Genomic DNA, 72,089 nt, shown 5'->3' with positions numbered 1-72,089 from the left:
TATATACCTAATAAAGGAATTGTAGGATCAAATGGAAGGTCTAGAGAACTCAAACGTATTAGCAGGAAAAGAACAATTGATGCCATCTCAGGGTGGGCAAGGGACTTGAAAAGAAATTTCTCTGAAGAAGATAGGTGTATGGCCTACAGATATATGAAAAAGTGTTCACCATCCTTAATCATCAGAGAAATGCAAATCAAAACTACTTTGAGATATCACCTAACTCCAGTAAGATTAGCCCATATCACAAAATCCCCAAACCAGAGATATTGGCGTGGATGTGGAGAAAAGGGAACACTTCTGTACTGCTGGTGGGAATGCAAACTAGTACCTGCCTTTTGGAAAGACGTCTGGAGAACACTTAGAGAACTAAAAAAAGAGGTCAGTTCTTAGGAATTTCTTTTTATCCTGCAAATATTTGGCAATGGACCAATTTTGTTTTACTTTTCTTTAAAATTTCAGACTATTATGGGCATACGTATGTTTTGGTTAAATAGTTTGCTTTTGTATAGTTAATGTCAGAGTTACAGATGTGTCATTCACCTGGAAAGTAAGTTATATTCCTGTGCTATGTAGCCATTGGGAGTGAATTTAATCATCCATTTCTCCCCCTCCTCCCATGTGGAATTCCATTGAGTTTGGCTTCCCTATGAGCATATAGTTGTTGCTCAACCAGTTCCAGCTTAGTATTGAATACATGTGATATGTTTTTACCTTCTTGCAATATTTCACTTAGAAGAATGATCTCCAATTATTTTCATTGAGTGTATCTTTTTTTTTACTAACCTCTGGGTTTATTGGATCTATTTTCCTTTTCTTAGATTTCTAACTCACTAAAACTGCACAGATGGAACGTTATACAACATGGTGGGTCTTGATAACACTTGATGGTTGGAATGGTTCACTAAACAATGCAATTATCATTTTTTCTACCCACATTGGTAGTAAAATGGAGCAGCTGATTGGCTTATTGGTTTGGATAGGGTTTCATATAGTAAAGATAGTAGTTTGTTATTTTCCCCAGGGAGGAACCCTGCTGGGTGAGATTTGCTCATTTTTCCAGGTTGATTGATTGACTGCTTTGTACATGATACTTGGTTGTGTTATCACGCTGGGTGACTGAGCCATGCAAGAGTGTTGGCGAGGATACTGTGTGCCTGTGGAAGGTGATAATACTTTGGATAAAGCAACAAACAAGCAGAGCCAATCTTTTGAAAATCAAGCTATTTTCTACTAAACTACCAGTTGGGATTTATTTTTATAAGACACATGTTATCATAGTTAGGGCTTTAGACTTTAAAATGTTCCTTTTTTTGTTATAAGAACTACAAAGAAACTGCTCTTTTGTTTTTCTTAAAATCAGCCTTCAGTTGAGAATCTTTGATATTGCCAAGCTACTCTGCTTCACACAGTGGAGGAAAGAACTTGTGTTGGTTGCTGGTATCAAATTGCTAGCTTGTTCTGACTGCTTGGGATGGCCTCACCTAGAGAATCAAGACATTCCCACAGATCCAGAGATCTAATTAGCAGCACGTTCTGACTTATCAGAGCTCTTCAATCTGGATTTTAGCTTAAGACTTAGGGAAAGAAAGAGATGATTTTTCACATGATATGCTGTGAAGCACCCCTTCCCACTGTCAAGAAGCACAAATGGGAGGAAAATAGTTGCAGTGCCTCAGATGTTCAGCCGAGGATGTACAAGCTCACCTTGGTCTAGAATAGCAATTCTCAACCCGTAGGTCGTGACCCCTTTGTGGGTCAAATGACCCTTTCACAGGAGTCGCCTAAATACATCCTGCATATCAGATATTTTCATTATGATTCATAACAATAGCAAAATTACAGTTATGAAGTAGCAACGAAAATAATTTTATGGTTGGGGATCACCATAACATGAGGCATTATATTAAAGGGTTGCAACATTAGGAAGGTTGAGAACCACTGGTCTAGAATAACAGTTTTACCAGCCATGTAAAAGGGAGTATAGAAAACGATCCAAGGAGATGAAAGAGTCAATGAAATATCCATAAGCTACCAAATCTTGATATGCTTCAGTTTTTCTAGGTCATGATTTCTTGCCTGGGAAAAATAAGCCAAGATTTGTTAGCTTTCCCCTGGGCTCATTCCCTTTAAAGTCTCTACTATAGCCCAGTCTTTGAGCTTTAATCACAATTATGTATCTTTATATCAGTTGACAGGTTTTTAAAATTACTTCTAAATACCAGCAAGCTCACATGATTTTAGCTAATAAGGGCACAAGGCATTCTGAAGGTTAAACATAAACAACTTGAGGAATATAATTCAGAAAACAAGAAAAGATGATCCAGGTGCACTGTGCTTGGAGCAGGTATCCAGATAGCCATTCACTGGAAGATGGGTAGAGAGAAAAAGCCAAGCTTTGCTGAGCTGCCAGGGAGTAGTTACGGTATTTTAACTTATATTACCTTAGTTATTAGTGCATTAATTATTGTTATTGGTTATTGGTTCATTAATTAGTTATTGGTGCATTAATTCCACCCTGGCATTCATCTCAAAAAAATAGGTAGATTTCTGTGCATAGTGAGCTCAAACTTTTAACATTTTGAAATGTTCCCAGACTCAGATGCTATACAACCTTGGTTTTTAACTTGGGGGATGAAGGTTACGATGGCATCAATTACTTGGCATATTCCATTTGGCAGTCTGGAATGACAAAATCTTCATCAATACCTAACACTTCACTAAAGAAGAGGGCTTGACAGTCTCAGATAATGTTCATTTAGAGGAAAATTCTATGGTAGAATTTTTAGTGCTTTCTAACATAAGTTTCAGCAGTGGATATCTTAAACTACCTCATATCCAGAATTCAGAGGCATTGTTTCTTGGGAGTAGTTGGTTTTGGAGTAAAGAGAGTTAGCTACACAAATTTCTGAAGGGAACTATTATGGTTCCCTTGGGTAACCAGCTAAGAGCACAACTCATGAAATGTGATTTTTGTCACCTGAGAAATTTTGACTATTGAGTATATCACAAAGGATGTACTTATTTTTAAATTTTATTCAGGTTTGCTTTTGTATTTTTATTTTCCCAGATTTTACATGTGACCTAAGCTGAATAGTATTTCAGGACTTTGCAAACATTTGTCCCTTAGAAAGTGAGCATTAAATCAAACTCAGGACTCATCAATATATATAGAACAGTGATTCCCAAATTTGGAAAAGGAGGGTAGAGGGTGATCATGTATTTATTGGAAAGAGGTTCTTGATTTTATGTACAAACCAGGTATATATGCCTCCTAAATAATTAATATGCCTTTTGGGCATTTTTATTTTTTTTCAAGTCTGTGCATGTCAAATTCATAACATAATACAAAGCATTAGTAAATCCATAGGAACTTTTCTCTTCATATATTTCTATAGTTAATGGACCCTTGTGAAAAGCTTACATATTTAATTTTTTTTTAATACAGTGGAAACTTTGTGGTCCTTCTAGAAGCACAGCAAATTGACACTCAACTCATCTGTTGGTATGAACGAAGGCTTGGCAACCTCATCATTTCTAAAGCTCTCCATAGAATGGGTTTATGAAAACATTTCCTTGAGACTATTTCAGTAATGAGCATTATCTGGGATGGTAGATCCTTAGTCTAAAACTACCTACCGTGTCTTTTGCCTCTTTTGGAATGCACTTCTGTATTTCCTCAAAAACTTAAACAAACGTAAACTAACTTTTGCCTCACAGAGATCTCATGAGGTAGTATTAGAATCTTAGAAACATACAATATTTGAGCTGAAAGAGATCTTAACAATTTCAGAGCTTACCCTTTCTTTTTATTTATTTATTTATTTATCGTTGGGGATTCTTTGAAGGTACAAGAAACCAGGTTACACTCATGGCATTTGTTAAGTAAAGTCCCTCTCATAATTGTGTCTTGCCCCCCAAAGGTGTGTCACACATCAAGACCCCAACCCCCTCCCTCTTCCCTCTTTCTGCTCTTCCCTTCTCCCACCACCTCCCTCCTTCCCTCTCTTTGCTTTTCCTTTCTCCAACCCCCCTCCCTCCTTCTCTGTTTCCCTCTGCTCTCCCCTTCCCCCACGCCCCCACCATGTACTAGATCTTTAATTGTCCTCATATCAAAATTGAGTAGATAGAATTAATGCTTTTCCATTCTTGTGAGGCTTTACTAAGAATAATGTGTTTCCACTTCCCTCCAGGTTAATACAAAAGATGTAAAGTCTCCATCTTTTTTAATGGCTGAATAGTATATTCCATGTTTAATTCATCCCTGGGTTAGTGGGCATTTAGGCTGTTTCCACATTTTGGCAATTGTAAATTGAGCTGCCATAAACAGTCTAGTGCAAGTGATCTTATGGTAACTTATGGTAAAAGGATTCTTTTCCTTTTGGGTAGATGCCCAGTAATGGGATTGCCAGATCAAATGGGAGGTCTAGCTTGAGTTCTTTGAGGGTTCTCCATACTTCCTTCCAAAAATGTTGTATTAGTTTGCAGTCCCCCCAGAAGTGTAAAATTGTTCCTTTCTCTTCACATCCATGCCAGCATCTGCAATTTTGAAGTTTGGTGATATGGGCCATTCTCACTGGTGTTAGATGATATCTCAGAGTGGTTTTGATTTGCATTTCTCTAATAATTATGGATGATGAGCATTCTTTTCATATTTGTTAGCCAGTCATCTGTCTTCTTCTTCTTCTTCTTCTTTTTTTTTTTTCTTTTTCTTTTTCAGTTTTTGGCTGGGGCTGGGTTTGAACTCCAGCATATGGGCCCGGCACCCTACTCTTTTGAGCCACAGACACCACCCTCATCTGTCTTCTTTGGAGGAGTTCTACTCATTTCTTTTGCCCATTGATATATTGTTGGCTTTTTTTCATGTGGATTAATTTGAGTTCTCTATAGATCCTAGTTATCAATCTTCTGTCTGATTCAAATTATGCAAATATCCTTTGCCGTTGTAGAGGTTGTCTATTTGCTTTGGTTGTTGTCTCCTTAGCTATATGGAAGCTTTTCAGTTAAATTAAATACCATTTATTTATTTTTGTTGTTGCAATTGCCATGGAAGTCTTCTTCATAAAGTCTTTTCCCAGTCTGATATCTTCAAATGTTTTTCCCATGCTTTCTTTCAGGATTTTTATAATTTCATACCTTAAATTTAGGTCTTTTATCCATCTTATAGTACAGCCTTATATGGTTGGCTGATGCCCCCAACTTTGTTTTTATTGCTAAGAACTGCCTTAGCTATACGGGTTTTTTTCTGTTTCCATAGCAAATGAATTATTGTTTCCAAGTCTAGAAAGTACATTGTTGGTATTTTAATAGCAATGGCATTAAATCTGTAGGTTGCTGAGAAGTATAGACATTTTAACAATGTTGGTTCTTCCCAGCCATGAGCCTGGTATCTTCTTCCATTCCCCTTTTATTGTGCAGATTTGGAACTGTAATATTTGGCCAAAAACATGATAAAATTTGGTCAATATTATACATATATATGCATGTGCATATATATATATATATATATTTCATGGTGGACTGGGAAAAAAACACATTTTGTTTATTTCTGGTCAAGATTTTTAACCTAATATCATATTAGTTCTTATCAGATTAAATGCAGTTTTCCCTAAAAGCTCCTGAGCAACGTGGGATAATTCTACAACATTGTTGGATTCAGAATTTCAGTAAACTTGAATTTATACAAGATGTTGTTCACAAGTTTAAATACTGATATTTAACTAGGAGTGACGGGAGCTACTTAGAGCATCTTTGCTCAATGAAACATAGAATTTTAGAGGGAAGGATAAACAAAGAAAGTGAAAAGAATTAGCTAAGAGATTTCTATGGTCCTTTTTACTCATTTTTGTGATTCTAACATCTCTCAGACCCATTCAGCAATCTAGTATTTTACTTCTTGAGAAATTAGAAAGCCACAAGTAGGGATAATGAAAAACCTCAGATTTGTTTTCTTGGTCTCCTCAACGATGAACTACAGTAGGAGCTATAATACTTACCAACCATATGAGGTTCTTTTAAGAAATCACCATATGAGTGATAATTTTGACTATTTTGCTCAAAAGAACATTTTGGGGAGTACAAAACTTACTAAATGGGGCAATTTTTGTTGCTTTCGAGATTGAAATTATAAAAAAAAACAACCCATATAATATAAAAAATAAAGACACAAAAAACATTACCCATCATTCATACCAAAAAGGCCTCAGTGTTCTTTTAGGCTAACTAGACTTTAAAAAGTTTTCCTTCTGTCTCTGGATCCTCAATTCCTTTTATTAGAGCATGTGATTTGGACACACATGTGATTACAAATTCTTTCTCTGCCTCTTTATAAATATTTTCCCAGGCCCTTGCCAGGAATGTATTTCAAAGGACCTGGGAGCCATCTCCTTGAAATGTAATCATTAAGATAGGGCACCTCCCTCCCAGGTTCTGTAAAGGAGTGTAGCACCAAGTAGCAAATACATGTGGTCTAATCACATTGACCAACCTCTCTCTATCATCCTCCAGTACTTACAAACTTTCTCTTTTTGTTTTAGCAGAATTGAATTCAGTCCTTCTCCCCTGTTGCACTAAGTCTTGAATTGTCTCCCTTTCCTATTTAACCTCCATCTGATGCAATTTTTCTTTAACATCTTTTCTTTGACATTATAAACCAAACAGAAATATTGTTTTTATTTCTTTGCAATCTCGTTCAATCTTACTTCCGTGTGTACACATGGGGTGTATTTTCTCACAGTATGTCTACATCTTTTTGCATTTATGCTAAGCATTTTTCCATGTTGTGATATAAAGGTCATGATACCCCATTAATATGATATAATGCTTGTCTTGTGTTATTTTTTCCTACATGAGACAAATGTTAACTAAACAGCATAACAACACACAATTACAATGTTTGTTCCAGTGCTCAGCTTTTATCATCATACGGTAAGGCCACAAGAGTGTATTTGTTTTTGTGTTATTTCGGTAATATTAAGGCCATGAAAATTAAACTCAGCTGTAGTAAAGAGGCAGGGCATGATAATTAATACTCATTTTTGTCAGTCAATTCTGGTAAGTTGGCTCCAAATTAGTCCAGGCTGTTTCACAATCCTTAATTGCTCCCTACAAAATGTGATCATGCACATTTGGCCATATATTATTGAGGATATTGTTTCCAAAAATACACGTATTAAGCTGTGAGTGCTAAATGGTTCGGAATAATACAAAAGGAGGAATAATTGATAAGCAAGGGGAAACAGGACACATATTTCAATGATAATGGGTGCACACTTTTTATACAGAGACATATTAGGACAACAAAATAGGAAGACAAAAAATGGTAACTTACAGGGGATGAAAATAGAGAATATTCAGCGTCTCGGGTGGTAGACACACAGGGATCTGGCTCAAAAAGAATTAGATGCTGGTGATGAGATGTAGAAAAGTTTGTGCTGTAACGTATTCGGCCTGCGTCCTTATCTATTGCATCTCATCAGTAAAACTTCTTTTTTAATGATGGACCCGAACTACCCGCTGAGACTTTCGAAATGCCAATGTGTTAATTTGTCAAGTCTTGTTCAAAGAATACGCAAAGTGTTTTTGTAAAATAAATACTATGTAATTTCGAAGTTTGGGGTATTTTTGTTGTTTGGTTTCTTATCTTTAGTTGAGTCTAAGATAACATAAAGATTGATACGTATATTAGAGGGAAATACAAATTAGCGATTATCTCAGCTACATCCTGTAAGAGTAAAATCAAAGAAAACTCTCTCTATATGTCTATAGAAATAACATATGAAATGCTATACAATTTTTTTAAATCACTGTATAGTGAAGATTGATACTTGAGTAATAAAATCAGATTTTGTTTAACAAAGTTAATACATTTCCAGCTTCTATCTGTAGAATTAATAAAAGAAGAGTGATGAGTGATTGCCGAACTGAAAACAGATTGGCTTGGATTTTGAACTATGTCAAGTTTAATTTAGTAGAGACATTAATTTGAGGTGGTTTTATGTTAACAGTTATGGAGAAACATTATTGGGACCAGAACACTCAGCCAGACGTACTGATCATGTGGCTGATGGATTCATGCAAGATAAAGATGGATTCAAGCAAGCTAACAAAAAAGCCAAAAAAAAAAAAAAAAAAGCCAAGTCATCACAAACCAGTGATTCTTGGCTCTTGGTCCCTGTATTTCAGAAAGCCTGAACCATCGGATTTTTCTAAATCAATATTTCCTAATTATTTTACCAAGACTCACTTTCTACTGTGTCAAGAAAAATTTTATTTCAAATATGTATGACCTTTACAAAGTGACAGAAAGCAGTGTCAAAAGGTAGATTGGTCTGACCTGTCCCCTTTGCTGAGATTGCCTCACACAATTTATATATTTTGAAATTCAAGAGTCTTCTACACGTTGTCTTTCCCAATACGTTTTCCTAATACTTTTTTGAGTGTCCTTTTAAGTCAGGTAAAGGAAGGTTCTACTTTGTTGAGTCCTCTCACCCTGGTGAAGTAACTATTCAGGTAACTCTGGAAATCATTACAAATCTTCTGTGTGCCAGGCACTATTTGAAGATATGTATGAACCAAAGAAAATCTGCAGGATGTTCAGATTTAGTCAGAGATGATAGCTAGTGACAAATAAAGGCAAAATATTATGGTGGTGATAAGAGTCATGAAGAAAAATAAAGCAGAATAAAGGGGCCAGTAGTGAGGGAGCCGAGGATGTGATATTATATGGATCACACAAAGCTTTCTGATGAAGAGACATTCAAGGGAGGTCTAATGGAAGCATCTGAGAGAGTGTTCTGAGGACAGAGCATTCTACGTAGTTAGAGTATCAAGTGCAAAAGCCCAGAGGTGAGAACACACAAGGGCTATTTAGGGAACAGACAGGAGCTTGGTGTGGCTCTAGCGTGTGAACCAGAATGGTAATAGAGGCAAAGGCATTTAAAGAGGTTGTAGGATGACGCTATGAGTCATGGTAAATTATCTGCATTCTACTTAACTACGTTAGGAGAGCATAGGTGGGTTTTGAAACAAATGATTTGATCTGACTTAGGTTTTTAAAAGAATTACTGTGACATTTACATATCAAGTAAAACTTCGGTGAAAGTAAGAATAATGGCTAAAATTCTCTTGCCAGGATCCAGATATGGTAAGACAGTATCAAGGGCAGGAAAGTGGCAGTGCCAGTAGTGAGAAGTGGGAAGATTCAGAATATATTTTGAATCTAAAACTGTTAGTCTTTGCTGACAGATTAGAAATAAGATGTGAGAAAGGAAATCAAAGGCTAAAGCCAGGCTTTGGTCTGGTAGGATAAAACTGGCAGCTAATGAATTGGAAAAGACTGCATTTTGGATTCAAAGAAGGTACGTATTAAGTATGTCATTGGGAGGCTTTAATTTTAAGATACCTATTAGACTTTTAATTGCAGTTGTTGAAAATAATTGTAGTTCATAGAAGAGAATGATACTGGGGATGTAAATTTTGTTATCAGCATATGAATGGAAATTAAAGTCATGCTATTGAATGAAAACACCTAGGAAGTAAGTATGAGGAAAGAAAAATAGAGATTTAGGGTTGGATCCTGAGATACCCTGTTAAATACAGATTGGGGCAAGGGGACAGACCCAGGGGTGATTGTCAAGCATCCTTCGTGGATCATTAGAAAACGGAGCCCTATTAGAGGAAATGTCCCAAAGAATAGAGAGAAGGACAATGAACGTAAACTATTAGTGATGACGATTTTCCCCAGAGTTCACAGTAAGTAGAAATCATAAATGCTTGGATATTGGTAAGGAAAAGTAGGGCAAGAGAGTATAAAATAATAGTTTATTATTCAAGCTAAGTCTGTTTTGTTCAGAAAACACTTGAAAAGAATCTGCTCTGTTCTCTGCTTTATCACGTGAGCCCCAACCCCTGTCCCTTCTGCCTTTAGGTAAGTGGTTCTTCTCTGCAGGGTGTATGCAGCTTGAGCAGTATCCTGCTTCCCACATCCCCAGGACTCTCAGACATCTTCTGACCCTGAGTTGGGCAACAGAAGTCCAAAGGGCTTTCTGCCAAGCCGAAAAATATGTCTCAGGCCCTGTAATGCAATATCTCTCAGCCTCAAAACGGGCCAGCTTGGAACTTCAAGTTGATTAAATTGGAATCAAATGGACTCATAATTCTGCCCAGCAGCTTTCTGCACAACAAAGTTAAATTTACTACGACTCAGCCACGGGTAGCAAATGCCATAGAACTTTGCCACCCGCGCCTCTTTGAGTTTTGATTTACTGGAAAGTGGTTTGCTGTTGACTGAAATGCAGACAAATGTTCCCTCTTCCATGTGGGCATAATGATGGCACTTTTCTCTCCCCACACACATACTCTCTCTCTCTCTTTTTTTTTTTCCAAACTTTAGTACCACTTCTGAGACAATTAAAATAATTTGGCCATTTAAGTACTAACAGCCACAGCAGTCTTAGAACCACTTATTTTTTAGTACTAAAATGCAGTAAAAAGACATTATTGCTTATTGAAATTTTAATGTCTTTTTATTGGGCTTGAAATATAAAGAACATTGGAGTTGACTTCGCATTCGTTCTTAAGTAGACATTGAAAAGCAAGAAGAAAGGAGAGAAGTTTGTTAAAATTCGCTTCAGATTATTCTAATTTTGAAAACGCTTTGGTGGAGACTCGAAAAGGCTGTTTTGACTGGGACAGAAAGGCTTGAGGGCAGCTTGGGAGGGATGTTCAGGCAGGGGGAGGTGGTGACGCCCAGGCAAAGAGCGGCCTCTAATCCCAACCAACTAAGAACTTGCCTTTCAAATACGAAAAACTAATTGTATTCATTTTGTGGTTGTCATGAAGCCACTACTAACTCAGATTCACCCCAGGTAGCCCTTTTATAAGGCTGTCAGCCTGCTGCAAGCAGACCGGCCCCACCCTTCGGCTGTAATAAAGGCCGGAACGGGAAGGTGAGGAGGGGAGGTCCACCTTCACCCTCCAGGGGAGAAAAACACCCCTGCTTTCAATGAGTAGCATTTTGAGGGAGGAGATATTTTTGGAGAGAATGAATATTTTAAAAGGTGCTTCTGAAAATTCAACATCCCTTCACTGCAGTGAGACATAGAAAGGTATCCCAGAGGGATGACCCACTTCAGAGGTTGCAGTCCTGTGATTTAGAATTATCTAAAGTGGCTTTGCCACTTACTAACTGGGTAAACCTTGGGGGCCTCCTTTCCTCTCAGTGAAATGGGGGAAAGGGTCACAACAAGAACAAAAGCAATAATAACGAACACAAGTAAGGCTATAGATAGCACTATTCTAAATACTTTGTATAATTTAGCTAACAATTCTCAACCATTCAAGTGGACATTAATTTTATCCCAATTTCATAGATTAAGAAAATGGAAGGAGAGGAAAGATGGATAAGCTGGCCAAGGTCTCCGAATGAGGATGTCGCGCAGATTAAGTTTTTAAGCAGGGAGCAAGACTCTAGTCGTGTTTCTATTTAGGAAGAGGGAGACTGAGAATCCAACGATGCAGGCAAACTTCCTGGCATGTCATGGGTATTTGGTAAATGCTAAATGTTATTGTTGATGGAGAAAAAGCCCAAGCCAGTTGCCAGTGTTTCTCTGCTTGACTCTCCGTGGTACCACACACCAGCCCCTGAGATCTCGCCTCACTCTGTTGGTGAAGTTTATTGTTCAGGGGTTTCATTAGCTTTTATCTTTAATCAACATTTGGCAGATAAATACAGTAAGAAAGGAACTGTTGAAACCTCAGATGCGAAATGAAGAAACCCAAGGCCGTTATCTAGGAATTTCCGCTAAACATGTCAAAACCAAATCAGAAAGAAAGGTTTGTAATTCAAACAAGTATCTGACTGTCTCCTCTACTGTTTTCTGGCCCTTGATAAAATCGCTATCTTCATGCTTTATCTCTGCCCTGTGACTTCACAAACAGTATTTAAAACCTTCACTGTTGTTTGAGGATCAATAGCCCTGTCAGCCTCTTAGCTGGCTCCAATCTGCTCTTTGCTTCTTTTTCTTTGACTTGACCTAAGGTCGCTGTCACTGGCTGAACTTCTAAAAAGCTGCCCCTCCCTACCAATAAAATGAGGCTCTACTTTTGTAGTTTCTGGCAAAAAAAATTTGCATCTTTCTCTCTTTGTTTATATTTAGGTTTATAAGTTTCTAAGTAGTTCAGGACATCAACTGCTTGGCACTTAAAAATGTTTCCTTCCCTTTTCTTTTATTCTTCCTGCCCGCCTGCCTGCCTTTATCTCCAAAGAAATAATAATGGGAAAGTTTCTTGAAACTTATATGGTCTCATGAGATAAGGGCCAGGAAAGTACTAAAATCACCCAATTTGGCCTTGGTAGTGAAATTATCCATTTGCTTCTCATGACCTGACTATGAACTGAGTGTTTCTAATTAAATAAGGCCTATTTTAACTTAGTAAATAGGGAAATTTATGGTCTCTATTGTTTACTAGTACTGTACTAGGAACTGTGATTCCAAACCATGGATTCCACTGTGGTCTTACATAAGTCAGTCACTTCAAATCCCTGGACCTTTATGTCCTCTTTTGTAAAACAGAAATAAAAGTGCCTACTTGACAGTATTATTGTGAGGCTGGCACAGTGTATGCGTAAGTCACGGAAATTTAGAGTCCATAGGTCAGTAGGCTAGCCCTGGCAAAGCAGCTCTCCAAATTCTTTCAGAATCCCTGGTTCCTTTTAGCTGACTGTTTCACCATCTCTAAGCTAAGCTTCTAATCCATGTGGCCCAAGATGGTTGCTAGAACTCCAGCCATCCCATTCACCTTCCAGGCAGCAGGATGACTTTTAAGGCAATTTCACAGATACACCTAATTGTTTAATTGTATGACTACATATGGCTGTAAGAAGGCATGGAAGATATCATTTATTTGGGAAGCCAAGAACCTAGCTAAAATGTAGGTTTCTGAATATTGAGGAAGGAGAGATTAGTTATTAATAGTCAGCCGGAGAGTCTGCCACGGATAGCAATTATACCTCTAATTCTATCCTTTAACTTGAACTGAAAATAGAAGTAAGAAAGTATGTACTAGAATGTGTGTTTCCATTCCAATGCTTTATCTTTTAGCTTAAACAAGATAATGAATGTAGACTCTGTTAAAAAGGTATAAAATGGCCAAATAATTGTATAGAGAGATGTTTTTGTTTCCTTCTTTTACAGTGAGTCGTTTTCTAAGTTCCTGGGTATCAGGACATTACAGAATCACTGAATCATGAGCTAGAGGTTAATTTTACATCAGAGGCTCAGAGATGGCCAGGAAACACAGCAAAACGGAATATCATGGGAATTTCACATGAACCTTGATGGCTGAAAGCAGGCACTTTTGAGGATAGCAGAGGGTCATAATTTTTGACAGAATATGATTTTATTTTCTGAAAACATGGATAAATCATGTAAAAGTACTTTGTACTTTTATGAGCTTGATCATTGAACTTATTCAATATTTTGTATGAGAAAAACAAGATAATTAGCCACTTCTATGACGAAAAATAGCATTAAATCAATATAATGCATTAATATCTTGTAAATAGCCACTATTTATATAGTGACATATACCGAGTATGGTGGTCTCCCCAGTGTTGTAGCTCGTAGACTATATAATAGAGCTGTGTCTCAATACTTCATTTCTGAATTGGGGCTAATAATATATTGCTACCTGCTAAGGTGATTTTAAGGTCAGGAACGAAGTAATAAAAATATAGATTTATAAGTAAAGCAACAGACAGAGATAAATAGCACTAGTACATTATGCCTGATTAATACATGACATTGTTTATATTAATTATAGATGCTTAATGATCAATAATTTCTATTACTACTTTCTTCTTTGCTTTAAACATGACCAATAAGTATATAGGGTATCAGACTTTTTTTTTTTTTTCTTTTGAGACAGAGCCTCAAGCTGTCCCCCTGGGTAGAGTGCCGTGGCATTACAGCTCACAGCAACCTCCAACTCCTGGGCTCAAGCGAGTCTCCTGCCTCCGCCTCCCAAGTAGTTGGGACCACGGGCGCCCGCCACAACGCCCGGCTATTTTTTGGTTGCAGCCGTCATTGTTGTTTGGCGGGTCCAGGCTGGGGATTCGAACCCGCCACCTTAGGTGTACGTGGCTGGCGCCTTAGCCGGTTGAGCTATAGGCGCCGAGCCAGGGTATCAGACTTTTTAACAGAAAAGATAGCTAACCCTCCAGACAATTCTGCATTTTCTGGGTGCCACATTTTTTTCTCATAATCCTCTAACTTTCCTCCACGGATACGTCAGCTGATCCAGTGCATGCCTGTAGGATAAAAGGTTGTGATTGCTTCATGAAAAAATGCAAAGAAAAGAAGATAATGCATATAGAGAAAATTAGAGTGTGTTAGAAAGTTTATGAAAAATGTAGACTTGGCCTAAAAAAAAAAAAAGTGCATGTATCCCGGAGTATCCTGGAGATAACAGTTCAGCATCTAAGGTTATAGGTACGGCTAATGAAAGAAAAAAAACAAATCCTCACAACTGGAAAATCCAAATGGTGTGTGTCCTTATTTTCACTCTCGTACTGTAACAAACTAAGCATTCTATAATCTTAAGTGCATAAAAGTCAACAAGCTATAATTTAATAAAATTAAATCATAATGACTTCTTAGACTGGTTCCATAAGGGGGAAATGATTATGCTTTGGACTAAACAATTCATGAGAAAGTTCGCCAGAGAGAGTGAAGATACTGAGGTACATTTAAAGAATTCATTCCTTGTTAGCCAATGTAGGTATTGATGCAGGGGAGCCAAACCAAAGTCTAAAATGAGTGCTAATATGGAATATTTGGAAACTTCTATTTCCAGTGAAGAGGGTCAGTCTCTCCTTCACTGCCTGTGGTCACACTGAGTACAGCTTAGAGAACAAAAGCCACTTCTTCCTTTGGAAAGATGGACTGGTCCCCACAGATCAGATGAAAGGGAAGAAAATAAAATTGTGATCATTCCTTCCTGAGTTCTGTCAAAAATAAGTGACGTATAGAAAGCTGTCTTGGTAAGTCTCACCAACTGTCACCACCATTTTCATTATCTTTTAGGATGATAAGCGAGTACTGGTGAAATTTGCCTAAACTACCTAGAGCTGTTCCTGGTCTCATATCCTCTGATCCTGCAATCCTTTTTTTTTTTTTTTTTTTTTTTTTGTCTTACATTTTCCTCTTTCTCACTGACTTGTTGGTAATCCCCATATGCTACACCTGTCTTGACTTCTTTCAGTATTCTCACATAGACCTACCTACTTGGACCTGACCACACCCCTGGACTCCATCTTTCTTTATCTTCATTTCCCATACTCCAAATGTTATGTGATCACAGTTAAGAACAATTCTGTTGTAAAGTGTCACTGCTTGTAAGACCTCATTGGTCATTCTAGAGAAAACCTCTTGGAAAATTTGAACAGCAGGATGTGATGGGTCCCCCCAAAAGCCCTTATCCTTCCTGGGTAGCTGCAGAAATCTATTATGATTAAATACACATTTGAATAATACCTTACTTTGGGAAAGAAGATTGATTCTCTCATGTTTTCAATTATTTATTTTCTGAATCAGAGTCTTACTATATCACCCTCAGTAGAGTGCTATGGCGTCACAGGTCACAACAACCTCAAACTCTTGGGCTTACACAATTCTCTTGCCTCAGCGTCCCAAGTAGATGGAACTATAGGCACTCACCACAATGCTTGGCTACTTATTTTTTTGCAGTTGTTGTAGTTTAGCTGGCCTGGGCTGGGTTCGAGCCTACCAGCCTTAATGCATGAGGCCAGCACCATAACTCCTATGCTATGGATGGTGAACCTGTTTTCTTATTTTAAAGGAAGCTATTGGGATCACCCCTACAGTGCATATTACAAGGGTACATGTGAAATTTAAAATGTCTTACCATAATAACCAGGAAAATACTGTGAAGGCTATGTTGACCAGTTTGATGAAAGCATTTCAGATTGTGTGTAAAACCAGCACATTGTACCCCATGATTGCATTAATGTACACAGGTATGATTTAATGAAAAAAAAAAGGAAGATATTGTTTAACATGATAAGGGAATTGGCCTCACCACTAATCCCCTTGAATAGCTTAAAAACATGTGTTATACAGAAATTAAAGATTTACCATGGCTTCAAAAGTAAGTTAATAATAGGACATAGAGGAAGACCCAGATCTTATGACCTATAGTCCACATCTTTTCATGGAGACATAGGGACTCCTTTAAGCTTCCCTACCAGTCGTTACAGAATAAATACAGTGGATCTCAGAGCAGACATTTTTATGGACTGTGTTTCTAATCTAAATAAAAGAAAACTGCTTTCTTTTTTCTGGAGTGTCTCAAAGATATGAGCAGTTTTTCTTTCCCTCTCAGTTTAATGAAGTGCTCCCCTGCAGCATTCTCGCTGTGTGTATTGCGCTAATTTCTGATGATCCCTTCAATGAAAGCACAATGCTATGCTTACATCCTAGTGTCTCAGGAGAAAGGTGATCCCCATGCAGGTTCTTCGTGACCTCTGCTAGAATCTTTAGGGATCCACTTACGCAAATATGGGGTGGGGAAATCCATTTTCCCTTTTAATACTATTGCTCCCTAGAAGTGAAGAGATAACTTTTGTTTAATGCAGATGTTCACTTATATAAACACAGAGTGCTTAAAAAACAGTATTCCTTCACATAGTTATGATAATAGCCTCTTTCTCTTTTAGGATAATATCCTCTTTCCTTAATATTTACAAAGGAGAAACTTCAACAGTAATCTGTGGTTTTTCAGGCTGTATCTTTCTAATTCAATTGATCTTTCTCACAGTGAGGTCCACTCCTGAATTTCATCATTATGATAGGGCTCTCTGGAATTTCTCTCTGATTTCTTTATATTTTCTTGAAGCATAACATCAAAAATTACATAATGCTTGGGCATAGCTGCAGTTACCTAAGACATCGTTCCGGCAACCGGAGCTAATTTAGCCTAATAGCCTGCAAACCTCATGATATACGAAAAAAACTAACGTTATCCATTTTTCTTTTTTGTCTGTACCAACAACACAAGGCTAGTTTCAAGAGAACACTTGAAGCTTGAGTAAATATTTAAGTCTAAGCTTTGAAATTTGATTTTTGTAAAAAAGGGACCTGCCCTGTATTACCTTAAAAGAGTAGTCATTTTTCATAATCGACACATTTTCTTAATGACCAGAATGGGTGAAATTGTGTGAGGTTCCGAGATTTTGAAAATCATTAAGAGGATTCCAGTGACTGGAACTATGTCTAGCAGTCACCAATAAATAGAGTAATCTGGATGAATGAATAAAAATAGATCACTTTTCAGTCACCCAAATGATTGGGTACTCTTTATGTACAAGGCACTGTCCTAGGTGCTGGGAATATATTATGGGATACAACACAAAAATTCTTGACCTTGTAGCTTACATTCCAGCATGGTAAAAAATGAAAAAACAGAAAAAAGCATAATAAATTATGTTAAAATAATATGAGAAAAAGATAAGACAGTGAGTATCTACATGAGAGCCACCATGACCCTTAGTAAGAGCGTGACATTCAAGGGAAGTGATGACCAGGACAATCCTCAGTAAGACTGACATTCAGGGGAGGTGAAAAGGACCTGGATCTACTTGAGATAAATTCTAGGTAGAGGAAATAACCAGTTCAAAGGCCCTGAGTTGAAAGCATAGCAGCAAGGCCACTGTGGTTGCAGTGAGTAGTAAGTATAAAATGAGGTGAGAGAGAAAGAAGTAGGGATAAATCCTTTTAGGTCATTAAAAGTATTTTGGCAGTTACTTGATTAAATTAGGGAAAAATTTTGGAGGACTTTTGTCAAGGAATCCTTTCCTAGGACCATGATAGATGATACATCTATCAGGTAGGGAAGACATGACCTTTCAAACCTAAAAGTACCTAAGATAGGAAAGAGGCACACTGAACCTTAGAACTGGATCCAGTAAGACGTCTCTGACATCATACAATCCAAATCTCTTATGTTATACATAAGGAAATGACTTGGAGAGGAGATAAGCTTTGCTCAAAAATCACAGAGTTGAATGTTATTGTCTCTTTGTTTTGATTATAAAGAGGCACGGAGAAAAAGAAAGTTCTGAGTCTTGATTTTATTTGTTACAACTGAACCTTTGTGGCATGACATAGCCTTCTCATGTTCTAACCCATGTCCCGAACAGAGTTAAAGATTCTTAATTTATTGTGTCTTAAGCAAAGAAGACACTATGCCTAGTGGCTAAACCTTGGGTTCTACTGCAGCGCAATTCTTACATCCCGATCTATACTAATCATTACTTGTGTATTTAGCGCAGGTGGCTTGAACTTCCCAAGGCTCAGTCTCTTCATCTGCAAAATATAGGTGTTCCTGGTAACTACCTCATCATTCCTGTTGGATGATGAAGTTGGAATGAGTGCTCAATTTTGGCATACTATTTGAGCTACTATATATTATTTAAATTACTATTAGATAAAAGCCAGTTAAATACTCAAAACATTTGTTGACGCCTAAACGTTTCTGGCACATGGACACAGATATTAATAGATGTTGTCTCCATTCTCAGGGGCACCTGAAGTGGAAAGTAGAGAGCATAAGCTCAGTAGGATAATGCACTAGCTAGATTGTAATGAAGAGCTACACAACATCCAGTGTGGGATGGAAATGGATGCCTAGTAAGTCTACTTATGTGTTCCATGCAGAGTTTAAAATAAGGTAGAAATTAGAAAAATTAGAAAGGTGTTGGAGTTTATCATTTGTTGGTGCCAAATGAGAATTTTTTCCCCCCAGGGAAAGCTGAGCTAAGCCATGAGTACCTGAAGGTATTTCTGCACTTGGTGTTAAGGCGGGGTATTCAAGGTCCGGAAATGCGTTAGCCAAGGAACAGTAGAAAATCTTAAACGATTTTTTTATTTTCTTTTTGGAAATCAAGTTGCCAAGGTAGGGTGGGTTTGATTTGTAGACAGCTTTTTAGCAGTTTTAACAGCGAGCTGGTATTTAGGTAATTAACGTTTTAAAAATGTAGAGAAGTGATAAATAGGAGTGAGAAGAATGTTCAAAGCACTGTTGAACTGCACTGGAATGTAGAAATTAAGGGAAAAAAATCACAGGGAATCAGGACTAGCACCTTTCCTTCCCACCATCAGCATCACCCCAAACGGTAATGCTCCTCCGAGACACTGATGGTGTTTGTGTTTCTTGCAGGATGATGTTCTGTGTCTTGGAGCCACATGTGTCAGGAGGTAGTTGCTACGGTAACCAGTTGAAGGGATGTCATCAAGTTACCAAGTAAATAGTCTTGGAAGGCAGATATTATTGCTGACATGTAAATTAGGGCTGCCCTGTCTCTGTCAGCTTTTCTATTCTGAATTCCCTTGCTTTCCATATTTAAGAGAGAACTTTTTTCCCCTTGCAAAAATCTCCAGTTCTTAACTACCAGTGCAGTGCCTCATTTGAATTCCCAGTCGACATTCCCCTGTTTCTTATTTTAAGATTTTATACCAGGACATTAATTCCCTGATACTTCTCTGAGCTGCTGATGATATATAATTAAGTCGGCATCCATAAGCCAAATAATTCTTTTTGGTGGTCAAGGTAAGAATATAGTAGTTCTGGTCTCTATGACTTCTGTTTAAGTACTTATCGAAGAATTTGAGTGAACTCCAAACTGCAAGTTAATAAATATCTTACTTCTACCTTGAGAAACATTTTGAGCTCATCTTGGGTTACACATAAGTAGCCTTCCTTCGGAGAAAGCACTTTAATTTTTATAAATACACAGCCACGATTGCCACTTCATTCCCCAAATAGAAAGCATGTGGGAAGCGTTTATTTACCCAAACTGTGCCTTCATTTCAGGTACTTCACAAAAAATTTTAATTTCAAATTTCTTGATGTTTAGCTTCAGCATGCAGCGGGACTGCAGTGATTCATTTCGCAGAGTACAAGACTCGTGTAAACTTTTCGTTCTTCTATATTCTTAAATGTTTATTTCTGAATCAGATAATATATTTAGAAAATAATGCGTGTTTGCCTTTCCTACAGAAATGTTTCACACTCCTGGAAAATTGAACATTCTTCTTTTTGCAAAGGCCATTATAAGAAATAAACATGTAGAGAACAATTCATATCTTTAAAAAACTATCGAATACAACAGTCAAGGTATCACTTGTGCTCTTTCCACATGAAAACCTATGAAATAGTTCTTTTTTATTTTAATGAATGGAATAAGTTTAGCTATACATAGATGTGGACTTTTGAAATTTGATCATGAAAGCTTTCTAAGCTTTCACAGATCCTTTATTATGTGGGTATTTGGAAGTTCACTGTTTAGTGAAATTCAAGTATAATAGATCATATTAGACTCCTTTTTATAACTATATTGGTGTAATGATCACCTCTATCAGTTAGAATTCTATTTGGCTGTGAGAAAGAGCCTCAAGAAGCGACTAAACAAAAATGGCCAAACCCCTCTTTAAGACAGATCAGGTGGCAGTTCAGGTGTGTCTGATAGAGACCCAGACACTTTCTGCTCTGACATTCTTACCTCAGGGCTTCCACTCTGGAGGTCACCCCTGTAATGTCTGGATGGATAGTAAAGCTCTAACCGGCCCGCCTATGTTTTAGGAAGAAAGTGGGCAGTAGATAAAAGTCACATGCAAGCTAAGCCAGTCCCCAGTTTTTAAAGTACATTCCTAGAAGTTTCACCAAGAAAAGTCCACTTTTATTTCACAAGCTGGGACTTAACTATTAATGCAGGGCCACTTCTACATGGAGGAGAGCCTTGGCAGCAGAGTCTGGTGTGTTGCCACACCAATTCTGTGTTCTATTAGGAAGGACCAAGGGGAGTGTGTTTATAAGACAGGAGCCTATAACGTTTACTTTATCACCCTTCATTCCTTGACTCTCGTTTTTCATCCCGATTTTACACATTCTAGTTTGAAATATTTCCTTTCTGTTTATTTTCTTCAAGTCTGTTTTCAAAGTAGGTGATACCTAAATATAATAATTAACATGGCAGCTTAACATGATAATAATTAAATAATAGCATAATGGCACCTATGTGTTTAAGAACCATGCAAAATATGTTACCTGAATATTCTAATTTGTAATTCAGAAGCATGATGTAGACGGTACCCTCATTTTTATTTTACTACTATATACATTGATGAATTCGAGTTTATACATAGCACACCTTGCTGAGGCCAGCCAGCTAATACACGACACACAGAGGATTCTAACTCCGACCTTTCCTTACTAACGGGCTCATCTGCTCTTTAGTTTGTTTGTCTTCCCACCCTACCTATCAGTGAGGTGGTTTATATTCTCTCACGTTTTAAACTAGGGGAGGAATTTTTGAGTTTTGTTTTTTTCTCCGACTTTGGCTTAGAACGGTGAAAACTCTTTCCTTTTCAGATAAAAACTTTGTAATGTTTCTTTTACCTTTCTCATACTTTTCTCTACTGGTGTCTTTATTTCATGTGAAAACAAAGTCCTGGGTATATGGTAACATAGCCTGAGCTGGACATACGGTGTTACTTAGCATACTTGCACTAATGCTTATAAACCCACCTCGCCTAATTATTATTCCATATATAACTTCCTGTCATGTGGGAAACCCTCTCTGAGGGTGTGTCTTTGTATTTTGCTTAGATCGCAGGTCTAGGCATACATTCCCCATTTATTTCATCCCTTCCTTCATTTGATAAATCCCAGAAGCTGATGTCAGAGCACTGAACCTAGTCCCTACCCTTAATCAAAATGGTTGTAAATGGGTGAAAGTTGGACTAAAAAATATAGATTGATGTGTAATATTTCAGATGATTATGATGATGAGGATAAAATAGGGAAGATGGAGGAAGTGCCAGAATGGAGAATGGAGATGCGGCTAATTTCCCTCACTATTAAGGTGACATGATGAGAAACCATGAGGATGTGAAGGAATAGGCCACGTGGACGTCTGAGAATACTATTAAAAGGGAGGGTAAAAGCAAAGGTTTCTGGGAAGAATATGGTAGGTGTTTCAGGCACTGCAAAAATTGACATTGTTTTCAAGAACCTATTGAAATCTCAGTGTATAAAGAAGAAATCTACATGTGAGTTTATTATTTCTAATCTGAGGCTTCACAAAGACTCCAAATCTTGTCACAAGAGTAATATAAATAATGTAAAAGAAATGGAATCAAATGGAAAGAATCTGGTGTCCTCTCCTCAGGAAATGATTGCCTTCCTCACTTGAACTATCATTTTTGGCAATGAATGGCAAAATTTCCCTGGTTTGGGCATGGTAGGCGAGAATCAACATTTTAAGTGCTTTACCTCAAATCTTAATAAATCCTTTCAACAAGTCTGCAAGGTTAAGTATTTTCTTCTTCCTTTTACAGATAAGTTCAGGGACATTATTGCTCAAGGTCATAAAATAATAAGCAGAGACATATGAAAATTTTGTGACATCATGAAAGTCATGAAGATTATTTGGGATAGTTTTCCAAAAATGATTTATTGTATCATAAGACACAAAACATAAAGATTGTTTTGTTGTTGTTATGGATAACCGAAACAAACAAACAAAAAAGAAAAGTTCATACATATATATGAGGTAAATATGAAACAAACTGAAAAACCTTAACAAAAATTTAAAGCTAGGGTGGCGCCTGTGGCTCAGTGGCCCCATATACCAATGGTGGCGGGTTCAAACCCAGCACCAGCCAAACTGCAACAAAAAAATAGCCAGGAGTTATGGCGAGCACCTGTAGTCCCAGCTACTCGGGAGGCGGAGGCAAGAGAATCACCTAAGCCCAGGAGTTGGAGGTTGCTGTGAGCTGTGTGACACCACGGCACTCTACCGAGGGTGATCAAGTGAGTCTCAGTCTCTCAAAAGAAAAAAAAAAAAATAAAGCTAAACAGAAAATCAAGAGGAAGGTTACAATGAATTCATCAAAAATCTGTGACCAGGTGTTCAACATGATGCGAAGTCTTTTTTATAATCATTCATGCTCTCGTGCAGATGCTATTCGAAAGCTAGAGATACACAGTGCAATGTTCTTTTCCTTATGGAGAATAAATTTTAGGAAAAGAGGTAATCACAAATAAAAATAGAACTATATATTATTAGGCATCTGTTTTTATTTTTAAAAAACAAGGTAAATGGATAAGGATTTAAGAGATAGCTTTAAAAAACAAAACAAAACAGAAAACAAAAACCAAACAGTGTAGCCAGAATATACCTATCTAGAAAACAGACCTTTGAGCCGAGACCTTAGTAAATGTAAGGGCAAGGTCTATGATAATCAGGGGAGTACTGCCCATGCACAGAGATCGGCAGTTACATAGGTCTCAAGGCAGGGGCATGTCCAGCATAATGTGTGTTTGGAAAGGTTGGAGTCCAACTAATCTATCTATCTATCTATCTATCTATCTATCTACCTACCTACCTACCTATACACACACACACACACACACACACACACGTATATATGTATATAATCAAAAGCTACTAGAGGATATTTTCTGGGAAGACCCTAATTCATAAAGAAAAATTAAACTCAGGTTGGTAATACACTGCTCAAGTTGTAACTTATATCATAATGAGGCCACAAAATTTATTTTACTGCCTTTTATTAAATTGTTATTTCTCCAACTTGTTTTCTTTGTAAACACATTCCTTCAAACATTTAATAACTACCTGCAGTTTTTCAGGTACTGGCTATTTACACATGTATTAATTATCACATTTAGATAGTATCTAAACAAGCAGTCAGCTCTCAAAGATGCCACCTGAGTCCGTATGGACCACCACTGGAAGACAGGACATGGACACACATACAAGTAGCTACCATGTAAGAGAGGTGATATGACCCATCCAAATAAGGATGGTAGCAATAGAGACTCCACTGATACCAGGGTCCTCTTGGAAGAGGAGAAATTGAAGCTTCTATGTGTGTGGTCTACTTCCCTACCTATAAAAAATCTTCCAACTAAATTTGTAATCAATTTTCCAGATCCACTGGTTGTTATATAGATAAGTGAGTGCTGTTTAATGACTGAATTTAAAGGCACAAGAGAAAAGAGGGTGAGGCAATTCTAATGTGGTAAATTTGAAATTTATAACATCTTAATTTTGCTTGTTCCCTAAGTCATCATCTATAACCATTTACATCATTATGCCCAGGGCAGTAGAGTTAAAAACAAAACAACAAACACTACCTCATTCAGGTGAATTGTGTTATCTTGGAAGTGGCCTGAGTATAATATAGATCAATACAACAACGCAAATGAAAGTGTTAAAAATGAGTAAATAAGTTAATAAGCAAAAAGAGTAAATAAATCAACAATTTCCAGTTGTTCCATTGTTTCCTCATGGCCAAAATAATTCTGTTTTGCTATTTTTTACATGTGTTAATTTGTCTCTATTTTAAGTGCTTTAAAACGAAATTGACTCACCCATTCTACTCTCTGTTTTGGGGGTAAGCAAAAAGTGAGTAGTGAGAATTTCAAATTAGGTTTTAGGCCTTTCCTTGGACTGCTCCTTTTCAAGGAAAAGTCTATATTCCCATTCTTGCAAAACCCTTCTATTTCATATCTTCCTATATCCTGACCCTTTAGACATTTAAGGTGTCATCCTTCTCCTGAAAAATATGCAAGGTTTCCAGGATTGGAGTCTTTGCAGTCCTATGTACTCTGTACAGGACATCTTATACCAAAGTGTTGAAGACTGTGGCTCAGGTGTCAGGTGGCTGGAATTCATAACCTGCCTTTACCCCTTAGAAACTGTGTAACCTTGAACAAATTACTCTCTTCTCATAATTTTAATTCCCTCATTTAGAAAATGCAGCACATCATAGTCCCTCCTTCACTAAGGGTGCTATAGACATAATTATCACCCAGTGCTCATATTCTTGAGATTTTGCACTATCGCCATATAGGACAAAGACTCCACCCAAGTTATGACTTTAAGTGCCAATGTTTTAGGCCATCTCACCTTTCCATGAGAGATTCACCAAATCAAGCATGAATATTCATTCCAACTGTTTTTCGTCCTTTATTTGATCTCAAACCCACCTAAATATTCTATCTAGCATAGGAAATTCTTGATGATGGCCAAAGAATACAAAATTTCAGTTCGAAGGAATAAGTTAAAGAGATCTATTACACAGCCTGGTGACCATAGTTAAAAAATTATGTATTGTATTCTAGAAAATGGCCAAGAGTCACTTTTATTTAAGAGTTCTTACCAAAAAAAATTATAAGTATATGAGGTAATTCATATAATAATTATCTCATTTTAACTATTTCACAATGCGTATATATCTCAAAACAACATATTTCACATAGTAGATTTATGGAGTTATGTAATTTAAAAATCAAATGAATAGTTAAACTATTTTTAATTAGAATGTTATTAGGCAATGGACAGACTTGAAAATAGATTTGATGTGGTTCAGATATGAAGAAGTAAGCTTTAGTTTTTCATGTTTGGGGCAAGAAGATGGGATCTTTAAGCTACATTGACAGCCTAATGTACGAGAGGCATCTAGGGACAAGGATGGAGCGTTTCTTGTACCTGTGACAAACCTACCTTCCTAGTTTCCCTGCTATATGTGAATCCTAAAGAGAAAAACCCTCAGAGAGGGTCCTGATCCTGTCAAATGGTTAATAACCATGCTTTTTGAGTTAGGGGTAACCCTCACCCCCCCCCCGCCACCTCTCAATCTGTGGACTAAGGACTAATCTCTGAACTAGCCAATAATTTGTTCGTAGTAGCAAAGTAAAGAAATATAATTTTATAAGCTTTTTTCCCGTTATGATGTCTGAAACTACTATGAAAATAACAGAAATATATGGTAAATAAAAAAGCCTCTTTCGTTTATTCTCAAATTTAAGTAGAACTTAAACAAATTTGTGTTTAGCTTAATGTATTTGAATAAAAACAATACACAGCTGGTGAAGATAAATTTAAAATACTGATAGATCTAAAGAAGAAGTCATTGCCCAAGTTTGGCCTGCAATCTAGAAATAACTATCAGCATTATTGTGTATTTTCTTCTAGCTGTTCTTTACAAAACATATTTATGGAAGTCTGCCCAAACTCGAATTTAATGCAAAAGTGTTTCCTGATTTTAATTTAAACATAGGCTATGTATTTTTCATATCATATCAGAGTTTTCAGAACTAAAATTGCCAAATGGAGGTAGTTATTTGGCTAATGTTGAATGTTAAGGTTTTTTCAGACTTTTTTATAATATAAATAATTCTGGTATTAAAATTCCTTTTGTCCGTAATGCCAAAATTCTAAGCTATCTTTCTATGATTCCTTTCTTAATTTTTTTTCTTTTTCTTTTTCTTTTCTTTTCTTTTCTTTTCAGACAGAGCTCAAGCTGTCCCCCTGGGTAGAGTGCTGTGGCATCACAGCTCACAGCAACCTCCAACTCCTGGGCTCAAGGGAGTCCCCTGCCTCAGCCTCCCAAGTAGCTGGGACCACAGGAGCCCGCCACAACGCCCGGCTATTTTTTTGGTTGCAACTGTCATTGTTGTTTTGGCAGGCCTGGGCTGGATTCAAACCCATCACCTTAGGTGTATGTGGCTGGCGCCTTAGCCACTTGAGCCATAGGCACCAAGCCTCCTTTCTTAAATTTTAATAAATCAGTGGGATGGATATTTAATTTGAAGTTTCTTGACATTTTGAATTCCATTTCTTTTTTTTTTTTTTTTTTTTTTTAAAATATGGAACGCTTCACGAATTTGCGTGTCATCCTTGCGCAGGGGCCATGCTAATCTTCTCTGTATCGTTCCAATTTTAGTATATGTGCTGCCGAAGCGAGCACTTGAATTCCATTTCTTTAGATTATTTTCACACATACATTATCTGTCCTAGTAAAAGTAAAAATACCTTTAGCAGATCTTTTCATTTCCTTGAAATTTTTACCACATTTTAAGTATTCTCTAAACATTTATTAAATAAATGTCTAAAGAAAGAGCAGTTAAGAAATGTAATGAATTTTCTTTAGCTTTTATTTCCAAGACACATTGTCAACATAGTCACTTGTTTTGACAATTGCCCAGGAGATTATATTTCTTTCAGGTTAAATTCAGAGTTACTGAAATTCAAACATAAGCTCATTCAATGAAGGTTCTTATAATTGGCAGAAGTGTTGACTTAACTAAACATTAGCCTTGGCAAAATAAATTTGAACAGTCAGCCAATTCACAGAATTGCTAATTGTTCTTACTTGACTGTGTATCTTAGTTGGCATTTAGTCTGTCACTCTGCCATGCACACACACATCTGCACACACACGTGCACATATATATATATAGTCAATCTTGTGCGCGTCTAATATTGTTTAGGATTTTTGTTTCTGAACTACTCGAAAGTATATTTCACAAGTCAAACATGTTGTATTTTAGTTATTTAAAGATAAATGAGAACAGGTACATACACGTAATGTTTGTGGATAACTAGAATCATGTTGTTCATTACGTACTCATTCAGACAACTAATGCTTCTGGAATACTGGTTGCAGCCTTTAACACAGGACTTCTGAAATACGGTTGCTGATTTAAAGCAGTGGTTTGCAGTGAGGAACATTTATACCCCTCTTCACCTCAATCCCTGGGTCATTTGACAATGTCTGAAGGAATTAGAAGTCAGGAATGCTGTTAAATATCCAATCATGTACAGAAGAGCTCATACAGCAGAGAGGGACCTGCTCTCGTACCTCAATATCACTGAAGCTGGCTAACCCTACCTGAAAGCATCTCACAGTCACAGAGGGGGAGGCAGGCATGTTATTTATATCAGTGGATACAAGGATAAGTATCTCTGGTAGACATTCAAAGGAGGATGGCTTTAACTTTCCCCAAGAAAAGAATGAAAGACTTGAAAAGGTAATACTGAGTTTATGGGGCCAGTGGAAATTATTCCAGGCAGAGGCAATACTTTGAGAAAAGTCATGGAATCATGGTACAAATGGCTTCACTGAGCTGGAGTGCAGAGTGGTGGTACAGAACCCTGTGAAGAATAGGTCTAGATTAGCAGTCAAAGATTCAGTTATCAACATTCAGTCTTTCACGCTGAAGTTTGAACTTTATCCCATAGGCAAGGAGAATCAATTTGAAGGGTTCATGAGATCAAAAAAATATGAAGAATATTAGTTATTCTTTTTTAAAAAATGCCACTGGCAGCCAAAAGAAAACCAGAATAGAAGAAAACCGAGTTGGGGCAAGGATGTCAGTTTGGCTGAAAATTAAATAGTAACTGTTAAAAATCTTGTAAGGATAGCTGCTGTATAATAATGATGTAAATAGGCTGAGTCGTTAGAGTTTTCTTCTCCACTGAATGTGGGGATTGAGGAAAGAATGCATTCTCAATGGTTTCTAGTTTTCTGCTTTGGTTATCCAAAAAGATGAATAATTTCCAAGACAGACATTTCTGAAAGATTATTTGGAAATATCATAAGTTCTCTCCTACACATCCTGAATTTAAGCTAACAGTGGGCATGTAATTTTATAACTTGGGAAAATGGTTCCCCTCGGATATATCAAGCAGGAATTAAAAAATAACAAAAACAAAAAACGAGTTACTTGAAACAGTGGAAGTTCATTAGCTTGTTCAAGGAGAACATCATAAGAGTAGATCCAATCTCCTGAAAATACCAGGACGTCACTGTCAAGTAGAGGCAAAAATATATTTCACATGACAGAATATATAGTCAGAGAGATGATGAGAATAAGACAAAGGCATAATGAAATAGAGAGGGTAAAAGGGACGTCTGGTCCGTGTTTAAAATTAAGCTTATGCAGAAAAATTCTACTTCTTTAAATCAATTAAATTATGAAGGAAGTATTCTAGAAATACTTAGAGTAAAAATTAAGAAAGAAAATACTGAGATTTCAGAGTGAAAAAGAAATCCACAGGAAGATTAGTAACCAGAGGCATACAATCTCAGAGTCGTCAGACCTGGGGAAATAGACATTAAATGCTGGGTCTGATGTTGTAATACCCTCAGAGAGGAGCCCAGGTCACGGGGTCCATAGATGAGGGAATAGGTCTGTACTACCTGCGAAACCTTTGAAACAGGGAGTTATTCTCTTTCTTTGAAAACAGAACTACGAAAATTCTGACCACTAGCTATGTATGACTAAAAATGAATCATTTTTGAGAAATTGCCATGTGCTATAGCTCTAAGCAAACTTTGAAGCCTCAAGTTTGCATAAGTTATGTAGTGTCAGAATGGCAAATTGAGTTTAAAAAAAAAATCCTAAGGCAAACTCAGTAAAACTGATGACATCAGCAAAGACATAAATGTGAGATAACACAGTGATTGTGGCTACAGACTGGGTTACTCCTGTGTTAATCTGTGAATGGGTAGATTAAACATTAGAACTTTATTTTCTCATAGTTCTGTAAACTGGTAGTCTCAAATCAAGGTACCAGCAGGTTGGTTTTTGGTCAGCTCTCTCTTCTTGGCTCACAGAGATGGCCGTCATCAGTGTTTCCCCAGATGGCCCCCTCTCTATGCATGCACCCTGCTGGTGCCTGTCTCTTTCTTGTCTTGTTAGTACACCAGTCCTATTGAAGTAGGACCCCACCTTTATGATTTTAATAACCCTTCATTATTTTTTTAAAGACCCTGTCTGTAAATACACTCACATTGGTGGTTAGAGCGTCAACATATGAATTTTGTTCCTCCTTAACAACCCTTATGAAGATGACATGAAAGTGAAGTCTTCAAGTTCGCTTACAGAAATTCATCATAAGGGAAAGTCAGAAAATGCAACAGATAGGAGAACTCACACCCTCAGAACTAGAGGTAAGAGAATTATTCAGAGGAGACATTAAAACAAATGCTGTTTAAAAATTTAAATAAATAAAAGTCCTGACCACAGGTAAACAGAAGATAATGGCTATCTCCTGAGAGAGAAGATAGGAAAATGGGGAAGGAGTACAGAGTGTGATTGAAATCTTTGTAGATCAGTTCTAGGAAGAAAAACATCAAAGGTCAAAAGTAAAATGTATATATACTTGTTAAATATTTGGGTTGGTGAGCTTTGTTGGTTGAAACTATTACTTTTGGTGTATTTCTGTATGTTTGGAATATGTAATATTAATATTCTATTAACATGTTTACAAGGTATATCAGGATGCGACAAAATTAGATTCTTTTCTATACCTTTCACTAATATATAATTAGGTAAAGTTGTTCATTTTTTAAAGTTCTACCTGCTTAATTTTTAAATGTGTATAATATTATAATACCCCTTATCTTCCAGTGTTGTTTTAAAATGTAAAATGCATGGCATATTACTTAGAGAAAATATATATTCAATATATGGTACCTGGGAGAAAGAAAGAAGCAGCAACATAAAATGTCTCTTTCAGGAGACTTTAAGTGTTGAGATGAAAGAGAAGCAAGCCTAACTCCACTTTGCTGTAATTCCTGTTCCTGAGAGTCAGGGGGGAGGCAAAACAGGCCTGATTCCATTCTGTTGTTTTGACTCCTTTTCTGTTATATGCCATTACCTTCAAAAACTGGTTCCTCCTTGTTTACCCTCCCATTGTATAACTGTGATTGCATTCAACTAAAGTTGTTAGTGATGTAAATTACTGACTGCACTTGTGATTATGTCCCTGGGGATTATTGCTTTACGACCCCCACCTATAAGCCCCCCTCCCTACATTTTCTTAAGACGTTGTAGATTGTACTTTGCTCTCTGGATTATGGCATTGTGTAAACCAACCACCCTACCCTCATGTTTTCCCCTAACTAATGCTTTCGCTTTTCTGACTATGTTTACTATATTTAGCTGCCTGCTGGAAATATTTTGCCTTATAAAAGCCAGAGCCTCAAACAACTTGAGGCTGCTCTCAGAAACCCCACGTTAGGACACTCTTGCTGGCCGGCTCTTTAATACAAGACTCCTCTTTAATTCGAATTGTCTGGTGGTGTGGTCTTTAGGGAACTCCTGGCATAACATAAGAAACTACTTAGAAAAGCAATAGCTCTTCCTTTGGCCAAGCGCTGAAATCCAGGAGAGGAAGTTTTTTTGTTTTGTTTTGTTTTTTTAATTTGTGTTTTGTTTTTGGTTGTTTATGTTTTTAAGGGGAAGGAGATAGAATGGCTCATAAACTATTTCACAAGCTAGTAACATGTTAGCATTACTGATACTGGCCATTGGATCTACCTGTTAGGAAGTTATTGCCGAATCTCACTTGAGCAGTCTGGGTAGAAAGGTGTGAGCAGAGACTGGGTGTGAGTCAGAGAAGAGGAAGGACAGATATTGAAATCCTTGCAGCATATGGTCGGAGATGAGGAGGCAGGGGGATATCAGGTACTTATTTACAGAAGCTAAGGAGAAAATGGGAATTAAAAAAATGGGACACAGCAAATGTGAGCTATTTTAAGTAGTTTGGTTGTGGAGGAGCATAGGTCACTGAGTAGAGGTAGACAGCGGAGTATGTGTGGGTGTCTGTGTACGTGTGTGTGTTGGGAAGGGCTTAGCATGTTTTAACTGATGGAAAGGACTAGCAGCAAGGGGGGATGTGAGAATACGAATAAGTTAGAGCACACATGGATCAATGTCCTAGAAAAGACAAGGGGGCTTGGAATCCAGAACGTGGATGAAAGAGCTTTAAGCAGAGAAAAAGCACTTGTTCTGAGATTAGAAAGAAGTTGAACTCTGAGTCCTGACGGTGATAAGTGTCTGTGGGAGAAGTAGGACATGAAGGGAGTTGCTGCCTCTTAGCTTCGGATCTGTCTGTGGAAGGGAAAGGTAGTACCCTGTCTGTCTTTTTTGTTTCTTTGTTTGCTGGTGGCCGTTTGCTTGCTTCTTCTGTATCAAGAGTGAGGACTCAGGCTTGGGACTACTCCGTGAGGGGTGCTTCTTCTGAAGGAAAAATCGGATTCAGTCCCAACTTCCCGTTTCTAAAGAAAAGGTTTTGTATGTGAACAATCATTGTTTGGGGCATCCAGTCATTACATGCATTCCAGAAAACTGTGGAAGGTCCATAGAGGGGACAGATGTGTAAGAGTTACTGGCCAAGGCTTTCGGGAAATAAACAGGAACCAAGACTCCACATTTCCATGTCCTCTACAAAATCAGCTTTCCAAAAATAGACTCCTCCAAGCAGTAGTCACAGGCGAATGTCATGCTTCTATTATTGCAATGACATAAAATCATTAAACCACTACTAGTAGTAAAAGCAGTCGTGTTAGGTAATAGAACTGCCCTCTGCCCATTCAAAGGGAATTGCATTTTAGATGACACATGGTAAGCGATGTCCTCTGGAGGTGAGTGGGACTGACTAAGGTTTCACTCCTACAGTAATTTGCTAAATGTTTTTCAGTGATGCTGCTTTTAGCTCGGAATACTGGTGTCAAACTGGCCAGGGTGTCACGAGCATAGGACATAGGAAAGATTCTAACTTATTGGTGATCGGTTAAATTTTTAAAATATCCTCTGTATTTATGAAAACTGAAAAAAGTTTATTCTTAATATAGAGACACACTCTCCCTCTCTCAACATTCTTTGTCTAGATTACTCTTCATATCCACATACACCACACAAGCTGAGTTTTGACTACCTTCGAAATGTTAGGTACATTATCTCAGTTACTCCATATAGAATCCAATGAGATCGATATTACAGGCGAATAAATACACTGACATTTCAAGATTGATCACAAAGTTCCTGAGACCAATTAGGATTCAAATTCATGTGTGAATTAAACAACTGAAACTAAAGGGGACGGGACTCAAACGTCTAAGTTCTGAACCTATTAAGAAATGGACAAGTAAGTTTTGACTTCCTTAGGTGTTCAAATGTCAATTTGATTAGGAAAAGTGTATTGATAAACAATTTTGTACCTAAGGCCAAATACACTGTGCATCAGTCCAATGCCATCACTCTAAAACTGGCCTCTACGATGAGAATTATAGTTCCAGAGCTAGTAAATTGCCTGGAGGAATGAAGCAGACCTCTCATTTTCCATGAGTCCTATAAAATAGTCACTCCTCTTCTTATAGGGAGAGAAATGGTGAGTGGTACAGGAATTGATTTCCATCAAATACTTTCAAGGGAGCTACAGGTTTATCAAGAGGAAAAAATAGATGATTCCAACTAATTGTGTCATGTTCTTTTTTTCATGACAGGCCATTCTCTCGGTTTTATTAGATTAATCCAATTAAGGGTTGCATATTCTCATCCATACTATGAACTTTTTAAGAGTCCCAAAATGTACTGGTTAATCCAGGACAAAATCCCAGGCAGCTCACACCCAGGACTGACGAGAGAGCAGTATATTGGGGGATTTCACTGTCACAAGAGCGGAATACATTTTTTATTGTACTTTGGTGTGACATGCAAAGATCTACCAAAGCAAGCCTTAGATTCCAGGAAACTTTAAGAAACTACTTAGAAAAGCCATAGCTCTTCCTTTGGCCAAGTGCTGAAATCCAGAAACTGAGTATGTATATGGTATAGTTTGAGCTCCAAGTCTTGTTCTGCCAATTGGACATCCATAGCTGGGACGGAGCACAGCCCCATTCGCTGGCAGGGTGAGTGGGCCAGTGTCTAAGCCTCAGAGTTCCAGCTCTTTTATGTACTTGAAAATGGCTTAATCTGCCATTTTAGCTTTTATCAGAGTGGATTGCCTTAAGTATTTTCCTGTAGCTGTCTTCAATGCTATCTGCAAGCTGCCAGCTCCTTCTTTAGGGGCACAGCATGTAGGGAATAAATTTTGAAAAAGCCAATTTTTACTTCTCAGTGTTGGCCTGACAAGTCTTCTTATCCCACCATGGTACTTAGCATAGTGCCTCACGATATGTAACTGTTGAACAATGGAGATAATACGTGGACGGATGAATGAATGAATAAATAGTTCTGTAAGGTGTGACCATCAAGGCTGTCTTTTCCTCACCCCACTCTTCCATTCCAGTCCTTTTGGGGAAGATGTGAACAGATGCCCAAAGCCTGCTCTTCAGTAGAAATCGGACTTTCTTTTATAGGCTAAATTTCTCTTCCCTGATCTGAAACTCTGATTCATATGTGTAGAGTCAACAAGTAAACCAGCGGGGTCATAGTCTGTAGAAATAATGGCTGTTCACGTCTCTTTGGGAAAGTTTTCCTGTTTGTTTTTTAGTTATTTTTGAGATACAAAAAAATCTCCCTTCTTTGTACTCAAAAAACTCCTGGAATTGAATCATAAATTGTAATAATAGCTAGCATGTTTTGGCATTCGCTACATGTGGGTGCTGTGATAAACACTTGACGTAGATTATCTCATTTAATCTTCACAGAAACCAAATGAAGTGTTTACTGTCATTACCCGCATTTGATGAAGAGGCTACTGAGGCTCACGGAGGATTAATCATTTGTCCACGGTCATCTAATGTCAAGTAATCAAGAGTGAAAGCCATGAAAATACACACACCAGCCTGGACCAGCGATTTTTCGAGGGGAAACCCCACAGAGACAGAGTAGCAGCGGGTAAGTGGTTTTCTGCATGCTTATTGCCAAGGAACTGGGAGAGCAGACATCAGACAGCGAGGGGCCCGGTCTTGAGCTGTGGGGCTCATAAGCTGACTGGTTAGAGAAGCGCCAGCCTTTCCCCTGGGAGTTTGGAACTGAGGTCCAAATATCCTTGTTACAGTTCTGTGATGTAGATGAATCGTGGCTTCCAGCCCTGGTATTCAACTACAGCATTTATAACCATAAGCTCACAGCACTTCCCTTGGTGTGAGCAGCACCCAGGGCCCAAGTCATCTGTTTACAGTGGTGTGGGGCTGGGGATTTGTGGCCCTCAGCCTGCTCTGTCTCATCAGAATTCTTTCTGAATACCTGACTTTAGTACTCACTTGTGGCCAGTGTCCATGTTGTCTGGATTTTGGTTCTCAGATGATCCTGCTCTTTGGTGAAGGGGCAGTGTCAACCATCTCTCTGGAGGGTCGGCTTGCTGGGTATCCAGCTCAGGCACAGTAACTCTTGCCTATCATCTAGCCATCAAGAGGTAGAACCTATGTTCAAGAGCCTTGGTCTGATGCCAGAGTCCCCAGTCTTAAGTAATTTTCAACAAGAGCAGATATAGCCATCCATGTGTGCATTTCGAGTAGAATCAGAGTCCACAGTACATGCTTTTCCTGTTGTGTGTCTTTGTCTTTAGTTCCTAATAGACTGAAGTATTTACATATCAGTTGTCAATGTTTAGCATTTAACTCCCTGCTCTAGTATGCTATGCCGTATTAGAATGTGATTTTTAATTTGGTTGTGAACTGTTCACCAAAGACATGTTGTGGATGGTGAGATAGATAAGCATATCCACCGGGAAGTGTGTAGGAGAGAAGGTGAGGTCTTAAGAGGCAGTACGTGTGTGCTCTCAAAGAACTGATAAATTCAGGGTTTGTGACTTTTATCCTTGCTATGGGGATTTTCAGGAGATTTTAAACCAGAGGTTATGATATTAAGAATTTATGTCGGCTCGGCGCCTATAGCTCAACCGGGTAAGGCGCCAGCCACGTACACCTAAGGTGGCGGGTTCGAATCCCCAGCCGGGACCCGCCAAACAACAATGACGGCTGCAACCAAAAAATAGCCGGGCGTTGTGGCGGGCGCCTGTGGTCCCAGCTACTTGGGAGGCGGAGGCAAGAGACTAGCTTGAGCCCAGGAGTTGGAGGTTGCTGTGAGCTGTAATGCCACGGCACTCTACCCAGGGCAACAGCTTGAGGCTCTGTCTCAAAAAAAAAAAAAAAAAAAAAGAACTTATGTCTATGCCAGTTGAGGTATATGATTGCAGGCTTGTTTGTTGTCTGACATTTTATATGTATTTATTCTTTTCAGTACTTCTCAGCTGAAAGTTATACATTTATATACTTTATAAATGTGAAATATCTTGAACCAAAAGAAAGCATCTGTAATTGAACAGAAGCAGTATCTCTAACTAAATAATCGGTAATAAGGTTCACAAAGTCAGAGAAGTGATCTCTTCTGTTGACTACTGGATATGCTCAGTGGGTAAACACTGGCTAAAACAAAGTACTTGCTCAGTCAGTATTTATTATTTTAAAGAATTTAAATTTGATGGGGTTATCAAGATACTTGCTCTCAGTTATATTTATTTATAAAATTAGATAAATAAAATAAGATGTGAAAATTGATCATCTTTTTTTTTTGTTTGTTTTGCACCCAAATCATTTGGCTGTCATAAAAGGAGATAATACATGTGTTTACAAAGTGAATTTTAAAAATCTTGTCACTAAAAGCAATCTCAGCTGTGGAGAATTATGTGTTTTCATATGTGGAGAGGGGAGGATAATGATTTGAAAAATGTGCTACGTGCATTTTCTGATTTGGACCTTTACCCTCACACCTTCGCATCTCCCAAAAAGAGTGTTGCCAGGAAGAGGAACAGAGGAACTCCTCCCTGTCCTCATAAGGAGGCGTTCCACCCTGTTTGAGAGCATGAGCCCTTACTTATGAAATTTATGTCCTTGAGTGAGTATATTATCATCTTCCTGTGCCCTGTTTTCCTCCTTTACAGAAAGAAAATGATGCTAGTACTGACACCATAAATTTATTATAAAAATCAAAAAGCTGGTACATATGAAGCATGCCTGGTGCCAAATATGCCCTTAGTAAGCACTATCATTACTATTACTTCAGGCAACATATTCACATAGGGAATAATATAAACCCTGATTTTGTCTTTGATATTTAGTGATCCCACAAAGAGTCCTCAAGGCTCCTTATTTATCTCTTAATGAAAATATAAGTCAAATCAACTATATATATGTATGTGTGTGTATCTCCTGTGATGCCTGTTCTGCCTTATTAAAACTCGGTTTCTTCCGTTATATATCCACAAATTCTGAGAATGCCTTGGCTTCCTTACCGTGCCTTTGAAACTGAGACTAGCCCATGCCTGTATAGGCAGTAGCTGGGGAACATCTTCAATTGCAACTTGTAAGCATAACCTGGGCCAATCTCTAAAGCACAATTCAGCAGAGTCTGCAGGGAGCAGAATTAGGTAAATACCTAATGTTTTCCCTCATAAAATCTCCATTCTAATATCGTCGGCACCAGGTTAATCCATGTTTCTGAGGGGGCAAAGAGTACCATAACAGATAAGTAGGGAATCTTCGGGCCATAGAAAATTTAGCAGTCCTATACACAGTGACACCTTTTTTATAGAAACTTATATAAACATCTGACTGAACTTTCAGAAAGCGTGAAGATTTCTTGAGTGCTGGTTGAAGGCAGCCCTCTGACTCTGCCTCTGTAACCTAGTTCAATTGCTCTTTTTCTTCTTCCTGGATGTTATCCATTTGACTTTCTTCCCACTGACCTACTCTCTGACTTTCTTTAGATAATTTGAAAATGCTGCCTGTGCAGATGCCAAGGGTGAAAAGGATCTTCATCCCCCCTGAACTGCACGTAGCAGCTCTCTTTTTTCATTCCCAGCGGAATTTTTCTAATCTTGTTGGAAGTGCTCATGTCTGTACTATAATGTCTACAGGGAAGAATAATGAACAAATAGTCTCAGTAACTATATTTTCATGGGCTTTGGTAAAAGCCAGCTCACCCTAGTCTTAAAATGAAAACAAAAATAAAATTCTGGACTTAATCAATGAGCTAAAAATGTAAAGGTGCAGATAATTTGGGGTCATAATAATATAGTGAAAACAAAATACAATCTATCATTGTAGTTTAAACATTTAAACTTGATGAATTTCTGAATAAAAAGTGAAGGGTCTCTGTTTTTACAAAATAAACATCAAATAGGCATCTATAAAAAATTCTGAAAACAAGTTTAAGAGATATGTTTTAGGAAGGCTATTGATGTATCCTATAGAAATATATAGATCTCACATTCAAACCCCTGTTTTAGCTCAGGACCTTGACAGATGGTTGCACCACAAGACCATAATATGCAATGTGGGCGATAGGTATGGTGAGATCCTAACCCCTTCTTGTCTTTAGGGCCTAAAGGTTGAGTCAAAGGTAGCAGGAATCCTGGGGTCTGTCTCCTCTTCTTGTGAAAAAACATGACAGTTTTCCTCATTAAGCCATAGAAATCTTATAATTTCCATGTGATTCTTAAATGTGACCATTAAATGAACCAAGCTGAACTAAGGAACTGTTCCTTTATTTATTCATTCAATGGCTGTTTATGGAATATCTCCTATCACTTATATACTGTACCTCTGGGTTAGAGACAGGGGGGATAATAAAGATAGATTAAGTTTATTCTCCAACCTCAAGGAAGTGATAGTCTGTAAAGAAAAGAAAGATACTCAAATAAGTGTGATGCCATATGCCATATGCGGGGTCACGTGGAAAAGCCTAATTTTATTTAGAATAAGAAAGAGGGGGAAGACATATATCACAAAGTGTTTAAACTTCATAGGTTAAGTGGAGATCACTAGGACAATTATGCGTTATATGCAGTAGTATTTTTTGAACAGAAAAGTTTCTACTACAGAGCGGTGCCTGTGGCTCAAAGGAGTAGGGCGCCGGCCCCATATATCAGAGGTGGCGGGTTCAAACCCTGCCCCGGCCTAAAAAAAAAAAAAGTTTCTACTACCACTTTTTTAATATCTACATACTATTCTATCATGTAATACAATATAATTAATTTAATCGAGCCCCTATTTTTGGTTACTAGGCTGGTTCCAGCTTTGGTCTACTATAAGCAATGTTCATAGTTGTATTCAGGATTGTAATAGCTGAATTGTAGCACATGCCCTTGCTTCTGTTCTTAGAATACTGTTCTAGAAATAAAATTACCAGCTCAAGGGACCACTCCATTTTTAAAGCTTAAATACATTTTCTCCAGATAGCATTATTAAAGAGAAAAGGTTTGTGTTCAGACAAGCCTGAGTGAGAAATATACACATTTGTTTTGCTGTTCTCTGACCTTGTGTACGCTGCTTATCCTTCCTGACTCTTGGTTGCTTCCTTTGTAAAGTGTGAGGACAGTAACACACACCTTCAAGTGCTGCTTTAAAAGTTACAGCAGAGATGAATGAATAATTATGGAAGCCTCTATGTATTTTTGACTGTCGGTACCAGACAGTTGCCAAACACTGGCAAGAAAATGTGTGTTCTAAATATTTTAAGTCAGTGTCATTAATTATTTCCCAACAGAAAATGTGGGCTGCCGAAAGAACTCGATGGTGGTTTTGCCTTTCATTCATCATATGGCCCCAATTTTGAAAATCCTAGCTCGTTTTGCATATAAATGACTTCAGAATTACTGGACTATGTTCAGAAATTTTGCTTGAAAAATAGGAATGTGGCGGTATTGGATGGGAAGAGATAAAAACAGGGGATAAAATTCTTATTCTTCCCCTTCTTAACCATTTCACTCACTCCCTCAGAGCCACAGTTATCTCAGCTCCAAAAAGGATAATAAGGTTATGGATTATTTCTGCTCGAAGGAATCAAATGAGTCATATACATTAAAAAGACGGATAGGTATCTAAATTGTTATTCTGATATTGTTTTGGGGGGTTTATAAATTCACTGTAAATCGCTTCACTTTTTGAGAAAGAAAATATATCGCACCAGATGCACACTTTCTTTGCGCTTGTCAGTATATTATATTTTTCATGCTACATTGATGTGGGGCATTAACTTGAAGAATCTGAATTTATTTTTGAACTCCTGTCAGCACTCCGCAATTAACATTGCCCAGAAGAGAAACGCTATTTTGCCTCCTGCATCATCAACACAACTGCCAGCAAATAAGGAAGGCATCGTCTTTACCATTATTGCTGCTAATGTACAAAGCCGAAAAGAACAGCTGGATTTCCACACTGGGCTGTTAGAAGGATTGGCACTTGGTGAAATCTAGTTTCAGTTTCTACCTACCCCTTCTGGCTTGAAGAACGTATTTAAGGAGACAAAGAATAGATCATTTTTGTCCCAAAGTCTATTTTAAACCCCTCATTTGGAATGTTTACTTATTTCAAGGTTGTCTATCTCAATGTCATTTTTTCTCAACACAAAGTTAATGTTGATGGTTTAGTGGCTATTTCACTTACCTTCATTACTACATTTTTTTTTTTTTCTGTGTCCTAAATTCCCCATACTGTTTCTGATCTTTCTCTGGTCTCCAATTTTATTTAGATGTATAGTGGTGATAGGTAAATTGAATCCTTTTTGAAGTGAAAAGTTGTCAGGGCTCACCCTTGCTGCAATAAAAGGGTTTGCAAAGTTATACAGCTCTTATAGAGGCAAAAATCTGTAGCCTTCCTAGTTACAGTGTGCTAGAAGTAGATACAGTCTAAGGCGCTTGTGATAAATAAGGTTTTGGCTTTTTTTTTTTTTTTCTGTTCTTAATTGAGTACAAGGTAGGGTTGTGAAATGAAAGCAATTTAGCCATTCCTCAGAATTATAGACACAGTGTTAACATATGCTCCAGACATTCTGCTCCTATATACATGTCCTTCCCCCCCAGTTGAAAACATAGATCCATTTGGAAACTGGTACCTAAATGTTCATATCAATATTCTTTACAATCTCCCAAAAGCAAAAACCACCCAAATGTCCATCAGCTGATGACTGTATAAATAAAATATGGTACATCCATACAGTAGAAAATTATTTGCCCATTAAAAAGGATAAAGAAGCAATGCACGCCATCACACGGACCCAGTGCAGAAACATAGCACTTGGAGAAAGAAACCAGGCACCAAAAGCCACGAATGATACGATCCATTTGATGACATGCCAAAAATAGGTAAGTTCACAGACACAATAAGTAGTTGAATGGTTTCCAGGGCTGGGGTAGAGGAAACACAGGAAACGGTACCAACAGGGATAGGATTTCTTTCTGACAAAATGGAATTTCCTAAAATTAGATATTAATGATCATTGCACAATTCTATAAAGATAACTAAAAACCACTGATTTTTACACTTTGAAAAGGTGATGATTTGGGGTAAATAAATTATATCTCAATAAAGCTCTTACACAAAAAGTAATATATTCATGAATATAAAATAAAAATTGGGAATAAACAAGAAAGAATGGGAAAGTTATGAGTAAACAACTTATCATCATGAGCTCTTCATGTGAAATATTCTTTATAAACATTTCTGTTTCTAGTGACTTTAGAGTATGTTTTTTTACCTAAGTGAACCACAAAAAAATAAGTATTTACTTCTCTTTTCAAGCCTAGGCAGTTGCCAACTATTCATTATTATAATTTTTTATTTTTATTGTGTGAGAACCAGGAAGGTCATTGACACACATCTTGGTCAGCTTTTTGGGACCTGGACGTCACTAGCCACTGGCATCATGGTAACTGTAGAGATAGTTGTCTTCTCACTTGGGTCACTGCTGTCATTGTAACACATTGTGGGAATTAATCTCCACCAGTGATTGAAGATATTGCTCATAAACATTCTATTTTTGGGAAACTGTGGATATATATTTTTCTCATTGAAAACAGAGGGCAAGGCAGGTAATTCACAGATATGTAGATCACAGATTCTGACACCTGGGATACAGACTAGGAAAACAGGTTAATCCAAAGGCTTCATGTACTCTTCTACTAGTGAGAGATTTAGGACATTTAAGAATATCATAATGAGACAAAATCAAATTTGTAAAAGAATGAATAAATGACAATAGCAAATGGAGGTCAAACTAGGCTTTCAGAATTATATAGTGCACCAGTCAGATCTGCAAGGAAGGAGCTTAATGCAAGTTGATGCGTGATTTTTCCAGTTTTAAAAGAATGTAATTCCATCTATGTCTGCTTCCATTAAGAATGTTGGGATAGCACTTGAGTAATTCAAAACAGAGAAAAATGTGAAGGATGCTGAGTGTGTGTATGAAAGTGCATATTTATCTTGTACTTTATTGTTATAACATGCCCAGATCTATTAATTCTGTAACTTGTGATGTCTTTTATGATTTAACCTTGTAGAACTTGGCTGCTCAAAAAAAGTAATGGAGTCACTTCAGATGTAGCATTAAGTCTTTTGTGGTGTGTGACATATCTACCAGGTGGTAGAGAAAATTCAAGGAGTAGACTTAGATGTATGGTTGTATGACCTATTGGTTGGTGATAATTGTTGAAACTAAACTGAGCGTGCTAGCACTTCCTCTGTCACTCTCCATCTCCTCAGCCTCACAGCTACTTATAAAGGAAAGATGTTTGTATGAGAAAGGTTCCAAAGTAGTGGGAATCTTTAATTCCCATTTGTAGGCATAACTTTACATAATATAAATAACATTATCATAGGACTTGATAGGTGATGAATCTCTTCATGGAACGGTTAACACATATGACATGATAATCCTATCAGGAATGTGTATATAGTTTATAATCTATGGAAAATGAGGTTCAGAGCAATTTTAACTTTTCTGCAACCAGAGTATAAGGTAAGAATTGGGAAAGGAGGGTGGTGCCTGTGGCTCAGTGAGTAGGGTGCCGGCCTCACATACTGAGGGTGATGGGTTCAAACCCAGCCCTTGGTCTAACTGCAACAAAAAAATAGCCGGGCATTGCGGTGAGCACCTGTAGTCCCAGCTACTTGGGAGGCTGAGGCAAGAGAATCACCTAAGTCCAAGGAGTTGGAGGTTGCTGTGAGCTGTGACTTCACGGCACTTTACCAAGGATTAGGTGAAACTCTGTTTCCAAAAAAAAAAAAAAAAAAAGAATTGAGAAAGGAAGTAAGAAAACCAAATGACATTTTATAAAGCCCAATTCTAGTGCTATTCCAGAAGCTTCTGAAGTTAACACATTAAATCCTTCAGAAATTATAAGAGGTAGACCTTGTTATCTTCATGACACGAAGAGGAAACTTAAAGTCCAAGGTCATAAGCTTAGCTCTTACCAAAGACTTTGAATTCAGTGCAAACATTTATTTATTTATTTTTTAATTTTTAAAGCCTACACTTTTGCTTTAGGCATATATTTAAATGTATTACATTTGAACACAATCAGGATACTGGAGAGATATCCAGCTTTGCATTTTATTATGAAAGTGACTCTTCACTGTCGTTCAGGGCTTGGTTAATTTCTTAGTCATCCTGAACTTTCATTTTATCCATGTATATTGGGAAAGCCCAAGATCAAAAGTAACATTGATTAGGAAAAGTTGTTGTGGAAAGGAAGACTACACATTCTTTAAATTTCCAATATGGTTTCTGAGTCAGGGCCAGTTATCACCTCTTCCCTACTCCTCTTCCCCACGCCAGACATACACGTTAGTCACACCTCAAATGAATAATCCCAAAACCAAGAGATAAAGATTTGGAGGCCACATAGAGACTGGAGAAATTTTATGAACTTCGCAGCATTGTCTAGAGATGGTAGAGAAGTAAGATTGCAGTCCAGTCCTTACTTGCAATAAAGTAATTCATAAACGCTATAGAAGTTCTATTATTCAAATACCATCCCCAGTCTTTTCTAAATAGAGCCTCTTCCTGTCGTTGAATAGTGTGTACATGACGAATCATGAGGTTCAGTTTCTTTCTGTAGCCTTTGAAGCTCTTTCCCTTCCCTTTTGGCCCCATTTTTGGGCAGACTTCCTGAAGAAAGGAGAAATAGATGCCAAACACTCCTGGATTTAGAGCTTTCTATTCACTTCAGATACCAGACATCCTTAACAACCTGTCCCTCGCAATAATCATTATGATTAAAAGGCAGTATATGAGTCTGCTTGGGCTGCTGTTAACAAACACCAGCCACGGGGTGGCTTTAACTACAGAAATTCTTTTATATTATATTATATTATATTCTTTTATAGATCACAATTTTGGAAGCTGGAACTCTAAGATCAAGGTAAGAGCAGGGTTAGTTGCAGGTGAGGTGTCCCTTTCTGGCTTGCAGACACCTGCTTTCTCACGGAGTTCTCCCTTGTATTTCCTCTCTGCGTGGAGAGAGAGGGAGGGAAGGAAGGAGGAGAGAGAGAAGGTATCACTTCTGGTATTTCTTGCACTTCCTATAAGGACATTGGTCTTTATTGGATTAAACCCTTCCTTCATTGTGGGCTGTTTTAACCTTAATTACCTTATAAAGGTGCTGTCTCCAAATATAGCCACATTGGGGACTAAGACTTTAACACAGGGAGTTTTGAAGCACACAATTTGGTACAGAATACTTTACTTTCTCCCCTACCCTCTTGAATGCTCATTCAACCCATCCCAATAGCCCCCAAAGTCTTAACCCATTCTAACATCAATCCCAAGTCAAAAACATGACCTAAATCAAATTATAAATGTGACTTCAGATATGATTCATACTGAGGCAGAATTTCTCTCCAGCTGTGAATCTGTGAAACTAGACAGGTTTTCTGCTTCCCAAATGCAGTGGTGGGACAGGCATAATGTAGATAATCACAGTTCAAAAAGGAGAAATCAGAAACATGAAAGGGAGACAGGTCCCAGACAAGTCAAAAGTGTAGGCTGCATCACCCACAGACCCATGCACAGCAGGACCCTGAGCTGTGGCTTTGTCCCCGAGACACAGGGCAGTAGCATCTTGGTTCACTGAAGATAAGCAGGTGGCCCCACCCTCTGAAGCTGAGAATAGGCCTGTCTGCTGGGCCTGCAGCGCGGAACAGCAGCTCTGATCTCTGAATTGCCTTTGGGATCTTTCTTCCCTCTTCCTGAAGGACAACACCTATTCCCCATCAGGCAGCACTGCTGTCCCATCCTGCAGAATCTGAGACCCCTTAGGGCCTTCTCTCATTCTGTCCCATCCTTTCTATCTCCTTTAGTCACAGTGGGAAGTATTTTTGCTGGTATAATCCTATTGCTGCTCCTGGCTTCATCTACGATGGGGGACTCAATTCTATGGGTTATCTCATTATGAGGCAGTTTATGGATTGTTCAGACACATTTTTAGTGTTCAATCTAGAGCGTTCGCTCACTTTCTCTCTCTCTTTCAATATGGATAAGCAGAGAATTATCCATATTTTCAAGTTCTTGTTCTTTTTTGCTTAATAATTTCTTCAAGGTACCTCTTTTCTGTCATATTGTACTCTAAGCAGTAAGAGGAAGCCAGGCCACACCTTTAACATTTTGTATGAAATCTCTTCAACTACATATCCAATTTCATCACTCTCAAGCTCTACCTTCCACAGAAATCAAGAACACAGTTCAGCCAAGTTCTTTGCCACTTTAGGACATGGCTGCCTTCCTTCTAGTTGGTAGGAGCACGTTCCTCACTTCCGAGGTCTCATCAGAAGCATCTTTAATGTTCACGTTCCTCCCATCACTCTGCTCAGGATGATAAACGCATTCTCTAGGATCATAGACACTTCTTTCCAGCTCTCCTCATTTCTTGCTCGAGCACTCAGCAAAATCACTTTTTTTGTCCCAAATCACTTTTAATATCCATATTTCTACTAACAGTCCCTTCAAGGCAAAGAAGGTTTTTTTTCCTCCCAGCCTCTACCCAGCACCAGGTCCAAAGCCACTTCCACATTTTCAGGTATTTGTTAGAGCACCTCCCACTTCACAGTAACAAAATCGGTATTAGCCTGCTCAGGCTGCCAAATCTAAGCACTACAGATTGGGCACCTTGAACATCAGAAATTCATTTTATTCCAGTTTTAGGGGCCAGAGGTCCAAGATTAAGGTAATAGGAGGTTCAGGTGGAACCTCTCTTCTTGGTGTGCACATGGTTGTCTTTAGCTGTGTTTCATGTGGCCTTTTCTTTGTGCATGTACAGAGATGGGGGGGGCACATGGTGGAAGATAGGAAGAGAGAAAGAAAGGGAGAAAGAAATAATGAAAAAAGGAAGGAGGAAGGGAGGGAGAAAGAGAGAGAAAGAGAAAGAAATAAATAAACAAAGAGAGGAAAGGAGGAAGGGAAGGAGGGAGGGAGGAAGGAAGGAAGGAAGGAAGGGAAAAATAAAAGAGAAAAAAAGAAAAGAGGCCAGACATGGTGGCTCAGGGCTGTAATCCTACCACTCTTGGAGGCCAAGGCTGGTGGATTGCTTGATCTGAAGAATTGTGAGACTAGCCTGCAAGAGTGAGACCCTATCTCTGTCAAAAATAGGAAAGTCAGCTGGTTGTTGTGGCAGGCACCTGTAGTCCCACCTACTCGGGAGGCTGAGGCAAGAGGATTGCTTGAGCCTAAGACTTTTGAGGTTGCTGTGAGCTATGATGCTGTAGCTGGGAGCTATGATGCTGTAGCACTCTACCCAGGGTGATAGAATGAGACTCTGTTTCAAAAAAAGAGAGATAGAATCTCTTTTGTCACTTCCTCTTATAAAGAAGTCGGTCTCATGAAATTAGGATCCTACCCTTTGATCATATTTACCTTATTGTCCTTCTATTTATTTATTTATTTTTATTAAGTCATAAACACATAGATCATGTATACATTAATGCATTTATGGGGTACAATGTGCTGATTTTATATACAGTTTGGAATGCTTAGGTCAACAACACTTTGGGGGTTAGAGCTTCAACATTCACATTTGTGGAGGGGAACAATTCAGTCCTTAACAGATGGGATTATGCTAATTAGCTTAGAGCAATTGCTTTCTACTCCCCCCTGGATCTTTATAATTATGAAGGAGTGAAAAGGAGAGGAACTTGAATCAATTCTTGTGAGTGGAGAAAGGTGTGGGTCCAGATTCAGTCTTTTACATGTGGATATCCAGTTCTCCCAGCAGGGGTCCTCAAGCTTCTTAAACAGGGGGCCAGTTCACTGTCCCTCAGACTGTTGGAGGGCTGGACTGCGGGCACTGGAATGAGTCGGCTGCTAAGCAGGACAGGTAGCTGCGGCAAACACCCCGCGGGCCGGATAAATGTCCTAGGTGGGCTGCATGTGGCCTGTAGTTTGAGGACACCTGAATTGAATAGGGAATCTTTCCCCCAAGGTGTGTTCTTATTTGGTTTATTGAAGATTAGATAGTTGTAAGATGTTAGTTTCATTTCCTGGATGGATAAAGGACTTAAATTTAAGGCATGAAACAATAAAAATCCTCAAAGAAAGCATAGGAAAAAGACTGGAAGATATTGGCCAGGGGAAAGACTTTATGAAGAAGACTTCCTTGGCAATTGCAACAACAACAAAAATAAACAAATGGGACTTAATTAAACTGAAAAGTTTCTGTACAGCTAAGGAGACAACAACCAAAGCAAATAGACAACCTACCCAATGGGAAAGGATATTTGCGTATTTTGAATTGTACAAAAGCTTGATAACTAGGATCTATAGAGAATTCAAATTAATCCACACGAAAATAGCCAACAATCCTGTATATCAATGGGCAAGAGACATGAATAGAACCTTCTCTAAAGAAGACAGACGAATGGCTAACAAACATATGAAAAAATGCTCATCATCCCTAATTACTATAGAAATGCAAATAAAAACCACCCTGAGATGCCATCTAAGCCCAGTGAGAATGGCCCACATCACAAAATCTCAAAACTGCAGATGCTGGCATGAATGAGGAGAGAAGGAAACACTTTTACACTACTGGTGGGACTAAAACAAACTAATATAACCTTTTTGGAAGGAAGTCTGGTGAATCCTCAAAGAACTCAAGCTAGACCTCCCATTTGATCCTGCAATCCCATTACTGGACATCTACCCAGAAGGAAAAAAATCCTTTTATCATAAGGACACTTGCACTAGACTGTTTATTGCAGCTCAATTTACAATCCCCAAAATGTGGAAACAATCTAAATGCCCACTAACCCAGGTATGGATTAACAAGCTGTGATATATGTACACCATGGAATACTATTCAGCCATTTAAAAAATGGAGACTTTACAACCTTTGTATTAACCTGGATGGAAGTGGAACCTATTATTCTTAGTAAAGCATCACAAGAATGGAGAAGCATGAATCCTATGTACTCAATTTTGATATGAGGACAATTAATGACAATTAATGACATGGTGGGGGTGAGGGAAGGGGAGAGCAGAGAGAGGGAAAGAGGGAGGGGGATGGGGTTTTGGTGTGTGCCACACCTTTGGGAGGTAAGACAGGATTGTAAGAAGGACTTTACCTAACAATGCAATCAGTGTAACCTGGTTTCTTGTACCCTCAACGAATCCTCAATAATTAAAAAAAAAAAAAAAAGGGGGGGGGAGAGGAACTTGAACGAAAAGAGGACTTCTCCCAGGCTAGGACAGGCCACAAGGACTTCTTAAAAGCTACGGATGTAATTGTAAATTTGCATCCAGAATTGAAAATCACACACTTAAATCCTTTAGGTCTACTGACCCAAACCATAATGCGTACTATTCTCCTTTGATATGAGAATTGAGTGAGATTATACTTATAAAACCCCAAATAGTCTATGAGTATTATTACCAGTGATAGTTAAAGAAAGAAGATGAAAAAAGTCTAAGGTGTCTATTTCCATTTCTCTTTTCTTTTACACACGAAGATTCTCAAGGTTTGGAGCAAAGGATTCACTACTGTGTCCTTGCAAAGCCTAAATTAGCTAAATTTTACATATCAAAGTGGCAGGGCCTGGAGCACTCAAAGGGCACTTGAAAATAGCAGAGTAATTGTAAAGCAAGTGGTTGAGGTCACAGCAGATACAGGGGAAAGCTGTGAGCAAAGTTACAGCCCTTCAAGGTGATTTTTGAGCTTTGAAAGCATTTTGCTAGAGCCCCAGCAGAAGATGAAGGAGGCCCTTTGTAGGTCATTTTTGTTCTGTTGGAACATTAGACTTCTTGTGATTAATTTTAGGACTCCACAAACTCCACTTGTTGAAATTTTTCGGGAGATCTCCACTGTGTTTTGAATAAGGCTGCCCGTGAGAAATGGCTGTTCCTAAAACACTGTGCAGTCGGTTTGGCGTGTCGATCTGTCTCCTCTTACAATTGTATCAGAAAAAGCCAACCTGGTGAAACATTGATTCTGAAACTTGAGAACGGTTAAAAGATAAATCTTCTGTTCATTTTCTTTTGGAGATGTTCTCTTTTTCTCATCTGAAGTGTGTGGGAAGCCCTGCCTGTCTAATTTTCAGCATTTTGATAAAATTACTATAAAAAGCTTTTCTGTGTTTTATATAAATCCTTATCCTGACTGTAAGTTTGAAGAGGGTTGATGCCTGTTCTCTCGGGCATGTCAGCATATACTATTTCAGTGTCAAAACTCCAGCTCAGGAGGTTTATTTATTCTTAAATAGTTTAGTGGTAAAAGTGCATGGCTTCACAGCTAACTTGCCTGGTTTAAAATTCTGCCTTTGACATTTTACTAGTTTAATTTCTTTAAGACTCATATTACTCATCTGTAAAGTGAGATAATAATAGCAACTACTTTCTTGAGTGGTTGTGAAAATTCAGTTTACTAATGCACAGGAAACTCTGATAGCACGCATCTCTAAGTGTGAGGGATTCCTGAAGCTTATTTCAAAATTCCTTTGTCAAACTTATGAAAGGCACACTAGTCTGAGACTACTAGAAAAACTACAAACAGGTGGACAAAAAGACATCTTGTCTCTGAGCCACAGCACATTGGTGCAGGTTTGATTCTTGACTCTATAACTCAGAAGCTCTGTAATTGTAGACAGCAGTCTCACCAGTAGCCTTTGTTTCTTCATCTCTCAAATGGGGAAGATGCAGTGTCTTCTCTGATTATTTGATGGAATGGTTAAATAAGGTGACCTTCCAGAAACCACTGTCATCTCCTGCCTTCAAGATTGCATTAGCCTCCCAACTGGTCTGGCAGCTTCCATTCGTACCCAGAATGGAATGAATGCCAGCGTTACAACCACGGCCCCATAGAATCTATCACCCTTCAAGTCTCCAAACTTATCTCAAATCCCCACTCCCTTCACTACATTCCAGTCACACTTGCTCCCTTTATATTTCTGGAACATACCAAGCCTTCCCACCTCTGGGCCTTTGCATATGCTCAGGGCTTTTGCACATTTTCACATTTACAAAAAAGAAAAAAAAATTACCTGGAATCTACAAACTATGTGCCTCTACTCAAAGTGGTCTCCTCAGAAGGACCGTTTCTTACCGTCTCATCTGAAGTGGGTGACCTTCCAGGTTCATCTGCACTCTGTTTCACCTCTTTGGGACAAGCTGTCACACTTTACAATTACGTTTTGTTTCCACCTCCCCATGTGCATTGTCTTTCTTCCCTGACATTTGGATGGAAGGAACTTTTCCTGATTGTTCATCCTTAATATCTCCTATGCCTGGTGCACAGTGAGTGTTAAAGGAATATCAACACAAAAGGAAGGAAGAAAAAATATTATGACGTAAAAAGTACTTTAGCACTGTACTTACGTTATAGTATTTGAAAAAAATTATAGAGCCAGATTAAGCACTGCATGAAAGCGTTTTACCAACAACCATGGTTATCCAGCATGTTCTGAACATCTTGGGGGAGAAAAGGAAGTTGACCCTTTAGAGCCACGGATCTGAGAACTGTCTCTTTTCAATAATAAGAAAGCAGTCTCTCTCTTTAAGACATGTTGCTTGAGTGAAAGTCTCTGAGCTCTCCCATTAGGTAAGTGCTGGGCTGGCTGGAGGCTGTTTGCTGTGTAAGAATTTTGGCAGCAAGGTGCTTCTGCTGAGATCATGCCAGACTCCAAAGGTCAAGTTTCAAAGCAAGATGTGGGGTCCAGTTAGGCCTAGGGTGGTTTCAGCAGGCTAGCTGGCCAAATTGGGATTTGGCAGGGTCACCTCTCCCTTACACATTTCATCAGCTCCTTCTCTGCTGAATGATGAAATGCCCGTGTGGAATCTGAATTCCTTGCAGTGTGCATCATGGTGCTTCTATTTCTAGAAGGCCAGGATAATACCTTCTCTCCAAGTCTGTTTTTGAAGGCTCTTGTCATACTGAAATTGCTTTTCCTGTCTTCACCAGTTGGACACTCAAAAACATTATCTCAAGAGGACTTATTTTAGTTTTTCCATCTATCATCTAGAGGAAAAAAAAATAAAGTCCGATCTAACAATTGCATGGGACTGTTTCACGGAGGAAAAGAAAAAGAAGGGAAATAAAAAGATATGTCTGCTGAAATGCCTCCTGCTTTTCATAAACGTCACCTGTCAGGGACTTTACCAGAAGACGTCCTCCCACAGGCTGTCTGGAAGGGCAGGCATTTGGGGCTGTGAGTGTTGTGTGTACAGATACATTCTCAGCAATACTGACAGTGATACTCAACTTTGATCACAAACCTCATTCCAGGCACCACTTTGAAGGGCTGTCCGTATATTAGTTCATTTAACTCTTGAGTTCAGAAGATGAAAGAACAGAGGCGCAGAGAGGTCAGTGGAAATGTCTGCAGTGACCCGTGATGATTTAGAGCTAAAATTTTAACCAGTCTGGCTTCAGCTTCTGCGCTCTTAGCTACTGCAATCTGCCTCAATGGCTGTGTCTATGTGGTATGTGGGTCTCTGAGTCTGGGACTGTGGGATACAGGGATTCCTATATATATATCAAAATGAAGTTTGAAACTTTTTAAAAAAGTCAATCATATAAAACAAATAGCTCAAGAAAAATTGCTTCCTCTTTACTTCCAAGCAAAACTTCAGGCTTATAATTATAATTCTACATTCAAAGTTGTCCAGTATTTGAATCCATCTTACCAAAGCAAATGCCTTTTCCTCGGCATCTCAGACAAGATTGTAAAAACTAAAAGGTTTATACTTCAGTGTATTCTAGACTTTATTTTGGGGCTCTTGAATATACGAGTATATTATCCTCAAAACAAAAGATAAATAGTCTGGTTGCAGGGGCTCATGTGACATGTAATCCTACCACTCTGGGAGGCCAAGGCGGGAGGATCACATAAGCTCAGGTATTTGAGACCAGCCTATAAGAGTGAGACTCTGTCTCTATTAAAACTAGAAAAGTTAGCTAGACATTGTGGTGGGCACTTGTAGTCCCAGCTACTCAGAAGGCTGAGGCAAGAGGATCCCCTGAGCCTGAGAGTTTGAGGTTGCTGTGCTGCCCAGGGCACAGAGGTAGCCTCTGTCTCAAAAAGAATAAATGAATAAATAAAAGATAAATAGAATGAACCACTCACTTTGTCTGTCAAATGTCTATATCCCTGAAATGTAAGTGTTCTGATTCAGACAGACTGGAGAGTAACTGGGGCACTGAAGTCAGGTGCAACATGCTTCCTTCAGCTCCTGGGGTCTGGGGAGCATTGAATCCACAGGAGGTCTGCAATCTGCAGCCCATACAAGGGGAAGGCCCTGTACACTTTACACTTTTATAACCAAGGGGAACAATAGAGGCAGGGAGCCAAGCATGACATCACTGTGTCCGGTTACAGTTATCAAGGAAAAGAGTAGTGACTCCCAGTGGCACTGTGAGTGAGAAAACCCCAACAAGTTTGACCCCACAATCCCACTCTCAAGAAATCAGGGGCAATGAGGTAGACTGAAAGAATAAGGCCTTCTGTGATGAGCACAGCTCAGGAAGCTGACAAAAGGGATCAGTTTGAAAAGCAAGAGTTTAGAAAGTATAAGAACATGCTCCCTTGGAACATGATCAAGCTGTGTGTGTGCATGTGAATGTAGTATGAGCATCTGAAAGAGTCAGCTTATTAGCTGGGTGCAGGGGCTCACGTCTGTATTCCTAGCACTGTGGGAGGCAGAGGTAGGCGGACTGCTTGAGTTCAGGAGCGCAAGAGCAAGACTCTATGTGCACTAAAAATAGAAAAACTAGTAGAACTGTGGAAGGCACCTGTAGTTACAGCTACTTCAGAGGCTGAGGCAAGAGGATCACTTGAGCCCAAGAGTTTGAGGTTGCTGTGAGCTATGATGCCATGGCTCTACCCAGGGCAACAGAGTGAGAAGAAAGAAAGAAAAAAAGAAAGAAAGGAGGGATGGAGGGAGGAGGGAAGGAAGGAAGGAAGGAAGGAAGGAAGGAAGGAAGGAAGGAAGGATGGATGGAAGGGAGGAAGGAAAAAGGAGGGAGGGAGGGAGGGAGGAAGGACAAAAAGACTCAGTTTATTATTAAATAATTATTTATGGGAAAAATTGTCTTTATACCATGGAGTTTTCACGTCAAGCCTCTAAATACGTAGAAAGAAACTCATGAATAAATCATTGGAGCCAGAAATGTTCCATTCGCACCTCTGCCACGTATCAGCTGAAGGACAGTCAGCAAGGCACCAAACCTCCACTGTCTTTTATCTAAAATGGGAATGAAAGAACTCTATTCTAGGGTTCATTTGAGGATTCATGAGATAATGTATGTAAGGTGATTTACTGACGTGCATGATATATAGGGGTTACTTAGCAAGTGCTACATAATAAAAGGGAATAATTATATAGATAATGCAAAAATCCTCATTTTCAAGCACATGGTTAACCTTGGGAGGGGAACAACTGAATTTACTTTCTTTCTTAATTGATCAACAAGTAATAAATCTGTATGGATGGATAATACAGAGACAGTAAGAATCCCAAGTTATCTCCTCCAATCTTCTGCATCTAACAGAAACGTTTTTGGAAAAGCCCATGTCTTCTCTAAACTTAGTACACTGGGCCTTTCCATCCGCCCATAATGATGACTTAGTTGATTACAGAAAAGGCAGAGAGAAAGCCAAGAGCTGGACACTGCCCATTCAGGGAGGAGCTCACATCACAAAGAGGACACCAAGCTCTGAGGAGAGAAAGAGGGAAAAAAGTGGGACACACAGAAGGGGACAGCAAGGCTCGTAGGAGGACTGAATATCAAAACGAAACTTTATTTCCCATGTTGGCCGGAATTCTAATCCGTATTTGATAGAATTTGGTTTTGAGATGTGTGTGTGTGTGTGTGTGTGTGGAGTGGCCAAAATTATCTTGAGTGCTTAAGAAACCCGATTTACAACCCTCCCCTCGAATACATAAAAGCAAGCCAAACCAATATGACTCATTTTGTATTGACACTTTTGAATGGCTTTTAAAAAAAATTGATAATGCTAAAATTAAAGAAAACAGTATATAATCTGTTTATTAGTTATTAAAATGCCAAACTTATTACTTAGAATACCAAAGAAAGAGCTTCATGTTTTTGAATTTGTAAAGAGACAGATGTTTTGTGAGGATGGGGAAGATTCTTCATAGACTCTCAGCAAAGAGACAATTCTCTTGTCAGGTAAAAAAAAAAATACTTTGAGTACCATCTTCTAAATTATGTTTTAGCAATTTCCTGTAAAGAGTTTGTTCTAATTTAATAATTGACTTTTCCCCCTAAAAGTAATGAGTTTTCCTCTCATTTAAACCAGAGCCAGGCACAAGGGTTTTGAAAACCTTTTAGACTGGGTATTTCCATCAGTATCTGAAGGGTTAATCCTAAAGCCACCACTAGGTGTCACGTTGGGATTGGTTTTGGGAACATGAGTTCCCTTAACTGTCTCCAAATAACAGGAGGCACCTCCTAGGTTAATTTCAGCTACTGTGTGGTGTCTTTAAAGACTCTCACTCTGTGCACGTCAAATCTTCTCTGGAGCCTTTCCCTTTATTGTACAGGTATTTACAGCCATTTAAACTTTTCAACTCCCCACGCAGGCCTAGCGGGAGGTAAGTTCTGAAATAAGGGAGGTGTGAAAGTGGGGTTAAGTTGTAGGGAGAAGTTGTATCTCCATAATCTTTCTTAGCTCCTCCATCCTAGGACACTTGAAATCAGTATGCAAAGTGAGAAATAATTTTGCATCTACTTCAGCCTGGATATAACACATTGCTACACTAGATAAGTTCCACGTATGAAAATTCCAGTCCTCTCCCTAGACACCTAACCTCATCCTCCCAGCATGACCTCCCTCCCTCCGGTGCACTTTTCCCCAGCAGGAATCTCTGACGTTCTTCTCCTCCCTGGTTGTGTTTCATTAACTTACCAAATACGTTGACAAATAAGATAGTCCAAATTGGAGAGGTAATCATTCAAAAATTTGCCAGCAATGCTGAGTTTTAAAAGAAGATAGTTTAGAGGGCAATGCTTAGACGAGGGATTATTACAGCACAAACTAGATGAGGGTAGAGAAAAGAGGATGGTTTGAAGCCCAGAGAATGATCAGTCTTCTCTGTTCTGGAAATACTTTCACACGGCTACGTGGTCTGTCAGAGGTAGAGCAAGCTCTGTTTCTAGGCACTGATAGATAGTAGTGATTATAAATATAAACAGAAGGTATTTGGGGAGGGGCTGTTTTTTGTTTGTTTGTTTTTTGCAGAAGTGGGTTAATTTTACTTGAAAAAAAAAGGAGAATGAAAAAAGAAAGTGTGCCAATGAAGCTACCTGTTTTCTGGAAAAGAATAAGTCTCAGTCTAAACATAAAATTAATGTGATAAGAAAAATACAGAACCAGATAAAATCCTAGGTATCAGCTTTTATTGAGCACTTGTGAGACACTAGGTATTGTGATGAACTATTTACTTGCAATATATTACTATGTTCCATGATGTAGGCATTGTTATTCCCATCTTACTCATGCCAACTAAGACCGAAAATGACTGATTTCCTCATTTGAAGGAGTTTGAGGAGGATAAATCTTGAGAGAAGTAACTTGGAAGGGGCCAGAAGGGAAACGAACATATGAGAAGAATTCACCACCTACTAGGAAAATGGTTCAGAAGAAAGTCCCTTCTGTCAATGGAAAGAAATTCCATCTATGTTTGTAATAAAAAAATAATCTCTGCCTCTATGTTTTTCTAGTAAAGAGTTTGGGGGGGAGTTGTACAGGTTTTCCTTAAAACAGGTGCCATTCCTCATTGTTTTTTTAATATTTCTGAGGAGTAATTTCACACCTGCAGATCCTCTAGAGAACAGAGCACAAAGACGTGTAGGACAAGCAAACAGATTTTCCTCTCTTGTTATTTTCCAGCAGTCATTTTTTTTAGCAGCCACTTTGCAGAGCCCAATAAAATGAAAAGCCTATTTTCGCAAATGTCAGGATAGGCATCAGAAGCCACCATCACGAGCATCTCTTAGAAATAGAAAGATCTGAATCTAGGCCTTACCAGCTAAAGGGCTTATTCTCTAAAATAGTGTTGCCTTATGTTGGATCCGTGATGAATGCGGGTGTGTGTACAGATCTGTGGGTGAGCCCACCGCTAAATAATAACAACAATATAAAGCCCTTACTTTACTGCAGTTACGTCACTTGAAGGAGAAGGTAGAGCTCAATTTGTTTGCTGTCTTCTAAGCAAAATGGTACTTCCATGAACAGAATTTCCTGGAGACCAGTCAGCACCTCTATTTCTTATTCTTTCGGTTTGGGCCGTGTAAATCCCAGAATGAATTTCAAGCTGAAGAATAAAAGTCCATCTTAATACTTTAACATCTTTTTTTCTTTCAGTCTGTTGTGCCTGATACAGAGAACGAAGATCTTTTATCAGACATTTCGTTTTCTACTTGCAGAAATTTGGGGACATGAGCCATTAAAAGTTATCATCTAATGACTCTGTAGATCCTGGAATTGAATGAATTTTTCAATCCCAGGTGAAGCTGAGTTGTAATCAGAATGAGAAACTCCAGAAATCATGGAGATCACATAAGCAGATCCATCCCACCTGAAAAGGATGAGTGTCAACCCATCCATCCATTCATCCATCCAGCTATTCATTCTTACATTCGTTCATTCATTATAGAACTGCCCTAAATCAAAATTTATGATGAGTGCTGGGTAATTATTAGTGATCAAACATTCATTTCCCTTCTGTTTAATGATGTTTTCTTGCCCTTTCATTTTCCCCCATTGCTTAAGAATTGAGTTAGACGGTCTCAACTTAGAAAATTGCAAATCGTCACCCTGTGAGTTTGTATACAATGTATATGTTTGATCATTGATAAGTGTCTTTGGATAAGATATTTAACTCTTGTATTTCTCAGGTAGAAAATGTAGGAGCTAGTCTAGTTAATTTCTAACAACAGATTTTATTTTATTTTATTTTGAGACAGAGACTCACTCAATTGCCCTGGGGTTGAATGTCATGGCATCATAGCTTACAGCAGCCTCAAACTCTTGGGCTCAAGCAATTCTCTTGTCTCAGGCTCCCAAATAGCTAGGACTCAAGTGCTGCAGTGCTGGCTAGCTTTTTGATTTTTGTCAGAGAGGGGGTCTCTCTTTTCTCAGGCTGGTCTCAAATTCCTGGACTTAAGCAATTTACCTGCCTTGGGCTCCCAGAGTACCAAGATTACAGGTGTGAGCCACTACACATGGCCACAGATTTCGTTTTGAAAGCTATTGTGTCTTTTCTTTGCTCAAAAGTTAACAGCTAGCCTAATTCTGTTTCTCTCTTCAAATAGAATGCTCCAGATCACTAAGTGGCACTCACTGGAGGGAGACGTGTCATTCAAACTCCTGTAAACTTCAGGATGAAGAGCTACAACACTGAGTGTAGTACATTTTGAAAATTCTCAGATTGGCAGTTACCGATGTCACAATGTTAATATTTCTTAAGTATGAAGCAAATGCAACAGATGTTAACTTTGAACTCTGAATAAAGAGCCTATTTAAATAAATCAGGGCAGCTAGGAGCACTCAAATAAGGAGAAAATGAGCAAATCTTCAAAAAAAAATGCATGTGCAGATACACAATTTTCTAATATCCATGGAAATGAGTTTCTTATTCCTTTGTTTTACTTTGTGGATAAGTAATATATTAAGAGATTGGTGGGCAGAGCCTGAGAAAAGAGGTCCTCTTTCTGACCTAAAACTTTATCTATATTCTAAGGCCCGGCTGAAATTTTTACTTCCATAAAAATTAAAAATTATTCTAGGGCCACTCCTATTAAAGGGCATACTTGTATTTGGTATTCAACTACTATGTTTTGTAGTTTCTTAGTTGGTGTTATTTTGCTTTGATGAGATATTTTCCTGCCTAATAACGTGTTTACACTCATCTTATTTCTACCACTATGCCCATGATAGTACTTTGCACACAGAAGATAATTAGGAGAACTTGATTAGTTTCTGGTTAGAGTGTTGGCAACATTATAGCCTCCACAAGGTATTATTAATTATGATAAAAAAAGCATTTACCAATAATTTGTCCATGTATTCCACAATGTATATTTTTTCATCTTCATGGATTCATTATTCAATTTTCTTTCAATGGGCAGCTTGAAGTACAGTAGGTATTTTGTGTCTGCATTTAAAGGCAATAATTTAGAACTATTTTATACAATTTTCCTCCCTTCCTATGCTTCTTCACTTCTCCATTTATATTTTTTATACTTTACCTTAGGACAGAAGAGTCCCATAATAAAAGCACATTTGTGCAGAGATGAGCAAAGTATCAGAGATCTTCCCAGTGGAAGAGAGGCCTAGTGGTCCACCAATGATTAATTTTTCCTTTCCGTAGTGTAGGAAATGCCTTCTCAGCTGAGAATTATTTTTAAGCTCCCTTTGAGTCTTAAGGACCATGTGATTCATTCACACTGATATAATTTGAGCAGAAGTGATGAGTGTCACGCTTTGATTGATATTGTTAAGAAGGGTGAGGGCTTCCAGATTATCTTTTCTCCTCTACAAAAAAAAAAAAAAAAGAAAAGAAAGAAAAGAAAAGAAAAGAAACTAAGTAACTAAGCCACGTGTAAAAATTATTTACCCAATGCCCCAGTAAACTATTAGGTCAAGAAGAAATAAACTTCTTGTTTTGTTAAGCAACTAAAATTCTCAGTGGGATTTTCTGTTATAGCTACTAGCATTATCTTAACTAACTTAAGACTTGCGAAAAAGGACTCCAAATCTTGGGAATGTTATCAAGTTTAAACAAATTGCAACCTGTTGACAAAACCAGGATTAGAATTTAGAACTCCTAGAATTGCCCATTCTAAAGTGCTCACATGAGGAAAAAAACAAAACAAAACTCAACAAACTAGGAGAAAATGTAAAAGAAATTATGTCAAACTATGAAAGAAGGGACACAGAACAATAACCATGGTTATTTTATCTAGGAGTCCTTGGGTAGAAAGTAGGTGAGACTCCCTTCCATCTGGAAGGTAATAGCGCCTCTGCTGGCTAAATTGGATTTAAAACTGAAGACCAGCTTTGTATCTACATATGAGACATTATTGACTTCATTTCTTTGTATATACAAACTTAAAAGGGAGACACAAGGAAGCAAGCTTAAAGAGATTTATTGATTTTTTTAAATAAACTTAACACCTTTCACACTTTTATGCACTAGCTCACTTCATTGCCTGTCAAAGCCACCTTCTGTCCCACGTAACATATGCTTCTCTTTTCATGCTTCTCAATTATTCTGCATCCACTTTCACAGGAATATAAAATAGTTATAGAGTCCTAAAGGGAGCACTTATGTATATGACCTTGTTATTGGCATGTTTTATGTGCTTGATAGCTTTGAGGAAAAACATACCTTCATCCTAGAATTTTACTTAAGCCAAAGGCAGAAAGATATCTGAATATCTTCTTGGTGGACCTTTTTTTCCCAATGGATTGTCATTTTCCAAAGCAATCCTTGTTTGCAGCCATTATGAGAATTGACATTTTATATAGTGTCATTAATTCTGGGATTCTTTTGGAAAATAGCTTTATCTATGTGAACTAATTGATGATGCCTTTTTTTCAAGGACTAAATTGTGATTACCCATTGGTTTAAATTTTGTAAAGTCAGGATTTGTGAAAGGCCCAGGCTGAGCTCTAAGACTGATTTAAACAGTGTTTTCTTTGGTGAGCACTTTGCAAAGGGCACGTGCACAGAATGTGATTTGTTTTGTTAACCTGAAGAGAAAAAATTGACAGAAGATTGATATCTGGGGAAATGAGGATTGGAGAAGAGAAACAGGGCTGTGAGGGAAAAAAAAAGAGCAGAAGAGAAATTCTGAGACACATTTTTTCCCACTTCACAATAGTATGAGTAAAATATAGTCAAGTGAAGCATCAGGTATTGTTTGTATCTTAGTGCGGTTTATCCCCTGGGTGAGTTCTGCAAAATTAGAAATCCAGGGTTAATGTTTTCTCCTGTATAGATATCAGGGTCAGCACCTTTGAAAAGCCTGCCATTGCAGCAAAAGACACATGTCTTATCCATCTGTATTAGTTATCTGCTATTATGTAAAATATTACTATAAATGTAGGGAGTAAAAACAACACATTTATGAATCACAGTTTGTACAGATTAGGAGTCCTCTGCTTCAGGATCTTATAAGGCTACAGTCAGAGTCTTTGCTAAGGTTGACTGGGGAAGGATCATTTCTAAGCTCACTTGGCTTTTTTGCACCATTTAGTTCCTTGAGTCCCTCAGTTCCTTGCTGGCTAGAGTCCTAAGGCTTCCCCTCCTTCAGTTCCTTATAACATGGGCCTTCTCAACGTGGCTACTTACTTCCTCAATACTAGCAAAGAAGAAAGTCTTCTAACAAAATGGACATTAAAATCACATGTCACAGAATTGAGTCTATCTTGTTACCTTACTATATCCATGAGTTAGAATCAAGTCATCGGTTCTGCATATACTTGAGGGATTACACAAAAACATGAATACCTGGAGACAAAGATCATGGGATTTACATCTCTATAATCATATAACCATGTACAGTTGACATACCATGTGGGGTTAAAGGCACCGACCACCACACCATCAAAAATCCGTATATAACTTTGTCTCCCCCACATTTAAAGGCTAATAGCCTACTGTTGACCAAAAGCCTCACAAATAACAAACACTTGATTATCACATATTTTGTATGTTATATGCATTAATACTGTATTACCATAATAAAATAAGCTGAAGAAAAGAAACTTCCATTAAGATAACTGTAAGCAAAAGAAAATACAGTAACAATTTATAGAGTGGTAGTCAGTCATCATGGAGGTCTTCATCCTCGCTGGCTTCACATTGAGTAGACCTTAGGAAGCCTGGGGTTGGTCTCGTCTCAGGGGTGGGAGAGGCGGAAGAGATGATAGAGGTTGAAGGGGATGCAGGAGAGATAGGCAGGCACACTCCACGTAAGTTTGTGGAAATACATAGGAATTTCTGAGGTTTTTTTTCTTTTTTTTAAGAACCAGAGTCTCACTTTGTCACCCACAGTAGGGTAGAGGCTGTGGTGTCACAGCTCACAGCAACCTCCAGCTCTTGGGCTTAGGCTATTCTCTTGTCTCAGCCTCCCAAGTAGCTGGGACTACAGACACCTGCCACAATGCCTGCCTTTTTTTTTTTTTTTTTTTTGGTTGCAGTTTGGCCACAGCCAAGTTTGAACCCACACCCTTGGCATATGGGGCCGGCTCCCTACTCACTGAGCCACAGGCACTGCCCACTTAGTCCTTTCTTTAAAAATGTTTCTACAAAGTACTAATCCTTCTTCCACTGTTTGCTTTAGGTACAGTGCCCGTATCATAGAAGGTACAATGTTGTAAAAAGGGGGGGGAGAGACAAACGCAGTCTTGGATGATCAGAATCTTTCTACCAGAACATCTAATGTCCTTATTTTATAACAATGCTTCCTCTGCGTCTTTTTCTTCATCTGCTGGCATTGGTTCAGAAGAACTCCTCTTCATCAAATCATCTTCGGTTAATTCCTCTGGCGTGGTGTCGATTAGGTCTTGGTTTCCTCCAGATCCGTATCTTGAAAACTCTCACCCCCTACCCTTTTTGACATCTGTATAATGTCAGGCATGATTTCTTTGATTGTCTCTGTCATAAATCATGAGGAATCATTCACAGCATCTGGACATACTTTCTCTAGCAGAAATGTATTACTTCAGGCCTGATGGCTTTCATGAATTTTTGTATAACAGAGATGGAATTTTCAATAGTGGAATCCTCCCAGACTTTTATGATATTCAATCTGTCTGGTTGCTCTTCTGTGGTGTGGACAGTTTTTTCTGTATGAGACTGTGTCATAATGACCCTTTAAGTCCTCATAACCCCTAATCTAGGAGGTGATCACAGATGTTATGTTTGTGAGCAAGCAGAGCGCTTTGATGCCTTCAGTAATGAACTCACGGGGTACTAGTTGGCCAGAGGTACAGTCCAATATCAGTAACAAACAGCAACCAAAAGAACCCAAACCTTCAAAAGACAGGTACCTTAAGGGCAAGCTCCCTGACTTCAGGGGAAAAAGTATCAGTGGAACCAATCCAGAAAAATGGTTTTCATTATCCATGCCTTTTTTTTTTGTACAATCAAAAGATTGGTAGCTGGTGTTTCTCTTTTCCCTTCAGGGCTTGAGGTTAGCAGGTGAGGGTGGTCCTGATAATAAACCTGACTGCATTTGCTCAGAAGAGTCGAGTTAAGCTAGACTTTCCTGGCTGACGTTTGGATGATTACTTCTCTTCCTTATCAATAATGCTCTTTGTGGCATTTTTCTCCCCAGTTAGTGTACTTTTATCTGCTTATAACACCTGTTCAGACACACATCATTTCTCTTCAGCATTTTTCTCAGTGGTATCTGGGAACTAGTCTGCTGTTTCTTGGTTGTCAGGATATTCTTCTGTTATCTGAATGTTTTTAAGTCTGATCTCTTTCTAAAGTTATCAAACCATCCTTTGCTGTCCTAAATGCTCCAGCATCTTGCTTGCTTATGTATGTATGTATGTATGTATTTTCAACTTTTTTGAGACATAGTCTTACTCTGTTGCCCAGGCTACAGTGCCATGGTGTCAGCCCGCTCACAGCAACCTCAAAGTCCTGGGTTCAAGAGAGGCTCCTGTCTCACCCTCCTGAATATCTGAGACTGCAGCAATCCACCACAATGCCTGGCTAATTTTTCTGTATTTAGTAGAGAAGAGGTCTTGCTTTGGTTCAGGCTTATCGTAAACTCCTGATCTCAAGCAGTCCTCCTGCTTCAGCCTCCCAGACTGCTAGGTTACGGGTGTGAACCATCACGCCCGGCTAAACTCTCCAGCCTTATTACCTCCTTCAGCTTCCTTTGCTGTAAGTTGTCACGTAATGATGTCATTTTTTTTCTTGAATCTTCTTGTGCTCTCCAGATATGCCTTTCTTATAGCAATCTGACACTCACATATAAGCTACACTTTCAAGATGAGATAAAAAGGTATTTCACAAAAAAGTGCAAGAATTTTTGTACCTAATGGTATAATTGCAGTGATGCCTTCATACTTTTTTTTTCTTTGTTTACAGTGGTCCTTACACTGGACTCATTTATCTTGAAATGATGGGCCTCAGCTTCATCTGAGTGTTATTTATGCCATTACACTAATTCATATGTTATTTATGCTATTACACTAATTCATGATAAAAATATGTGAGAGATCAGTTTTTGCCACAGTATACTTTTTTTTTTTTTTTTAAGAGACAGGGCCTTGTTCTGTTCTGGATTGCAGCAGCACCATCATAGTCTACTCAAGCTATCCTCCTGCCTCAGCCTCCCAAGAAGCTGGTATTACCAGCACTGATACACCCAATTTCCTGAAGAAACAAACTGCTCACATGGAGATGGTTAGTGTCATAAGGTGTTTTAAGCAGATACCCAAAACATATGAGCTCACTGCAATAGCAACAAGAGGTGGTTACAAAATTATTGCAGGGGCACACGTGAACTGTAATTAATTGAATGCAGTTATGACTTGATACTATTTGCTTATATTTCTCTTACCTTCAAATGGCATCACATATGACCTGTGTTAGTGTGCATATGTTTTCATAAATTTTAAAATTTTAAATAAATCTGTATTTCGTGAGTAAATTTCACGACAGTAACTAACACAAGAGGCTAGCATCTACATATATTTTATACATTCTTCACATACTTTACCTTTTTTTAATGTTTTTGATATTTCTAGGCTTTATCAATTGTCTGGACGTTTTTTCAAGATGTTGCAAACCTCATATTTTTTTAAAAACATATCTATGCATAAGTAGAAATGCACAGTTAAAACTCATGTTGCTTGAAGGTCAACCGTAATCTCTAAACCTCAACTCCTTTATATAAGTATGTCCCCGCTGAGGTCCACAGAGGTGAAATGATTTTCTGGCTATCATCCAGTGAGTTAACAATAGCAACAGGAATAGAATTTGAAACTTCTCAAGGTAGTTAAATAGCATTTTTCTTATTTATTTGGTAATAACCATATAATAAAAATAATTTGGAATAAAGCATGCTAATTAATTCATTCATGCAATTTCTTAATTCAATGTATATTTAATATATATGATGTTTGCTATAGTCTATTTCTGGCAATAAGACACTGAAAAAGGACAAATGTCTGCTCTCTGGGAGCTTACATGCAGACATGAGTAGACAAACATTGAACTAATAATAAAAAATTATGTGCACCAAGTGAGAGGCTATGGGAAAAAAATACATGGAGTGAAATTACTAAAGAACAATGGGGCATATGCTGTTTTCGATTGATGGCCATGAAAGAGCTCTCCAAGAAGTTGGTGAGGAAGCAGAAACCTGAATTAAGTAACCAAAGTCCTGTGTAGTCATATGCAATTGAGGAGAATAATAACTGAAAAGGACCTGAGTCATGGGTATAGAGCAAGCAACTTGTACCAATCTCTTTAGACTTGAGAATGCTGTTCAGAGTTAATGTCTTTCTTTGACACTAAAGTTAGATATAATTTCCAAAGTCAGGTAGCAAGGAGGTGTCACAGCAGCTTAGAATATTTGTATCTGATTCCAGAATCAGGGTCTGCACCCCAGACAAGTAGTTATTATTTTTAAGCTGTGGAGCCCTTTTACAAATATATTTTTCTTACTGATAAATAAAATGCACAAAGACAGAATAGCTCTGCTTGATGCAAAAGATAGGAAAGAGATGCCCAGGGTTCATCTTACCTACTACCAGTCCCCAAACTCCCTACTGCCAATCCAACAGCTTTTTAAGGTTGAAACTGTAGATCACTGCTTGCTAGAGTGAAGACCAAGTGCCCATCCATCCATGAATGGATCAACAAGCTGTGGTATATGTACACCATGGAATACTATGCAGCCATAAAGAAAGATGGAGACTTTACGTCCTTCATGTTCACATGGATGGAGCTGGAAAATGTTCTTCTTAGCAAAGCATCACAGGAATGGAAGAAAAAGTATCCAATGTACACACCCCTATTATGAAATTAATTTAAACCTTTTATATGTAAGCTACAACCTAATAACAACCTAAGGATATGGGGATTCGAGAGTTCACTTCTGTGGTTTATCTTAAAGGGTACAAGTGAATCTTTCTATGAGTAGAATATGAATGTTTTAACATAATAACTACGAAAATTACATGAAGGCTATGTTAACCAGTTTGATGTAAGTGTTCGGATTGTGTGTGAAAACACCATACTGTACCCCAGAAGTGCATTAATGTACACCGTTACCATTCAATAAAAAAAAAGAAAAGAAAAGAAAAGTTTTCCAAAGTGGGAAAGCAATACCAGTTACCCATTAAAAAAGAAAGAAAGAAAGAAAAAAACTGTAGATCACAGTTTGAAACCACTGTGTTAGACCAGCCTTTGGTTAGCATGGCCTGACATCTTTGCAATGGGTTCTTTCCAAGGCTAGCTTGGTCACAACTTGACAGAGTCCCTATAAAGCATAGCTGTAGTGATAAAAACTGGTGTTCACTTTTGCTTTTTTTCTCCTATTCATAGATAACCAAAAGTATGAAAACTACATACATTTAATTAAATTGCTAGTGGGAGAGAAAAGACTCTCTTTAATAAGGCCAAAAATATTATTCCATAATAATGAGGAAAAATGTTTTTTATGGCATAAATAAAGTAGGGAGTCCACAAAAGGCTCATGGCACTCAATGTGGTTTATTTTATATTCATTGTCATTTATAGAAAATTCTAGGCAAGCCGTGAGTGTAAGTGGCTTAGCTATGTCTACCTTAATTTGATATAAAAATAATGTGTGAGGCCAAGTGCAAACCTATAATCTTGAGTGGAATAACCCACTATTAAGATGAATTTCTACAAATTGCAGAATAAAAACACTTACCCTGAAGGAGAAAATAAACAGGGGTAAAAAGAAGCCAGGGAGGGGTTAAGATGAAGAGCAATAATCAATTATTAACATGGAGGAGCCGCGGCCAGCCGATGCTATCCCACTTCATCATTCAAATTCTCGTTATTTGGACATACAACAGTAAGTTACTGCAGCAATACTTTCTTCACTGTGGCAAAAGACGTTAATTTGTAAGAAGCTGAGCAAGTGACAGGGAGCTTCAGAAGTGGCTTGGCGCTAAATGATTGGACCGTGATTATTCTGAAAGGGCTTTCATCATCATTACCCAGCATTCTGCAGATGCAGCATGTTTGAAAATAAACTATGGGCAAACTAGTGTCACATCATTTCAGATTTTAAACACCGAGCCTCTGCTTTGCTGATATATTTTTGTGTGTGCAAGTGTAGACGAACACAAATGTACTCGGCCGGGCATCCATCTTCTGAGAGCTGTTTAGCCAATGCATCTGCACGGGTGCAGACTGAGTAATCTATGTGCACGATGATTCTCTGGCCATGAGAGAGGCAGGGGAGGAGAACATTCATTCCTTGTTTCATTCATTCCTGCCTCCGGATTACGGATTACGTTGAGGACCTGGCCCTGTGCTGTTACAACCATAAACAAGATGGATAAAACCCTTCCCTGGAGGCGTTCCCTATCCACTGAGTTCTTCCCCAAAGTATTTGGGTTCTCCTCATTGTTTACCCCCAAAAGGAAAGGCTAATTGTCTGTTTGCACTGCCAGTTTGCCTTAATTACGGGGCTTTCAAGGCTATTAAAAGATGAAGCTGTTTACATTTCACAAGGATGTTTAAATTTCACCTCTTTGGCCCTTCCCTCCTCTCATCTTCCATTTGGCTTCAGTCTCAGGTGGTAGGGCAAGCGGGCAGGGCAATGGGGATAAACAGACCGCTCTGCTGCTCCAGAAAAATAAAAAACGCTAGTGCCCTTGCAAAAGTGTCAGCAGCATTACGTCATATCACAGAGATGCTTATCAACGCCAACTTTGACAAGTCTACATAATGCATGTTTACATATGACTGTTAGACATTTCTCGGCTTTTCTGTTGCCTGTAATCTAATTAGAGGGCATTAGGCACAACACATGGTTAATTATACCACTAGGCAGATTCTCACAGAGAGACCCAGCACAGTGAACACGGTTGCCATTCTAAGGGGCACATCAACATGGAGACGAGAAGCTGCCTAGTGACAGCCGAGTGGTACAGCGTGAACTAGCTGGGTAGAGCTGAGATGGATCGTCACCTGAGCAAAAGCCTCATCCTAGGACTTTGCTTCCTAATTTCTCAGGTCACCTTCGTCTCCCCACCACCCCCCTCTTTTGTCTCATCTCATAGCACCAATTCTAATTTCATAATTATATCTCTGTCTATCCACGTATCTTCATGCCTCTGCCATCACCTTGTGTTTTTAGTTGCCCATCTGTAAGAGACAGAGAGGAGACTGACAAATAAGAATTTTGACATACCTGCAAGCAAAGTATAATCAGGGGAATTTTTATGCTTTGCACTCGGGTGATGTTTCTATTCAGTAGCCCAGCGCATTTCCTGGAGAAGAATTGAGTCTGGGTTTGGGGGCATGTCCCAAACCCAAGGTTAAAGGGCATACTAGGTTCCAGCAGGACATTTGTGATTGCTGACTAGGTGATGCAAAAACGGGTGGCCAGTCACTGGGAGTGTCCTCTTGCTCTGTTCATAACAGGGTAAGGGAAAAAAGGACAGGAATTGACACTTAGTAGCTCTTGTTACACATCTACGCTGTTCAGATATTATCTCATTAGAATCAATGCTAAGAGGCAGATGCTATTACCACCGTTTCACAGATGGAAAACCAAATGATAATCAGGGAGCCCAATTTACATATCCAAGGCCATCCAGTTTATACATTTTAGGCCCATGTTTGGGCCCAGGTCTATGTAATTAAAAAAATCAGAGCTCTTGCCAAAATCATTTTTCTGACTTACCAGATTTATATGCTTTCTAACAAATTACTCTTTTTGTACATTAAAAGAGATTGGGAAAGAGTTTGCTGTTGTAAAGTTATGACAAACAAGCTAAAACCTTAGACTATTTGTAGGAAAGAAAACACGTGTGAACACATAAACACCATGAAAATGACCTGAGAGAAACCCACCCTTGCCCCTCGAGGCATAATTTAGCTTTTGGTTGAAATCATGTTCTTGTTCCATTTATAGCATTTCCTGATTTTTCCTACATAATGTGTGAGTACTTATTTGATAATGAAGATTACTAAGTAGTGTTTGACAACAGCTCTAACCTCCTGTAGGGTGAGCGAAAACTTGCCCTTTCCCCTTGAAAGTCCTAGGAAAGATAATTTCACACACTATTAAGGCAGATTAATAAGAGAATGGTTTGTTTACGGTGCTCACGGGGAGAATGGCAGAGAGATGACTCAATATCCCAGTGAAGTTCAAGTGTCTTTATACACGCCTTTTAGAGGGGAGGAGGGAAAATGAGGACTAGAACTCATTCTGCTTAGGGGCAACAGACAGTTGCTAGGGAGGAGGAATAAATGGGGAAACGGATTTACTTGTGAATCGATCTGAGAGACTTGTATTTTGTTTGAAATGATTTAGGCCAAGTCTGGTTGCATTCTTCATCTTCTTTCCTGCAGTATACTGAGATAACAGGAAGAGGAAGGGAAGCCAGTGGCCCCCTTTGGTCTTTGGATGAGGGCAGTCTGATTTATGCAGGTAGAGGGATAGCCCCTTCTAGTGCTTTTTTGATCTTTAATGCCTTTAATTCAAAATATTCTTTATACCAAGAAGTCACATTTGGGAGATGAAATTCCCTGAGTTCCTTCATTCCACACCTCCGACCTAGTCTTTAAGAAAGACCTGCGGAAATATATGTGTCTTTGTCACAGGGAAATCATAATATATTAAAGATAAAAAGTTTAAATAAACCTGGCTCTTAACCTACCAGGCAACTCTTAGTCTAATTATCCTAAGTACCTTTCACTTTTAAGTTTTCTGAATATGTTTATATTAACTCCTCAGACATTATATTCTACTTTTTAACTTTAAATTGTAAAAAAATTTTCTCTGTTATATAATTTTCACAATGGCTGTGTTTAGTGCCCTTATATCATTTTATTGAGTTGCTACCTTCACTATATTTAATCACTTCTGTATTGGGGTATATACGTATAGTTGGCTTTTTACTTTTCTCTGTTGCATTGAAGTTACATTGGCATTTTGGGCACATATTGATTTTATTAAATTATTGTTTTCATTTTTCCTTTTCTTATCTTCATAAGACAAATGCTAAAAGATTCTTTTAAGATTCTGCTGCTTAGTTTGATCCTGTGATTCCTCTTCTACATGTATATCCAAAGGACCAAAAATCATTTGGCAATAAAGATATTTGCACCCAATTGTTCACTGCAGCTCAATTCTATTGCCAAGTCATGGAAGAAGCCCAAATGCCCATCGACTCATGAATGGATTAGTAAATTGTGGTATATGTACACCATGGAATACTATGCAGCATTAAAAAAATGAAGACTTTACCTCTTTTATGTTTACATGGATGGAGCTGGAAATATTCTTCTTAGTAAAGTATCTCAGGAATGGAAAAAAACAATATCCAATGTACTCAGTACTACTGTGAAACCAATTTATAATCTCTCACACTTGCATATGAAAAATGAAACACAACTATAGCCCAGGATGCAGGAGAGAGGGGGAGAGAGAGGGGAAGGGAGCGGGTGGGTCAGTAGAGGGAGGGCTGGGAGGGGGACCATACCTATGGAGCATACTGCAAGTACAAGTTGGATCTATTGGGGTAGAGCATAAATGTCTTAATCCTGTAATTGGGTAAAAGTGAGGAAGCTTATGTTGTTTAATAGGTAGTAAGCATTCCAATTTGTACAAATGATCAACACATTGAATCCTATAATGGCATAAATGTATTTATGATCTATATATGCAAGACTTAAAAAAATAAAAAATAAAAATGTAGTGGAGAAGGAAAAAAAGATTCTCCTGCTTAATAAGTGCAAAATGTTACATTCATAGGATTTGTCTGTCTTTGATTATTAGCAAGGCTGAACATTTTTCTATTATTTGCTATATTTATCTCTTTTTTGTATTTTGCTAATATGCATACTAGATTCTTGATTAGTTTTATATGTATGAATGGATTATTTTCATGTCAGTATCAATTACACTTTGTAATTTGATATACATTTTCTATTATATTTTGCTCTTTAATATTTGTTTTCAAATAGCTACAGTGGGATTCTTTTATGTATTCAAATCTGCTGGTCTTTTCTTTTGAGATTTTTTATTTATAGTTTGAAACTATTTAAAAAGTCATTCTTTCTATGAATCCCCTTTGTTTACTATATTCATTTATGTTGGAAAATTATAACAATATGTATGAATGAAAAATATCAATTTTGTAAGTAACTTTTTCCTCTCCATGACAGACACTCCCGAACTTTTTTTTTTTTTAAGTGACAGAGTCTCACTCTGTTACCCTCGGTAGAGTACTGTGACGTCACAGCTCACAGCAACCTCCAACTCCTGGGCTTTGGCGATTCTCTTGCCTCAGCCTCCTGAGTAGCTGGGACTACAGGTGCTGGCCACAATGCCTGGCTAATTTTGTTTGTTTGCAGTTTGGCCAGGGCTGGGTTTGAACCTGCTACTCTTGGTATATGGGGCCAGCACCCTACCCACTGAGCCACAGGCACAGCCCAACATTACTGAACCTTAATGGTGGGACTTCTCATCAAGTCTCAAACTTTTCTCTGCTAAATTCTGTGTCCCAACATAACCACTATTGATTGACCTGCATTACAATATGAAATTAAAACTTTTTGCCAGATCTGATACAGGATGTGGTTATGTATGGTTCTACATACAGGGTGTTCCAAAGGTTACCATGCATACACATATAGAAAGAAGATGTTAAATTTTAGCTACATGTACCTTTCCATACAAAATGTTCATTATAAAATTTTATAAAATATTTCTTTATTTTATTGTTTAGAATTTATTGAGGGTATAAAGAATATACTTGTTGGGTAAAGTCCCTCTTATAACTGTGTCCTGCCCCCAAGAAGTGTGCCATATACTGTGGCCCTCTATCCCCCTCCCTTCTCCCCTCACCCTGCTCCCTCATTCCCCCATCCCCCACCTTGAATGGATTTGAGTTTTTCTCTTATGAGGGTATATATTAGATTACCTATTGCCTTCATATTAGATTTGAGTACATTGGATTCTTACTTCTCCATGCTTATGATGTTTTACTAAGAATAATGTGTTCCACCTCCATCCAGGTTAATACAAAAGATGTAAATTCTCTATCTTTTCTTTTTTTTTCTTTTTTTTGAGACGGAGCCTCAAGCTGTCCCCCTGGGTAGAGTGCCATGGCATCACGCTCACAGCAACCTCCAACTCCTGGGCTCAAGTGAGTCTCCTGCCTCAGCCTCCCAAGTAGCTGGGACTACAGGCGCCAGCCACAACCCCTGGCCATTTTTTGGTGGCAGCCATCATTGTTGTTTGGCGGGCCTGGGCTGGGGATTCGAACCCGCCACCTTAGGTGTATGTGGCTGGCACCTTAGCCGCTTGAGCCACAGGCGCCGAGCCTTCTCCATCTTTTTTAATGGCTGAATATCCACGGTATCATATACCACAGCTTGTTAATCCATTCCTGTGTTGGTGGGTTGTTTCCACATTTTGGTGATTACAAATCGAACTGTGATAAACAGTCTAGTGCAAATGTCATTATGATAAAATAAAATAGTTCTTTATGTATTGATATGTATTTATTTATTTATTTACTTTTTTGAGACAGAGTCTCACTCTTTTGCCCTCTGTAAAGAGCTGTGGCTTTACAGCTCACAGCAAGCTCAAACTCTTGGGCTTGAGCGATTCTTCTGCCTCAGTGTCCCAAGTAGCTGGGACCAAAGGTGCCTGCCACAACACCTGGCTATATTTTGGTTGCAGTTGTCATTGTTGTTTAGCTGGCCTGGGCTGGGTTCAGACCCACTAACCTGGATGTATGTGGCTGGTGCCCTACCCACTGAGCTATGGGTGCCACCCTGATATGGAAATATAAAGATATTAAAATATTGAATATACCATATGATTTTGTTAATTTTCCTACATACAGTTTCAGGTTTTTTTTTTTTAACTATAATGTACAATTGGATGAGTGAACACAACCTGAATTTTTTTTAATAGTTGCTTT

At 38.3% G+C, this 72,089-nt stretch overlaps 1 non-coding gene across 1 annotated transcript; it reads right to left on the bottom strand.

The window, feature by feature from the left end:
- Positions 1 to 26,751: 26,751 nt before the first annotated feature.
- Positions 26,752 to 26,858, bottom strand: LOC111724782. Its single transcript, XR_002773008.1, has one exon. It is a non-coding gene; the product is annotated as a U6 spliceosomal RNA (small nuclear RNA).
- Positions 26,859 to 72,089: the final 45,231 nt, after the last annotated feature.

The sequence above is a fragment of the Otolemur garnettii genome, unplaced genomic scaffold (genome assembly GCF_000181295.1).
Source record: "Otolemur garnettii isolate 467f Iridium unplaced genomic scaffold, OtoGar3 scaffold00001, whole genome shotgun sequence".
Taxonomy (NCBI): domain Eukaryota; kingdom Metazoa; phylum Chordata; class Mammalia; order Primates; family Galagidae; genus Otolemur; species Otolemur garnettii.
Note: the sequence above shows the minus strand (reverse complement) of the source record. Positions and strands in the feature narration are given on the sequence as shown.